The 51719-nt window shown below is 37.0% G+C and overlaps 2 protein-coding genes and 1 non-coding gene across 5 annotated transcripts in view; 2 read left to right on the forward strand and 1 right to left on the reverse strand.

Annotated features, from left to right (window-relative positions):
* Gmfb (glia maturation factor beta) overlaps positions 1-4194 on the reverse strand; it is a 14203-nt gene extending 10009 nt beyond the window's left edge. For both annotated transcript variants that reach the window (XM_047542119.1, XM_047542118.1), the window contains exon 1: positions 4089-4194. In XM_047542119.1, coding sequence (XP_047398075.1) covers positions 4089-4091 — 3 coding nt within the window. In that variant the 5' untranslated portion in view covers positions 4092-4194. The remainder of the gene's footprint in view (positions 1-4088) is intronic.
* An 8072-nt stretch (positions 4195-12266) lies between these two features.
* Positions 12267-39808, forward strand: Cgrrf1 (cell growth regulator with ring finger domain 1). Of its 2 annotated transcripts, XM_047542344.1 has the most exons (7): positions 12382-12486; positions 17751-17806; positions 21298-21437; positions 28024-28201; positions 28347-28494; positions 38266-38373; positions 38600-39808. In XM_047542344.1, the coding sequence occupies exons 1-7, from the start codon at positions 12484-12486 to the stop codon at positions 38918-38920; spliced, it is 954 nt and encodes a 317-aa protein (XP_047398300.1). In that variant the 5' UTR covers positions 12382-12483; the 3' UTR covers positions 38921-39808. The 2 variants fall into 2 exon arrangements, with proteins under 2 accessions (XP_047398299.1, XP_047398300.1); XM_047542343.1 differs by lacking the exon at positions 17751-17806 and having other exon boundaries at positions 12267-12486.
* On the forward strand, positions 34112-34272 carry LOC124978393 (U1 spliceosomal RNA). Its single transcript, XR_007107423.1, has one exon. It is a non-coding gene; the product is annotated as a U1 spliceosomal RNA (small nuclear RNA).
* Positions 39809-51719: the final 11911 nt, after the last annotated feature.

Genomic DNA, 51719 nt, shown 5'->3' on the forward strand with positions numbered 1-51719 from the left:
GTTTTTAATATGCAAAACATCAAACACATACAAAAGGATTCAAAGCAGGACAATGACACTCTATTTTTACCACTCAGTTTCAATCATTAAACCATATTTCATTCGACACCCTCAACAATGGCCCTGCAAACTGACAAAACAAAGGCCAAATATAATCTCACCTGGAAATAGTTCAGTATGTATCATTTGAAAGACAGTATGTGCTACAAAAAATTTAAAAATAGCTCCAGCAGCTATAGAGGCTGAGGCAAAACAGGAGGATCATGAGTTCAAAGATAGCCTCAGTAACTTAGGGAGGCCATAAGCCACTTAGTGAGATCCTGTCTCAGAATAAAAGAAATATTCAAAAAGGGTTGGGGGTTGGGGTTGGGGTTGGGGTTCAATGATAGAGCACTTGCCTACCATGTATGAGGCGCTGGGTTCAATCCTCAGCACGGCATATAAATAAAAAAATAAAGGTCCGTCTATAACTAAAAAAATTAATTAATTAATTAAAAAAAACTTATTTGGAAAAAAAAAAAAAAAAAAGGACGGGATGTGTCTCAGTGGTTAAGTACCCCTGGTACCAAGTAAATAAATAAATAAGAAGATAATAATCCCAGGCTCCAATATCCAAATAGTCTTCAAATTCCCTTGTTTTCTTTTTTTCTTTTTCTTTTTTTTTTTTTTTTTAAATATAGTTGGTTTAATTGACTCAGGTTCCAAACAAGGTTTATTCACTTTGGTCTCATTTCATATACAGGTTTCCCCCCTCCCTTTCTTCTCCTTGAAATGCTGAATACACATCTCATTATAACCCCAAAGCATTAAAGTTTCCAATTTAAAAGTAAAATAGACATTTAATAAAGGCCTGTTTGCTTGATCCTGGACTGGGTAAAAGACAACATATGCTAAAGGAGAAAATGGTTTTCAATTTTAATTGTCCTTTAAATTCAGAACAGTAGTAAGACATAACGTGTGATACATACCATAGGATATACTATAATTCAAACAGAAAGTACATCCCATCAAAATATATTACCCTTGGGCTGGGGAGATAGCTCAGTCGGTAGAGTGCTTGCCTTGCAAGCACAAGGCCCTGGGTTCGATCCCCAGCACCACAAAAAAAAAAAAAAATATATATATATATATATATATTACCCAGTAAAAAACACCCATGCAGGGGCTGGGGAGATAGCTCAGTTGGTAGAGTGCTTGCCTTGCAAGCACAACGCCCTTGGGTTCGATCCCCAGCACCCAAAAAAAAAAAAAAACACCCATGCAGGGATTATGTATTTCCAATCTTTTAGTTCTCTTCAGAGATGCTAAGTCATCGGGAGCTTCCTGAAACTAAGATTTAATCCTGCTTCATTATTTTTCTCTTTCAAGAAAGATCACAAAGCCAGAAAACTAAAATATCTATTCTCTCTTTGACCAAAGGCAGAATCCATTAGTGAAACTAATAAATACTTTAGATTTTTGTTTAGGCAAAGATCAATTTATTGTGAAAGTCTTATCCTCCAGTTCTGATGCACAGAGCTGCTTGTGAAGCTTAACATCCTAGGATCAGAAACCAAGTGAAAAATATGCTGTGATTTAACTTGTAAAACTCAATTTTGTGTTTTCGCCCTCTCAAAACCACAATAAGGCCAAAAATTCCTTCCAACAAGGATTGAGGCTTGGCCAACTCTAACTGCTTACACTTAACAGAAGCACTTACAAATGAATATAGTGTCATTAAAAACAAACTCTTATGTGGTAAATGTTAGCACACAAAGTAAAGTGGAGAGTTGAGGTCAAGTGTTCATTTGCTGGTTTGTCCATACAATGAATATTAAATGAGTGCCAGCACTGTGCTTACTGCCAGCTTGGGATATAATCATGTGAAAAGTAAATAAAAGATATTGTCCCTTCCCTCAGGTAGCTTATATTATAGTCTAGGAGAGAATGAACCTACACCAAAAAGGGCCAGGCAAAAATACGTAATCTGATACCAGGGCTAGAAAGGACAGATACATAAGACTATGAGAACCTGTGACTGGTGAAGAACAGTATAGTGATAGGAGGCTTCCTGCAAAAGCACCTGAAGGACTAAAACTACGTCAGCAAAGAACCAATTAAAGTGACCATGGCACATCTAGACTATGAAAGACCAGTGCAACTCAAGCATAGACAATGAGCAGGAACATGCTCCAAGAATAGTTGGGTCATATTAAGTATTTTGCTTTCTCTCTCACAGGCCAAGGGAAACCACTAAGGTGTTTTAAGTAGGGTAGGGAAGGAAAACACGATTATATTTGCATTTTGAAAAGATCATATGTAGGAAACAGGCAGAGTGCCAGGATGATACAGCAAGCCTAGTTAACAGACAAGACTAGTCTGATGAAAGATGAAAAGTAGTTTATAGAAACTAATGAGAGCAGAGAAGTGAATAATGCTAATAACAGTGAAATGTTTTAAACACCATGAGAATCACTATGTTATATCCTTTACACAGAGAACTTCATGCTAGAAATGATTCCATGAAATGAGTACTGTTATAATTCCAATTTGCAAGAAAGTAAGGCTTAGACAGATTAAGTATCTTCCCCCAAATTATGTAGCTAATGGGGCCAGGATTCAACCTAGGCAGCCTGACCTCTGGCCCATTCTCTTAATCATTACAAAGGAACTGATGACTGGATTGGATATGGGGGAAGTGAAATGGGTAAGGGGAAAAAGGGTCATAAAAATGTTTCCTAGGCGTCCGGTTTGTATAACATACTGAATGGCACAACCTTTCACTAAGTGCAGAACATGAGTCAAGACCAGGTTTGGGGCAAAAGGACAGGAAGAGTTTCTTCTGGACAAACTGAGGAGGCTTTGAGGTACCCAAGTGGTGAAAAGCTTCTAGGGATGTTAACAACCAAGTGGAATATAATATCTGGATTGGATCTCAGAAGCAAGGTCTCAAATACAAGTTCACAAATCATCTGAATACTGGTGGTACTTGAAGCCATGAATGTAGGAGAAAGAATAGAGAATGGAAAATGAAGGATTACAATGGAGTCTGGGACTCGTACATGTACTCTCCAGGACAAGAAGAATAGTGTACATGGGAAACAGATGGGCCAAGAGGAGAAGCAGAAGAAAACCAGGAGTTCTGTATCCCATAAGCCAAGAAGAAAGAGGGAAGAGAATGTTTCAAAAATGGGAGACTGCCAACGCCCTGGGATGCAGCTGAAAGGTCAGAAAAGATGAAAACTGAAAAGAATCCATTGGATTCAGTGACCATGACAAGATCTATTCGATGGAGTGGGTGGTGACAAGAGTGGGAGGTCAGAGACACAGACGTGTTTTTCTGATGTTATTTCTAATGAAACTTGAGCTTATTTAAGCACCCAATGGGAAGGATCCAGAAGATCCTTGATGGCAATTCATTTAATTCTCCACTTTATTCTTAAGCTTTGAGTGAGCCACCGCATTGGAGAACCGAAGCCATAGTCCCCTCATCCAGCAAAACCAATTTTTGACAGTTACTTTACGGTCCAAGCGCCAAAGCCTTGGGTCAAAAGATTTCCAACAGTCTTAAATCGAAGAATGTATGTATAAGGAGAAATGTTCAGAGTAAGGAAGGGGAAGGGGAAGACAGAAAGAAGCCAAGGCGAGGCCAAGAAAATGTAATCAGATTCGAGACCTCCCTGCAAACGCCGCTAGGCAGAAGGTGCTGGGGTTCAACAGCTCCTTAGGCCTAGCCTCCAGTCGCCGTCGCAGACAAGCTGGCGTCTGGGGAATCCTGCAGCAAGGCCAGACCCCCTGCCCCTCCGACCTTCAGCTCAGGAGCTGGAGCCTTCCAACCGGAGGGACCCGGGGAAGACGCCCCAGTCTTGCGTCCCGTGGCCGCAACCCAGTCCCAGAGCCCGGAAGGCGGGTCGACCCCGAGGCGGGCTGGAGGATGCTACCCTAGGCGCGGCAGTGGAGCCTGCGGAGGCCAAGTTTCTGACTATGAGCAACCGCATGCAGCTGGGGTGGAAGCGGCCGCTGCCCGCCACGACCGGCTCTGGAAAACAGCTAAGTCTCGGCGGCCTGGCCCATTCCTCTGACCCCTTGCTCTCCCCACCGCAACTCACCATTTTCCTTCCAGCCGTCAGCTGCCCCTCGCCTTCTCTCGTGCCCCTTTAAGAACAGCACCGCAGCCGCCTCCCTTCCTGCCCCGGAGCCTAGCAGAGCCGCCCCCACCTATCAGAGCGGTCGCCGCTGCCGGGCACGTGACGGCCGACGGCAGGAGGCGCGGCTCAAAATTAACTGGAACGCGAGCGCCCACTGTTCAGCCAGGCTCCAAGTGAGGAATTGTCCTAGGGTGCGCCAGATCTTGCTATCGTTAAACTTCAACCTTTGAGAGCAATTTCAAAGAGCCAAAATCGAGTCACTGATTTTACTGGTAAATGTGTGTATCGATCACAGCTTACCAAACTTAATCTTCCTTAAATCTAGGCACGCCTTCCTTCCTTCAACACTCTGCAGAATTCCACCTCCCCTCCCCGCAACTCCCGGGCCTCCTTCCAGGGTTTGATTAATACTTTTTTTTTTGGACCAGGAACGGAACCCAGGCGTGCTTTACCACTGAGCCACTTTCCCAGCCCTTCTTAATCTTTTATCTAGAGACAGGTCTCACTGATTTGCTTAGGCCCTCACTAAATTGCTGAGACTGGATTTGAACTCGCTATCCTCCTGTCTCAGCCTCCGCAGCCGCTGGAATTACAGGCGGCTGGTTAATACGTTTATTTACCAAGTAATATTTATTTACCAAAGTATGGTTGAATGATGATTGATAGGGCCACTGCCTAATTGTACTTTGAAAACTGAGCTGCCATTTTCTATCTTGATAAGGATGACAGTTACAGATCTCTATACATCTATTAAAAGTCAGAGAACTTACACCAAATTTGGTGGATTTTACTGTATGTAAACTAACGATTCCATTTTAAGAAGTGTAAAAATAGACTGGAGGGCAGAAGCAGAAGTGAGGAAATTTTTAAGGATGTTATTGTAGTAATCTAGGGGAAGACATTGAAGTCAGAATTGGGGACAGGCAGTTAGTGTAGAAATAGGGGATCGGGTCAAATGGAGGAAACAAGGCCATGAAAGCCATCTACCTCTGGAAGTTGGAGACTGCCCTGGGAGAATGGAATGTTAAGGATCTCTGGAGCTCATTGATTATCAAATTTACCTGCCTTTATCAATGACTGCAAGCAAGGAGATGCTAATTAATGCCCCCTGGGTCCTTACCAGCCAGAATCACCTTGGCCCTCCCCCTGCCCATGCTTCTCACTTTATGCAAAAACCGGGCCTAGTCAAGTAGGCAGAAAGGAGAGATAAAGGGAGGAGAGAACTGGAGAACAAAAGAGACCTTAATCTTTAAAAGATGTAGGGTGCACTCACTTCTGGGAACTTTAGAACATCAGCCATGGCCCCATTCTCCCTCCCTGGAGAAGTCTGTATTATTACCTTTAAATAAAACCTGCTTAATATGCTTGCCTGGGCGTGCTTCTCTAGTGTTCAAACTTCAGCATTAGAGGGAGCAGAACTCGTCACTGGTAAACAGCGGTATCAACATGACTTGGATGCAGTTGGATACAGTGATTTGGTGAGAAGTACCTAGGACCAAGAAATTTCTGAGTTACAGTTTCTTAGTCTCAGCAATATTTACATTTGGTGTAGGCCAATTCTTGGTTGTGGGTAAGTACACTCTGCATTGTAGGAAGCATTCCCTGCCTCTACACACTAAAGACCAGTAGACTCTCCCATCCGTTTCAACATGCAAAACTGCCTTCAGACATTGCCAAATGTTGAGGTGAGGGGAAGATCACCCCCAAATGAGAACCACTGTTCTAGATGAATTTCTTAGGCTTTGGGCCACAAAGTAGCCTCCTACTGCATGGGCAACAGATGCACAATTTCTAAGACCATTGGAGTTTGTTGTTGTTGTTGTCATTGCTTACTAGAGGAATTTGAAAGGTCAGTTGTCTATAAAGGACTAAACTGTTACGTTCTGCCAAAGGGACAATTTTTCCCAATTCCTATGCACCAAAAGCCAAATTTGAGACGGGCTGTAGCTCAGTAGCAGAGCACTTGCCTAGCATGTGTGAGACACTGGGTTTAATCCTTAGCACCACATAAAAATAAATAGAGGCATGCTGTCCATCTACAACTACAAATTTTTTTAATTGTCTCATTGATTGGACCTCAATTATGACACATTACATTCCTACATATTGGTATTTCCAAAATTTAGGTAGATTGCCCTTCTAAGAAAGAATGTGGATGTAAAAAGAACATACGAATGAAAACGTTGGCAGTTGCAAGAAAAATATATAATGGTGATAATAACTTTTTAAAACACGCTAATATTTTTGTATTCTTTCATGGGACTTTCTCCTTGATCATCCAGAAGCACTTATCAGCCTTAAAAGATAAATAGAACTATGATGTCAGGAACACGCACACACACACACAAAAGATAACTTTTGACTTCAAAAGAAAGATTTTTTAATCTCAAGAAACACAATTATCTTGAAAAAGCCAGATAGTCAAGAAAGGTTTTATAAATTTTTAAACTCAGGGGCTGGTGATTTAGCTCAGTGGTAGAGTGCTTGCCTAACATACAGGACGTCCAGGGTTCAATCCCCAGCACTTGGGGAAAAAAAAAAAATCCAGATACTGCTAACATAAAAGTGGCTATGACATAAGGAAAGTCAGTGGCAAGGAAAAACCTTTCACTTTTGATCTGGTGGAGCATGGAGGGAAATAGGTAGAGTAAGAACAGAGTTGTACATGCTGAGGGGGGGAAAGGAGAGAAGAACCTAAGGTCGGGTAGTGGAGAACCTGAAGAAAATAAGGCTGGTAGTCTACTTTCCCTCTAAGAAGGCAGTGGGGCCTTGAGTTTGGTGCTGGAGCAATGCCATTCAGTGGCAGAGTGTCTTATCCTGTTCTCAGTAGCCTGCACATGATACATTCCCCTAATAAGTAAAACTGGAGATGGTGAACAGTCTGGTGAACCAGCAGAGCTAAGAGGCCTAGCTTATGAGGGATTTGCAACCAGAGGTAAATAGCTAAAATCCAGGATCCCAGCAGTGGGTCTAGCCTGGGACCACCAGAGGCCAGATGAAAACTTCTTCACCTTAGGACCTACAGGTATCATGCAGAGCTGAGGTCTCATTTCCTGTTCCCACAAGAGATCCCATGGACATTTTGTGCAATCAAATATCATCTTAGGGAGACACAAGAGAAGAAGTAGGAGAAACTAAGGATTTTCTTAAAATACATTGGATTCCTAAAGAGGTGATTAAATCAGAAGAGACTAAGATACCTTTAATTGATAAATGTAAGCTCCTGTTGTCCTCTCTTCTTCCCCTGCCTCACTCCTATTTAGTATAGTGTGGTTCCAAGAGCAAAACTAGATCAGTTATAGACAAAGAAGAGTCATTTTTCCTATTTGGAGGTGCAGGTACTGGGGATTGAACCCAGGGCAACTAACCACTGAGACACATCCCCAGACCTAAGTTGCTTAGGGCCTGTCTTAAGTTGCTGAGGTTGGTTTTGAACTTGCCATCCTCCTGTCTCCACCTTCCCAGATGCTGAGATTACAGGCTATGCCATGGTTCTCAGCCCATTCTTCCTGTTGCTGTAAGAATTATCCTTTTTTTTTTTTTTTACCTAGTATACTTTGTATTGCCAAGTAATCAAGTAATCTCATAGAGAAAAACTTCTTGCATTCATTTGTTCATCCAGAATATGACAACCAGACATAAGCTAGGTACTTGTGACACAAACATCAATTAGGCGACATTCCTTTACTAACTAGCAGGATAGATAGACCAGTGAGTAGATGCTTACACAGAGACAGAAAGGTTCCCATACAGAAATATATTGGGTGCTGTGAAAGAAACAACTTCCTAAAGGTTAGGACACATCCAGGAAGGCTTCCTGGAGAAAGGAGCTTCAGAGATGAATCCTTATGTTTACCTAGAAACTAGCCAGGAGGAGAGGGGAGGAAAGAATAAGGGGTTGGAGAGCAAGGGAAGAGCATATGCATGGCCAATTCTGGGATCTGCAAAATAGTTCATTTCATTGATTTTAAGAAGAACACATTCCATGCTCCAGTCAGACATGGTGGTGAACACCTGTAATGCCAACTACTCATCAGGAGACTGAGGTGGAAGAATCCCTTAGGTTCAGAAGTTTGAGAACAACCTAGGAAACATTAAAAAAAAAAAAAAATCTTAAAAAAAATTAACACTTTTCCAATAAACACAAACACACACACACATACACAGATTTTAACTTTTATAGAATCAGATTGTACCTAAAAATTCATGGTATCTTAAAATTTTCTTAATGCAAAGGTGCAGCTAAAAGTACCATAACATAAATGAAGTTTAAGTTTTGGGGGTCCCTTCCAAACTCCTTACATTTAATTTTGAATTTGTAAGTTTGTGTTCATCTTCTTAGAATGGGTCCTCCAAATTATAAGCTTTAGGCCTCACAAAACTGCATTTATCTCAAGTGTGTTTTAGATGATTGGTAATTCAGCAGGGCTAAGATTAGTGTTTGTGGGAGAGGAGGGAAGGGGACAGGGATAGATGGTGAGAGATTTAGAATTCCATTTCAGTGAAAGACAAGTACAGCCATTCTTTTGGTGAAAGAAGCCAGTATTTCAACTTTTGCTTCTCTCACATGCTTCAGGCTATGACAGAAACTTGTAGTTCTCTTTTGAACTCTTTCCTCTTTATGTAAGTAACAGAACTTTCTAGTCAAGTACATGACTACCCTGAATGAAGACTGTATTTTTAGTCATCCTTGCCATTAAACGGAGACATGAGGCTGAGATGTGGTCAATGGGAAGTGCAGTGTGTCCCTAGAGTATCCTTAAGTGGAAGTGATGTTTCAGTTTTTCTCCCTTTTCCCCTTCCTTAGTAAGAATATAGACCTGATGGCTGGGCTAGAGCTGCCATTTTGGACCATGGGGGAACATTAGGAATTGGGGCCCCATGGAGTGGAACAGATTAGGAGTCTTGGCCCCTTGCATGTGTGAAGGACTATATTGGCTCTATGTTGCCTACCTATCTCTAGACTTTTAAGTTCAGAGAGAAATACACTTTTATCTTTAGTAAGATACTATTGTTGGTTTTCTGTCACTTACAGATAAAGCCATTTCTAACAAATAATTCTCTTTGCTTCATGTCCTCATCACTCTTTTAATTAGAGTTAGCACTATTTCTTGAATAGTGTGAAAAAACCTAGTAATTGACATCCCTATATTTACTCACATTCACCTCAGCTATTTCAAATCAATTTTCTCTACAGTAGTGATAGTGATTGATTCATAATGTAGGTAGACTATCATCCCTGAACCTTCAAGCACATCAGTGGTTTCTTATTGCTGTTTGGGTAAATTTAAGTAGTTAAAATGACAAGACTCCCGAATGGTCTGCACCCTACCTATCTTTCCATCTTCAGCTCTCAGCACTTCTTCTAACTCTTCTTACTTCAGCCACACTGACTTTTTTGTTTCTCAAGTGTGTTGTGATTTCTCCCACCTCAAGGCCTTTGTATGTGCTATAGTTCGTATCCTAAGTGCTCTTCTGACCTTTCTGTCCCACTGACTGGTAAACTTTTCTCCATCACATCTCATCTCAATCCTTGGTTCTTCAGGAAGTTTTCCTTGATCTACATTATATTCCTGCATCATGAGTTCTCATTTCCATGAACATCTTTTAAATAGCCTTTAGACTTTGTTCAAGGTTCTTTAGTTAACATTTATTTTTTTCTATTAGTTGAAAAACTCCATAAGGACAGGAATATGTCATTTTTATTATTGTTTCTCTAGTGCCTTTTACAATGGCACTTATCTAACACTCAATATACACTTTTTAAACAAATAAATGAGAGCATTAGTGGAAATCGACTCATGTAGAAATGGATATGACAAACAAAGACCTTGTCCTATTTTATCCTCAAAGAAATGCCATTTGAGAGTTCAGGATTTGGTCTGTGGAGTAAAATAAGTGCTGAAAAATCCACTTCCCGGCACTGTGCAGAATGAATGCATTGGGAAGAATCTATGTTAGCAGGAGAGAAACAAGTTTCAGTGACTGTAGCAGATAAACAAGCAGGAAATGGTAAAGACTGGAGTTAAATTTGTATTAGTTTCTGTTCTTTTAGAGAATTCTTCAATATAAATGAGGTCAGGCCTCAATTTTCTTTACTATTGGTCTGGGATATGGCTTTCCTGACCTGATTAGTGAATTATTCTTATTTGCCTGATTTTTATCTTCCAATATATTACTGCTATTGTTTTTATTTGTTTTTCTCATCTTTTACTTACATTTTAAATCTCTTTACTATAATTTTAGTAGGATTTAGGAGGGAACAAAATTAGATGAATATGTTTAATGCCACTTTAATTTGCAACTTCCTACATCTTTGTTTCATAATGAAAATTCTTTGTTTCCTTTAAATAAAATTGCCTTTCAGTTTGACCAAGGCATGCCAATACCAAATGATGGTAAAACTGTGGTAGAAAGGGTGGGAATACAAATTCATACATTTTTGGAGAGCAGTGTTTCTTTAAAGTCTTAAAATTGTACATGTTTTTAAAACTAAAACCCCACCTCATAATTTATCTTAAGGAATAATTTAACTCTAAGAACAAGCATTGCAGTATTGTTTATAGTAATGAAAAATTTCCGATTGAGGGCTGATGAAATAAACTGTACAAGTCAAATATATAGTAATTAAAAACTATGCTATAAGAGGTTGGGGTTATGGCTCAGTGGCAGAGTGCTTGCCTAGCATATGTGAGGCACTGGGTTTGATCCTCAGCACCACATGAAAAATAAACAAATAAAATAAAGGCATTGTGTCTATCTATAACTAAAAATATTTTTTTTAAAAAATTATGTTATAAAAGCAAATTTCTCAAATAGCATTACTCCAGAGGACACATGATCCTTTGTCAAGGGATATGTGAGGCCATAGGGCAAACTTGATTCATCTTCCCCAAGCATGTATTTTAATAGTGACTTTGGAGTGTGGCAGGGACGTTCCAAAGTTCATTCTCCCTTTCTTCTTCAGTAACAAAATCCTGATTTGTAGTGGGGGATATTGCTGCCCAAAAGAAGACTATGTTTCCAGGGTTTCAGCTGTAACTAGGTGTGGCTTTAGGATTAAATACAAGCCAAAGAAGTGTTTTGAGAGATCTTCAGCGAGGCTATCTTGAGAAGCTGATTCAAGGCAGGGATGGGAGGGACTGGGAGGGGATGGGAGGTGAGGAGAGGGAGTGGACTTTTAGTTACTTCCTGTACTTTATAGTTTATACTTCATTAAAAAAAAAAGTTTTAAAGTTATTAAAGTGAAAATGAATTCTAATTTGAGGAGTGTAGGGAGAGGAGGAAAAAGGGGAAGGGGAAGCAGGGAAAAAGACGATTATCTTCCTTTCTTTTTTTCTTTCTTCCCCCACTACCCGACCCTCGATACTGGGGATTGAACCCAGGGTGCGCTACCACTGACTGCATACACCTTCAGCTCTTTTAATTTTTAGATAGGGTCTCGCTAAATTGCCTGGATTGGCCTCTTCAACCCTTTGGATTCTCCTCCTCAGCTTCCTGAGTAGCTGAATTTACGGGTGTGCACCACTACTCCCCGGTTATTTCATTTTAAAGAGAATTTTGGACACGCAATTATGATTCCCCTCTATGATTAAGCCCAACTTGAAAAGGATGGCAAGGCTTGTATAAGTTGTTTGTAGTGAAGACTCCTTTTTTTGTGTTTTTATTGTGACTATGCGTAAATCTAGATTAAACAAAAACAGGTGTGAGGTTATTTCACTTTATAGAACCTAAGGTGCCTGATGTTCTTTTCCCAAATTTGCCTAGGATCTTGTATGTAGGGTTTCGGGATTTTAGAAACATGCACGTGGATTTCGTATTGCGCCTCCTGAGCACCAGAAAACCTGCGTTTGCCTACATTTTGGACTGAGTTGGTCCCGATTTTTATTTATAATTTGCCGGCAGAGCAGTGATCACCATTGGACCAGACTAGAGAAGAAAGTGCTTGCAAGTTACCAATCCTCGAAGTTGGGGGCGGTGCGAGTGGGGCTCCGCCCCTCTACGAAGCCAATAGCTTGAGACAGGAACCGGAGGGGCGTGGCGCGACCTGTTGGCGACGCTGTGATTGGTGCGCGGGCTCCCACCTCCCGCGAGCCTGCCCCTACTTCTAGCTCACCAGAAGCATTGGTGAGGGAGGATTTATAAAGTTTGTCCGCTCTGGGGCACCGTAGTGGCTTTTACCCCTGGCCGAGCTGGCTCGGTTTGGCCTGGGCTGGGCTGGGCGGCTGGAGCCGGGCTCAGCCCAGGGGACCCTGATGGCTGCGGTGTTTCTGGTAACGCTTTATGAATACTCGCCGCTTTTCTATATCGCGGTGGTCTTTACCTGCTTCATCGTGACCACCGGCCTGGTATTAGGATGGTAAGTGTCCCAGGGCTAGGAGCAAGGGACGAAGGGACAGACAGCCCTGGAGAGGGGTCGCGGCGAGCGGCTGTGGGCACAGGAACAGGAACCCACGGGACTGGGGCGCCTGAGGCCGTTGGGTAATCGGTGCGGAGGACTGCGACTGACTGCTGGGGGAGAAGCAGGTGAACACCGCATCTGCGTCACTGCCAGGCTTGGCTTACGGCCCCCGGTGCTGCGGGTATCTGGAGTGGTACCGGATTGGGATATTTTACCCAGCTTTGTTTCTAGGCGATAAAGCAGCCAGGAAGCCCCTGATCTTGATGTTGGGAAAAAGTACTTGTCCGGCAGGCTTTGTCCCGGATAGGGGCCTACTGTGTGCCCAGAGTGAATCAGTCACCTGCCGTTCAGTGTACAGTCGTGGACAGTAACAAGAAGTTGATTGTTATGTTCGTGATCCAGCCTGAACACTTGGCCTCGGATCTTCCAGTGGAACTTTTCACAGATTTCAGTTACCGTTTGAGAATTTAATGATTTCTATACCCATTCCACAATCCCACACCTTTTAAAGTAATACTTGATAGAACCATAGAAATCAAAATTTTAGAGCTAGAAGAGACCTTAGAAATAAGTTACACTATGGGGTTTAAGTTGTTTACCTATTGGAGACAAGGGGATAGATTGTTAAATAACCCCTGAGCAATTCTTCTGACCCAGAGATTCTAGTCTCTCTTGAGGAGATGCCATTGTATCTTGTTGAGGCAAGCTTGTAAATAAGGTTGGAATCATTTTACTAGCCCACAAGGCTGCAACCTTCATAAGACCCTTTGAAAAGATGGTAACCACCAAATGTGTCTAATAGTGGATTTAAGTGGATAACAACCATGACCTGAAGAGTCTGAGAGAACTCCACTGAAGAGAAAGACATGAGCTGAATTTTGGAGAATGAGTTTTTTTTTTTTTTTTTTTTTTTAAAGTAGTTGTATGTGTATAGTTGAGAGAAGGCATTTCAGAGAATACAACCTGAGTAGAGGAGCACATTTTAGTGACTAAAGCAGGCTTCGTAAAACAAGTTCAGAAACACCTTTGATTATTTATGTCATTATTTTAAAGAAAGAACACAGATACTTGGTCAGTTTCTGAAAATATATGCCCCATCCTTAGGAACTAATCAAAGTTTTAGCGTTTCCAACCTGCCAATGGTAGAATGGAAAATTCCTTGTATGTGGATGGGGAAAGATGAAGAACAGTCTTCTGCAATTTGTTATTCTTGACCCATCAGATTTTATTGCTATTATTCATTTCAAGAAATTTTGTGACAAGAAAATTAGGAAGGTATTGCCCAGTGAGAAAAGCAGTCTTAACATAAGGTTTCAAAATGACCATAATGTTGCTGTAATTCTCTTAAAGAAACCTAATTTTTCTCCATAAGGAAAATCAATACCTAGTCGATAATTGTATTATGTGCTTAAATATAAAAAAAGAGAGAGGGAGAGAGACAGATTTTGTCATATGACACACCTAGGTTCAAATCTTGACTGCCAAGTTTTTCAATTTTGGGGTTTTTTTTTGGTACTAGGGATGCTTTTGGAACCCAGTGGTGCTTAACCACTGAGTAACATCCCCAGACCTTTTTATTTTTTAATTTTGAAACAGGGTCTTGCTAAGTTGCTTAGGATCTCACTAAATTTCTGAGGTTTGCCTTAAACTTGTGATCCTCCTGCCTCAGCCTCCTGAGTTGATGGGATTATAGCTGAGGGCCACTATGCCCAGCTGTGATTGATTCTGCCAGGTTTAAGACTTGGTTTCAGTATTTAATAATTACTTAATCACCCATGTAGTTATGACTTTTACACAGGTGGAAGCCTGGGTAATAGTAGAACTTTGGAAGCTTTGCTTCTCAAAGCACTGGTGAGGCCACAAGACCATGTAAGTGGCAGTCATTTCCATCCTGATTAGGCCACATTGAGCCTAACTCAACCGTTCTTTTCATCTGGGTTAGTTTTGCCCATGTAGATAGACTTTGCAACTCAAGCCAAGGCCACAGATTTATTGACTATAAATGAAGAAAATTTGAATTCCATTTTGATCTCAAGAAAACATCTACTAGTAGCCAGGCCAGAGGGTAAACTAAATAGCTCACCATAATTTTCATTTTTAAAGCCCTCCCTTAATACAGTCTCTTTTGGCCATCTGTTTTTTCTGTCATGGTTCTTACCTCAGTGTGGTGAGTTTCCCATTTCTCCTTTCCACTGCTTTGTGTCCCTCTACACTGGTGAGAGTGGAGAAAGAATAGGAGCATCTGATTACTGGATCCCAATAGCAGTAGGAAAGAATCATGCCATTGGATGTATGCTATTCCTTTTTAACTACATGGTAGTTCCTGTTAGCTCCTGTCAGACACTGTGCTGAAAGGAATCCAAAATGCCATACTCAAGGATCCTGCCTCCACAGCTACCTGCTGCCTCCTCTTAACTACGGGTTATTAAGTGGTTATTCACACCACCCTTTCTGACCTAGTTGGAAATAGCTTATCCTATAAAAACAATTGCAAGATTTTGCTAACTTGTATCTGTGGGAACCTGGGGTATATGTGTGAGAATGGATTGTTAGTTTGTTAGGCCCAGGATATATTCATACCACCCCTCTTCATACCCTACCTCTGTGAATCTGGGGCAGAACTTTAAATTACCTTTCTCTTTTGCTAGCTTTCTGTGTGTCAGGCTTTGCCAAGGAAGGATGGAGACTGGGAGGCCTTCAAGAGGATGAAGGAAATTGCTTATTTCTGTTGATTCCTTTCTTGTCTCTTCAGTCTGGCAATGGTCTCAAGTTATTCCAGTTTAGTTTTCTACTGTTCTAGAACCAGTCTCTGCAACTTCTTAAAAATATCCTTTCCTCAGATCTGAGACCCAGCTCCATGGGGTTGCTACTTTAAATTTCTACACTTGATCTTAGCCAAAAGGCCGAGAAGCGATGAATTTCTAAGCTGTTATAATTCTCTTTGCTCTATTCCTTTGTCCTAGGAATAATAAGTGCTTCCTGCTATTACTACTGTTTTGATATTCAATTTCTCCTTTTTGCCTTTTTGTTCTTCAACTTTTGGTTTAACCTTCTCCCCTTAAAACTCAGGGCCTCACACGTGCTAAGCAAGCACTTTACTACTGAGCTATATCCCCAGCCCCAGTTAACATTTTTTTTTTTTTTTTTTTTTTTGTGGTGCTGGGGATCGAACCCAGGGCCCTGTGCTTGTAAGGCAAGCACTTTACCAACTGAGCTATCTCCTAAACCCCCCAGTTAACATTTTTTAATGTTAAATTCTTTTCTTTAAAATAACTGGTGTGGTTTTGTTCTCTTGGCTGGACCCTGACTGATAAAGTGTTACTAAGAATGGGATCCTAGGGAGAAAAAATCGTCAGAGATAAGATTTGGGGGTTGGATTGGTTATTTCTTCAGCTAATGAGAAATAAGATTCTAATAATCTATGGCATGTAGTGTAATTTAATTTATTAAATTACTACCTTTGGTTAATGGTGATAAAATTATTTCTGAAGCACCTGCCTTGGGGGACCAAGTAGTTAAAGCACTTGACCATTGTATCAGGAACAATGCCTACAAGGGCTGATGGAGAGCTGTTTTGGTTGCTGCTGAGTTTACTGGAGCACTTACAGAAAGAAAATGACCAACTCAAGTCTTAAAACTGTTGAATCAAATCTTGGAGAATTAAAGAGATTCTATGGTTCGAAAGTATTTTATTTTGTATAGCTATAGAGTCAAGCTTGCTAAAAATGTAACCCAGTTTTAATGGTGCTGGTAATAGACTTACACAGCCTTTCAGTGTCTCATTTAGGACATTGATTACAAAGAAGTGGGACTCTGAAACTTAGGGTGGAGACATCTAGATAGACATGGACACGGAACTGAGAATCTTGAAACCACAGTCAATCTGAGCCTGCCTTATTGATGAAGGTAGTCTTTCGTGGGTTAGACATCTAGTCTTCCCTCAGTTGAAGATCTTGTGATAACTTCAGTTAGGGCAGTCTCTTTGCAAAGGGATATCCATACTTAGTCCTGCCTTTTGCCCTGAGAGGAAAATCTCCTCATGTCCATAAGGCAGGGGCACAAATCTGACCTGGTTGGAAATCGCTTATCCTATAAAAGAACTGCAAGAATTTGCTAACTTGTATCTGTGGGAACCTGGAAATATGTGTGAGAATGGATTATTAGTTTGTTAGCCCAAGATATATAGTCTCAGGAAATTCTGGCTCTAAAATGTTAATTCATCACTAGATACAGCGGAACATGCCTGTAATCCTAGCAACTCAGGAGGTGGAGGCAGGACGATTGCAAGTTCAAGGCCAGTCTGAGCAATTTATCAAGACTCTGTCTCAAAAAATAAAAAAAAGCATTGGGGATGTAGCTCCATGGTGGAGCACTCCTGGGTTCAGTCACCACCAAAAAGAAAGAAACTTAATTTGTTAACTCATACTTGTTTGTTTGACTGAAATTCGATTCATTGGTAGTCTATATTTAATAAGATTGAGAGTTTTAGAGCTTTCTTCTTTTTTTGTGGAGGATGGTGATCAGGATCAAACAAACATACATTTAACTTTTAATTTCCCTAAGAGGACTGCTTTACTAACATCACATAAATTTTGCTACATATGTTTTCATTTTCATTCAGCTTATAATTTTTAAATTTTCTTGAAATCTGGGTTAGTTGGAAGTTTGCTATTTAATCTAAATATTTGGGAATTTTCAAGATAACATTCTGTTAGTGACTTATTATTTGGTTTCATTTTGGCCAGTATACTTTTTATGATTTCATTTCTTGTAAATTAATTGAGGTTTGTTTTATATCCAGAATATGATGTGTCTCTCATAAATTTCCTAATGCACTTAAAAATAATATATGTATCCTGCTATTATTGGGTGAGATGTTCTATACCTGTCAATTAGGTCAAATTGGTTGATAGTATTATTCAAGTCTTTGCTGTCTTTACTGTTTTTCTGTCTCTTGGTGCTACCAATTATTGAGTTTGTGGGGAGTCTAAATTGCTCACTGGATTTTTCTGTTTCTTTTTGCAGTTGTATCAGGGTTTGCTTCATGTTTTGAAGTTCTATTAATACATGCATAAGCATTTAGAATTTTGGGGTCTGTCTAATTAATTAATCGCTATGTCATTATGAAATAGCCATCTTTACTCTTGGTAATGGACTTTGTCCTGATGTGTCTGATATTAATATAACCACTCCAGCTTTCTCATTTTCCTTTTTTTTTACAGGGCTGGGAGTTGAACCCAGGGCCATGCATGGTGCTGGGCAGGTGCTTTCCGTTGAGGTATACCCCCAGCCTCTCCAACTTTCTTTCTTTTTTTTTTTTAAGATGTTGATAGACCTTATTTTATTCATTTATTTATATGGGGTGCTGAGAATCGAACCTGGTGCCTCACACATGCTAGGCAAGTGCTCTACCACTGAGCCACAACCCCAGCCCCTCCAGCTTTCTTTTTGATTAGTGTTAGCAGGTATATCTTTTTCCATCTTTTACTTACAATCTATTTTTTTGTCTTTGTATTTCAAGTTGGTGTTTTATATGCAGCATATAGTTAAGTCTTATGTTTTTATCCAATCTGATAATCTTTGTCTTTTAATCAGGGAGTTTAAATCATTTTACATTTGATGCTGTTATTGATAAGGTTAGATTTAAGTTCACCATCTTGCTATTTATTTTCTATTTGCCCTGTCTGTACTTTCTTCCTTTCCCCCTCTTGTCCGTCATTTGCATTAGTTAAGTGATTTATGTTGGTTTGTTAGCAATAACTTTTTTTAGTGATTGCTTTAGAGTTTATGGTTTACTACCAACTTTCAAGTAGTATTTTAAAGAGATTTAAATAGGAAGAATAACATTATATTTCCCACATCATTACCATTTCTGTGCTGTCCATTTCTTTGTATCAGTCTAAATTGCGATTTGGTATCATTCACCTTTTCCCCCCAAAATTTCCTTTAATATTTCTTGTTGTGCAAGAAATGATGTTGATGGTGAAGTGAATTCTTTTTGCTTTTGTTGTATATGAAAAAGTATTTTATTTTCTTTTGCTTTTGAAAAATATAAGTATAGAATTCTAGATTGACAACTTTTAAACTTTTATGTCTTGAAAGATATTTTGGCTTTCATTAATTCTGATAAGAAAACTGCTGTCTATGTAGTACTTTTTTAAAGATATTCTCTTTGTTATTGGTTTAAAGCAGTTTGATTACAATGTGCTTAAATGTATTTTTTTGTTGTTGTTTCTTGTGTTTGGAATTCATTAAATTTTTGGATTTGTGAGTTTATAATTTTCAGTGGATTTGACCATTATGTGTTCAAATGCTTTATCTGTCCTCTGACCTTGTTCTGTATACTTCAATTACATGTATATTAGACTTCTTAAAATTGTCCCTTGGCACACTGATGTTTTGTTTATTTTTATTCAGTTTTTTTTTTTCCTGTTTCATTAGAGTACTTTTTATTGTGTTGTCTTCAGGTTTATTCACTCATCTTTTGTTCTACAGTATCTCATCTGCTGTTAATCCCATCCAGTGTATTTTTCATCTCAAATATTGTATCTGTCATCTCTAGAAATTGATTTGGGTCTTTTTTACATCATCCATGTCTCTATATAATACATTCAATCTTTACTTACCTTCTATTAGTTTTTTCTTTTCATTATGGGTAATACTTTCCTGCTTCTTTACATGCCTATTCATTTTTTTATTTGATGCAAAAAACATTATGAATTTCACCTTATGGGATGCTGGGTATTTTGTATTCTTGAGCTTTTTTTCTGGGTCACTGATAAGATTGGAAACACTTTGATCTGTTAGAAACTTACTCCCAGCTTTATTAGGCAGGACCAGAACAGGTTTTTCTAACTGTCCAATAAAATTAAATTCATCATCTTGAATGAAATTCTGTTCCATTTGTTAATTTTATGACTTTCTGTCAGTATTAGGTTCGTCATCATGTTTTGACATACTAGTTTTCAACCTAAATGTTAGTGGTATCATTTTATAATTATCTACACCCAGATTCTTAGATCACCCAGTCTAAGACTGGGTCTAATAATGGCAGTTCTGTTCAAGATTGACATTTGCCAAACCCAGCTCCTGGTGTTATGAACCTGGATCTGACCCTAGTCTTGGATGGACAATGTATACTGGGTTCCTAGTATGCCAAGGCTTATTTGCCACTGCCTGCTACCAGGCTCAGATCCCATCACACCATGGCATCAGCTTTACTCATTATGTTTCTTTCCCTTTTCAGATCCACTAAGATACTTGTTTTTAAACCCAGCTATGTCTCTTTTCCAACATTTTATCATAAAAATTTTCAAATATTCAGAATACTAGAAAGAATTATATAGGAAACATTTACCGATCACTTGGATTCTACATCAAAATTATAATAATTCTCTTATTACATATTTGTCCATTCATCCATTTTTCTGTCCAATCATCCATCTTATTTTGGGATACAATTTCAAAGTAGGTTGTGCTCTTCATTCATAAGTACCAGAGAATGACTATTATTAGCTAGAGTTCAATGTTTGTTTTGTTTATAGTTCTCTTTCTTTTGAAGTAATATTTACATACAATGAAATGTATGTATCTCAAGCATATTGTTTGCCAAGTGTTATCAAACCTTCTATACAATTCAAACTTGCATCAGGATATAGATTTTGTCACCAGGGAAAGTTTCCTTATGCTCCCACTCATTTCCTACTCCTGTGCTCCTTTGTTTTTATTTCTACCAGAAGTTAGTTTTGCCTACTTTAGAATTTCTCTTTTTCTCTTTCTTTCTTTCTTTTTTTTTTTTTTTTTTTCAAAACTGGATGGAATCCAGGGGTGCTCTGCTACTGAACCATGACCCCAGGCCTTTTTATTTTTTATTTTGACACAGGGTTTCACTAAGTTGCCAAGACTAGTCTTGAACTTGTTATCCTCCTGCCTCAAACTCCTGAGTTGCTGGGATGATAGCCATGTGCCACTGTTCCTGGCAAGAATTTCATATTGGGGAATCATACAACATGTGCTTTTTTGTACATGGCTTCTTTTGCATAGCATCATATTTTTGAAATTCATCCATGTGGTTATAGCAGTAAGTTGTTTCTTTTCAGTGCTGAGTATTACTATTTCTTTGTTTAAATATACTGTTTTGCTTACTCGTTTTAGCAGGTTCTTTTTAATTTTATTTTTTATTCTATTACTGGTATGTGTTTAGAGAGATGGGAGTATATCAAAGTATGAAATTTTACTAAAAATTTTGTTTAGTCACTCTCATTTTCCTTTCAAATCTTTTCACTATATATTGTCAGAGTTTACATTTTTACATGAAATTTAGAAGTAGAAAATCCATTATGTAAATTGAAGGGCGATATTTGGTGTTTTAAAAGTTCTTTTGCCTGATAAGTTATATCAAGTATTCTGCATATTGAATGTATTTTTGTTTTTTATATCTTTTTCAAAATGTAATAATTCTATACTATTTTTGCTATTAAATATAATTTACCTATAATCACTGTGCTCCTTTATTATTATCAAGAATAACAATACAACTCTTGTTTTCAAGAGTATGTTGATTCAGACAGCTGACCCATGTGTTAGAATGCTGTGGGACCTCTAATCTCTCTTAATTCTAGATTAATTCTGAAAAATAGTGTAAGTTAAGACTCTTTTAAACAACCTCTGTGTTAAAAGGATTAGCTTACTGAAGCACAACATACTTTCATATGACATAAAATTTCAACATTTGTGAAAATTATGTTTTATTTTTTTACTTTTCTTCAGGTTTGGTTGGGATGTTCCAGTAATTCTGAGAAATTCAGAAGAGACCCAGTTCAACACAAGAGTTTTCAAAAAGCAAATGAGACAAGTCAAGAATCCTTTTGGCTTAGAGATCACTAATCCATCTACAGCTTCAATTACAAGTTGGTGACTATTTTTCAAAGCTTTTCTTTCATAATATACCTTCTTTTTTAGCCCTTTTATTTTCTTTCTCTCCATTATACTTTTACCAAACATTTATTGAGCATCTCTCTTGTTTCAGGGACTGGATTGAATACTGCAGATACAAAGATTAAGAATACATAAACTTTTGTTCCTAAAGAACTTACCAACTACTAAACAGAGGCAGATATGTATACAAAGGAGAAGAATGAAGTATTCATTCATTCATTCAGGGTATTAGTGAGGGTATTATCTGGGGTTGTAGCTCAGTGGTAGAGTACTTGCCTAGCACGTGTGAGGCACTGGGTTTGATCCTCAGCACCACATAAAAATAAATTAATAAAGGCATTGTGTCTTATCTACAACTAAAAAAATATTTTTTAAAAAAGTATTAGTGAGAGGAGTCTGTTAGGACACTGTGCTATTTTCTTTGGTCTTTAGTGAAGTGAGAAATGATGTAGTATCTCCAAGTACAGTTAATGTAAGATTGCTACCCTTCTAAAGAATAAGTGTCTTTTAATGTGAAATTAAGGTATTTTGATATAAATTATTTTCATATAAAGTGTTATTTTGTAATGGTAATGATAGATGGTAATTTTTTGTTTCTGTACTTACTTGGAAAAATAAATTGTCATCAGAACCATTTAGAAACCATGGGAGTGAATTATAAACAAAGAAATGGTTAACTTTCCTAGGATGTAGAGATATATTTAGGAAAAGAATGTGCTGAATCTCTTATTTTCTTCCTTTCCTCCTCTTGGTTTTTGTTTTTTGTTTTGAGGAGGCTTGACTAATAGATAAGTAGTCTATTTACCTTGGGTTTGAGGAAACTTTTAAAGGAAGAAGCATGAGCAAAGCACTGTGATACATAAGAAACAAAATAATACATTAGAGGAACAAGATGTCATTTGTTTTGATTAAAACAGGGTGGGAAAGGTAAGAGAGAGGAGTGCAGAAAGACTCAGGTTCTTTGCCTGGGACCCACATATACAGATTCTATTAACAAAGATACCAGTGGAATGGCAGGTTTGGGAAGAAAGGTATTGAATTCACTGTTGAACATTTGGACTTTGAAATGCTTTTGTGACAGTTCAATGGAGGTATAGAGTAGGCAGTTCTAGGTAGAATTCTGTAGCTTTTCAAAGATTTCAGGGCTGAAACTCACCTTTTATACTTATTCACCTTTTGCGTATCTTAAATATAAATAAATCTCAGCTTTTCACCTTATTTTAGCTCCTGCCCATTTTTCTTTTTTCCTTCACAACTGGCTTCTTAAAAGCTGGTTTCATTTGCCTTCTCTTCTCTTCCCCTTTACTCCTTAATGCAGCACAATCTAACTTTTCTTTGTACCCTCTACTGAAATGACTTTCTTTAACATCACTACTTAACCACTTCTACCCACCACCCGCAACCTCCAGTGGTCATCAAATCCTGAGCCTACTGTCTTCTCTGAAGTACTTAATAGGTGACCAGTCCTTTCCTTCTCTCTCTTTTTTTTTTTTTTTTTTTTTTTTTTTGCAGTGCTGGGGATTGAACTCAGGGCCTTGTGCTTGCAAGGCAAGCACTCTACCAACTGAGCTATATCCCCAGCCCCAGTCCTTTCCTTCTTGACATCTTGACATCATGCCTTATGATTTCTGTGGACCATTCTTATCTAGTCATCCTTCCTGCCTCTAACTTTCAGAATCTATATCACTTGTCAAAACTCAGTTTACTTAGTCATTAAAGAAAAAGTACAGAATTTCTTATTCTTCATCCTTAACTGTAAATAATGTTACCCTATGAGTTGAAGAAAAATAGGACCCTCCCTGCATAGCAGTAAGATTGATTCTGACATTTGTCTTTTCAGAAAACTAAATTTTAAGATATGATACAGATAAAAATTAGTTTAGAAAACAGTAGGTTGTGCATACCTGATTAAAATATACATAATAGTATGCACCAGCATACCCAGTGACTCAGTGACTTTCAATTCTTTTGGCTTTGAACTTGAACTTGCTACAATATTGAATCTGGTTCTTGAGCAGTACTGCCAACAAAAAAATCTACCAAGGCCATCCTTCCTGCAGTACATTTCCACAAGCCCAGAAATCTGAAAAAGTGAGAAAAATTAATACATTGTGAGCAAAATACAGCATATTCATGAGCTACAAAGTAGGAAATTCATCAATCTGCCTCTCAGGTGGCAATAGTTACAAATAAAACCGCCCTGCAAGTGTTTGATGCAATTGAAATTATGACCAGTAAGTAAACTTCAGTTATACTCACACACTAGGCACTAACCAACAGTAGCATTACTCAAGTACATAAAATAATTTTTAATGTGTAGATTTATAGCATGATTAAATTCTTAATTTTTAAAATACTAAGACATATCTTTCATTATCAATCTTCTATAGGGAAGATTTTGGCAAGAGTTATATTTAGCAGAATAAAATTCGTTTGTTTAATTGGTGGAAAGGTGAATATCATTGAAGATGTCTACATAAGATGATAAAATAATCTGATGACAATTTAAAAGTTTATTTCATTTGATATGTAGATAGTTTAATTTTACAGGATTTTTTTTTCCCACCACTGTACCCCAAATGATTGACATATTGCAGGGTGGTGAGGGGGAAATCTGGAGATCTGACTTAAATTGAAAACGTATGAAAGAATCAGTTTTTGTTTTATTTTCTTTTGTTTTGATGCTTGAGATTGAACCCAGGGATGCTTAGTCACCGAACCATATCCCCAGTCCTTTATATTTTTTTATTTTGAGACAGGGTAAGTTATTTAGGGTCTTTCTTAGTTGCTGAGGTTGACCTTGAACTTGTGATCCTTCTACCTCAGCCACCTTAGTTGCTGGTACTACAGGCATGCACCACCATACCCAGTGAGAGAATTGGTTTTAAATCAGTTCTGTTTACTAGGGTAGGTTGTTGGGATTTTTTTGTCGTTGTTATTTACTGATAGTGTGTTTGAATTTTTATTTCCATTCCCCCAATATAGAGACTTTAATGAAATTTTAAGTAGGTACTCAGTATGTATTAGTTGGATTTCATTAATTTGGTTCAGTAATTCTACTGTCACTTTGTAAGCAGTTCCTTGTGTTTGAACTTATTTATCTTGATAAAAGCTAACAGTAAAGCAAGAGAGTTAGACAAAATAACACATGCAGTATTTTGGGAGGAGTTTGTGACTCTCTGTTTCCTGTGACCCCTACTTTCATCGAATACCCTGGCTTTATTATCCTCATGCATGGTCTCCTTGTGTATTACTTCTCTCTCAAGATTTTTCTTCAAGGTTTATGACTTTCTTGTCCCATTGTCTCCCAAACCCCAGTGCATTTTACTGATATAGAATAGTGGTTTCATTGTGGCATATTTGTACATCCTAATAATATGCTTTGATCACATCCATCTCCCCTTACCCTCCCTCCCATTTCTCCTTTCTTCTCCTCCCCTGACCCCCTTCCTCTTTTTCAATAGATTGTTTCTTTCTCTCTCTCTCTCTCTCTCTCTCTCTCTGTTTGGGAGATGGAGACTAGGAACTGAACCCAGGGCATTTCATCATTGAGCTACATCCCCAGCCATGTTTTAAAATTTTGAGACAGTGTCTCACTAAGTTCTTTAGAGCCTTGCTAAATTTCTGAGGCCTCAAACTTGTTATCCTACTATCTCAGCCTCCTGAATCAGTGATTACAGGTGTGTGCATCTTTCTCTTTTTATAATGACTCAAAGCATTGGACTTATAGTTCTTATTTTTTTCAATTGTTTACCAGGTTTTCTCTTACACTTTACTTCATTTGCCTATAATATCTTTGTTGGATAAGGGTAGTTGAGAGAACACCCATGTGGTTCACTTAATTTTGATTCTGAAATTTCTGGTTTACATTTGTGTACTAATACTGTTAGTGCTATTGATCTAAGGTGGTTTTGTGTGTATTTTGAAACTTAGAAGACTAAGGAAATGTAAAAGTAGAAATTCTGCAGAAAAAAAAATGGGTAAGATAAAAGGGGGAATATTGTGTAGGAGTATTTGACTATCATCAAATAAGAAAAATCTACATTCTCTTCTCAGTTTATATAATGGTCAAGTTTATGCAAGATTACAGAGGAGAAATTTTATATTCTGTAGTTTTTTTCCATTAATTTTGTATATTAGTTTCAGAGACATTATTAAAGTCTGATTAATATTCAGTTGATATCAGATAACCCCCTTTTTAGTGACGTATACAGAGTTTGTAAATGGGTTATTATTGCAGTTTGGAGTCTCTGAACTTTTTTCTAGAGCTCTCATTCTTTTTATAAAGCAAATAAAATTTTAGAAGTTACTTAGAAGTACTTACATAAATTCTGTAAGTCAAGTTTTTTAAAAAGACTAATTTCCATTGTTCTTTTTTAATGTAAATAAACACATATACATGAATGTCCTTTCATGTGAGAGTAGTAGTATATATATATATATACACTTATCTCCACTTTGCATTTTATATTTTAATATATTCTGAAGATCATTGTATAATAGTACATATGGAAATTCTAACATGCCTCAATTCTTTTTTAATGACTATGTAGTATTTTCTAGTATAATATTTTATTCATTTAATTCCCTATTGATAGACATTTGGGTTGATTCCAGCATTTTGCTACAATATTTAATCTACAGTATATACATCTTTATACATTTTTTTTTACCACAATATTAACTAATCACTTTGTAGGGTTCTTTTTAACTACTTTTTCCATATGCTTTTTGTTTTCTTTTTCCTATCTTTGTCTAACTTTTCTCTCCTATCTCATGTCATGTGGTTCTACAATGACATAGAGAAAAATATGTATAATTTTATGTGCATATGTATTAATTTGTATATCAGGGATGTTTTTCTTCAACTACGTAGTAGCTAATGAGATTTCCTGTTCTTGAGTTAATAACTGATGAGTTGAATCATGTATTTGAAATCAAATTCTGCTCCAGTTACCTTTTCATAGTTCCTACCAATTAAAATTTTTACTTAACTGATTAGAAATAGCTGCATCACTGTGACTATACATACTCAGAACCTCAGGCTCTCTGTGTATATACTACTAAATACCAAGAAGAAAAGTGAAAAACTCAATATTTGATATCCTGTGGAGCATTTGTTTTTGTGCGTGTGTGTGTGTGTGTGTGTGTGTGTTTGTTTTTCTTCTTGTGTACTAAGGATTGAATCCTGGGTTGTTTTACTGCTGAGCTGCATCCCCATTAATAATTTTTTTATTTTGAGACAGGGTCTCACTAAGTTGTCAAGGCTGGCCTTGATGAGTTTGCAATCCTTCTGTTTCAGCCTCCTGAGTTGCTGGGCTTATCCTGTCATATACTTGTATTTATGTATTCCAGACTCTCAATCACTTTTTAAAAAATGAATATTATATCAGTTTGAATGCCTATTAACAAGCAACCAAAAAACTCCAATAAAAGAATATCAAGTAGCTTACAGAATTGCTGGTAGGTTTAGAGAGCCAAAATCAGGAAGTAAGCTATTTGTCCAGAAACAATGACCAAAACTGTCCCTTTGGTCTAGTCAAGTATACCACTGCCTGTGAGCACTAAAATGTTACAGCTCACATTGCCCTCAGTAAGAGATATTGGCTGCTACTACCCTCGGACTTGATAATGCTACAACCGCCACTGGTGAGAAGAAGATGGTCATGTTGGTGGTACATAATAAGTCCTGTGGAGTGCAGAATAATAAGTAGAATACATGCCTATAATGCCAGCTACTCAGAAGGTCGAAGCAGGAGGATCACAAGTTTGAGGCCAGCCTTGGCAATTAGCAAGGCAAAAAAAAAACTTGCAGTGGAGAGGGAGGACTGAGGATGTAGCTCAGTGGTAAAGTGCCCCTTGGTCTGATCCCTAGAACAGGAAAAAAACGTAAAATTCTATAATATAATTTGTATATCCATTTAGAATTTATATATCTCCTTATTAGGTCTTCTCAACTTGTAATATCATTTCTTCCACTGAAAGAAAACAAACAAGGATATTGTTATTAAATTCTCCCTGATTTGGAATCCCCACTCTTTTCTCAGGTTTTGCATATTACATGGGACATTAACTTTGTGACAAGACTGTATATTAATGTTGTCAATGTGTATATTAATATTAGTAAAGCTCAATTTCTTTTTAATATTTTCTTACTCCAGTGATCATCTTCTGGACCCCATGGGTTGTGTGTATCCACTTTTGGAGACATCTCTACTCTGCTGTATGTTTCTTGTCATTAGGATTGTATGCATTATTAGAGTGTTTTGAAAAATTTTGGAGTTGTCAAAAAAATTAATCTGATAATTTCTAAACTTAAATGTATAAACAGTAGGAAGAAATTTTTAATAGTGCTAAAACACTATATAGATACTGAGATTTTTATATGTTGTTTTGGAGGCCAGACCTTCATTTCTAGGTACATACCCATAATAAGTTCATTTAACCACCATCAGGCCTGCCCAACATCCAAAATAAGCCTGTGTTTCTCACCCTGTATAATTGTGTCAGATGTCACATTAGGTAATTTCTATTCTCTTTCTGCTTTGTTTTCTGCAGCTGGTATAACCTTAAAAACAGACTGCCTTGAAGATAGTCGCCTTACATGCTACTGGGGGTGCAGTGTTCAAAAATTATATGAAGCTCTGCAGAAGCACGTTTATTGCTTCAGAATAAGCACTCCCCAAGCATTAGAAGATGCTCTCTATAGCGAATATCTCTACCAAGAACAGTATTTGTATCCTTTTATCTGATATTCCCATTAGCACATGAAAATTAAATTTTTTACGGATACAATAAAATGTGGCTACATTGTTGATCATTTTTGGTATATTTTTATTCTTTTGGCTATAGTGGCAATTTGCCTTTACATTTTCAAAAAGTATAAAAAAGGACAGCAAAGAAGAAATATATTGCCAGTTACCAAGAGATAATAAAATTGAAGACTTTGGTACAGTGCCCAGATCTCGTTATCCATTGGTAGCGCTGTTGACCTTAGCTCATGAGGATGACCGAGAAATTTATGATATTGTAAGTAATTTCAAAATTCCAAAAGCATTACCTCTAAGTGATTTGGATGGTGGTTCTTAATTATTTGGTGAAGTAGAAAAATGTTTATCTTAATTTCTGTGGATACATATTTGGCCTGGACTCATTTTCTTAAAAGATGAAAACTTGGGATGTATACCTGTATGATTTTTATACATATAATAGCACCTTCAGAGTATGGATTTTTTCCTTATAGGCCACAAGAATATGATTGTATTTAGAAAATAAATTATTGTTGAATTAAGTTAATTTCATCACTTAGTATTCTGTTATGTTTACCATAACAAAAAAGTCTGTTGGGATGCATGTCCATATTAACACTTTTAATACTGAACAAATAAGAATTGCAATGATCTAAATGCTCAATTATTTTTTTCTTTTGGGTACCGGGGATTGCACCCAGGGAGACTCTTGTTAAGATTGAGAACTTCAAGCTGAGCATGGTGGTACACTCCTGGGCCATGAGGGAGGAAATGAGTTTTAGATCAAAGATTCAAAGTTGCAGGTATATAGGATGAACAAATCTAGAACTGAACCACATCTCTAGCCCTTTTTATTTTTTATTTTGAGACAGTCTTATTAAGTTGCTTAGGGCCTCGCTAAATTGCCGAGGCTGACCTTAATCTTGTGATCCTCCTGCCTTAGCCTCCTGAGCCGCTGGGATTGCACAGGAGTGACCACCATGTTCAGTTTGAACTACTCAATTTTAAGAGAGTCTCCACTCTTTCTTTAATAGTTGCAGCCACCTTATTTTTCATCAGAGTCCCTGCTGCACCTGTATCTCACATGTCTGGTTCCTATATTTTCAGTACTACGGTAACCTTGTTTTCTCATTCTGTGCTAATTATTTCTTCAGTCTGGTAGTTTCTCTCTATTTAGGAAGATAAAACATCTTAAAGATCAAAAGGACCTGAGCCTTGTCAGTCCTCTAAGTATGATAGAAAATGACATAGGTTGAACATCCCTAATCTCAAAATCCAAAATGCCTCAAATCTGAAAATTTTTAAGCAGGGACATGTTACCACAGTTGTAAAATTCCACCCTGACTTCATGTGACTGGTCAAATGCATGCACACTAAAAATATTGTATAAAATTATCTTCAGGCTATATGTATAAGGTATATTTGAAACATGAATGAATTCCTTGGTTAGACTTTGGTGGCATCCTCAGGATATCTCATTATGTATTTACAAACAATCCCAAATCTGAAAAACTCCAAAATCTGAAACACTTCTCGTCACAACATTTGGGATAAGGGATTCTCAACCTATACAGGAAATAAATTTTGGTGAAATTAGATCGTGGTAATATTGCCATTATATACAGTTTACCACTTTTTGAATTGCTTGAATAGGCATGTTCATTAATAAAGATATATTAACATTATTGATGATACTTTGTAATATAAAAAATACATTCACTAAAATTGGCTTACTTTTTCTTTCCAACAACTTATGTATTAGGCAGGGCAAATATCCTTATACAGACTGAAGCAGAGTCAAGAAAAATCCCAGTCATACCCTTTATACCTCCCACTTTTTCTCTTTTTTTTTTTTCAGTGCTGGGAACTAAACCTAGGGACCTATTCACATAGGCAAGCACTCTACCACTGAGCTGCATCCCTATTCCCTATCTTTTAAAAAAACAAACAAACAAAACCCAGGAATATCTTCCTGAAACAAATATGCATTGAACTTTGGAAGCTACAGACTGTTATTGGAACATGTTAGCTCTGATCATTTGTAGTTAAGCCTCTAATTTTTTTTTTAATTATCAAACTGAAGTTCTATTGAGCTGAAGTCAGCCTCCCTCTTTAAGTCATGGAGTAGGGAGGAAGGAAATGAGATTTAGATCAAAGATTCAAAGTTGCAGGTATATAGGATGAACAAATCTAGAGATCTAATGTACACTATGGCAATGCTATATTTGGGATTTTTGCTAAAAGATTAGATGCTCAACACAGGAAAAGGAGGGATAACTGAAATGATGGATATGTTAATTTGCTTGACTGTAGCTGCCATTTCACTATATGCATATCAAAACATGTTGTAAACCTTAAATATGTAAATAAAATTATAAAAAATCATATCCACAGTAGTGTATTTCTAGAACCTAGTGCAGTGCCTAGAACACAGTAGATACTCAATTAAGGTTTGGTAAGTGGAGCTGGGGTTAGCAGGGGATTGACTTCATACAGGATAGTGTTAGTGAACCTTCCAGAGCTTGATGGCAAAACACCTTGGTTGCCTATGTGTGAGTTGTACGTGTGAGAGATTTTCTTTTTTTCTCTGTCCCTGCTTTTTCAGTTGCAGTTAAATTAAGACCTGTTGAGTTTGTGCTATATATTTCTAGTCTTTTCTTTCTTTACTACCTACCTGGTAAGGTAATCCTCTCTTTCACCCATGTTCATCTCTTCTGAGTTCCTTGGGTTCTGTTCTCCTAATTTTTCCATTCAAAACAAAAGGATCTGATCTCAGTTCTTTTGCTTCCCAGCTTCCCCTGGGATTACTTTCCCCTGACTGACTGCTCTCTTTTTATTTCAGGTGCTCAGGGCTTTCCTTCTTTGTCTTTTAACTTTCTTTCTCCACCTGAGCAGGGAGAGTTTGTGTGTGTGGTAAAATGCATGTAACAGAAAATGTACTATTTTAATCATTTTTAAACGTACAGTTCAGTGGCATATAAACAGAAGAATTTACTGTCAGGTTCCCTGATCCAAGTGGAGTGAAGGATGCGGTCTTGCTGTAGTTGTGAAGGCTTCTCTCCACAGGACTGGCAGTAAACCATACTTGTTGGTATAGTTTGTGTTAATATTCTCTGATCATAATTTTAAAAGAAAGGGGATTATATTAGTTTTTCATGTGTGATTTTCCAGGGTCATGAGTCTAATTAAAAGTACACAAACAAACAAACAAAAAAAAAGCTTCTCCCATTTCCATTGTAATAGGAAAGAATTGCTTTTATATGGTATAGTTGGGAACCAGCTTGTTGCTTTAAGCAATTAAAGGAAAAGAAGAATTGTTCCTGTAAGGTTTTGAAAATGTTAAATTTTACTGAATTACATTACTGTTTATTTCTATAATATTCAAATGACGCATTTGTGGCAGGAAAAAAAAATTAGAAAACCTAGATAAGCTAGGAGGAAAGTGTAACCAACTGTGTTCTGTCACCCAATGATAGCAACTGTGAATATATACTCTATCTCTTTCATATATGTACTTTTCTAAAGAAAAGGATCAAATTGTACATTCTATTTTGTAACCTGCTTTCATTTAATAGTATATCTGAATATCTTTTTCATATCATCCTTATACACCTATAAAGAATATTGTGTTTGGTACTGGGGTTGTGGCTCAGTGGCAGAGCACTTGCCTAGTATGTGTGAGGCACTGGATTCAATTCTCAGCACCACATTTAAGTAAATAAAATAAAGGTCCATTGACAACTATAATATTTTTAAAAAAGAATATTGTGTTTTTACATTCATGGCAGGCTTTTAAAAGCTTTTTATTGATAATTTTAAAAAGTTACAAAAATAAAAAGTAAAAGAATACCCTAAACCTTTTCCCCAGATCATCTATGGTTAATATTTTCCATTCACATTATTATTTGACTTTATATGTGTAAATTTCATGTAATCATGATATTTTATCATAAATGTTTTTAAATGATTTGAGAGCAAGTTGCATGCATGATGATTCTTTATGCCTAAATATTTCTCTGTGTATTTCTTGACATTAGAATGTTCTGGGTTTTTTTTTGTTTTGATTTTTTTGTTGTTCTTCATTTTGATACTGGGTATTAAACACAGAGGCTTCCACTGAACCACATCCCCAGTCCTTTTTAATTTTTTTAAATTTTGAGACAGGGCCTCACTAAGTTGCTTAGGGCCTTGCTAAATTGCTCAGACTGGTTTTTTAATCCCTCTCTTTCTGCCTCAGCCTCCCAAGTTGCTGGGATTACAGGCATGTGCCACCATACTTGGCTCAAGGACATTCTCTTCTACAACCATAATACAGTTACCAACTTTATAAATTTAACATACACTGACATATTTTTTCCAACCTATTACCTGTATTCCAATTTGTCAGTTGATCTAATAGTCCAGGTTCTAGTCTAAATCTAGGTTTTCTTCTTTATTATGTATTTTTAACCTCCTTTAACCTAGAACATTTCCACAGTCTTGGTTTGTCTTTAGTATTTTTGAAGAACTCAGTGCATTTTTGAAGAATAGTTGCATGTATGCACCCTTTTTGTAAGCAGAGCAGTCTCATGTTCTTCTGACATTTCTTTGTGATAGGTCAGAATTGTGCATGGGCAGCTGATGAATTGCCTAGGTGGTGGGGTGTTCTTTTCAGGGCACAGCTTCTAGAAGAATGTAGTGTTTTTTCTCTCATTGGTGCTGGTAGTTTTGATCTCTCACAAGGTATTATCTAACTTCTCCAGTGTTCTGGGTTTGTTCTCCTTTAATCTGTGCAGAGGCACTTTGGCTCTCATAAGGGTATTTTTGTGTGTGGAAGTTTCAAATTGATGTTGATGTGGTGACAATCACTGGAGAGTCCTGTCTGCCATCCTCTTCTGGAGGCACTTTAAAACCATCTAGATATTCTCCTTTTTATAAAAAAAATTCCACTGGAATTGAATATCCATTAATAATTCTTGTCAGATTTTATCTTTACAATGATGGTTGCAAAACGATTATTCTATAGCCCCATCCCTCTTTCTAGTCGGTTCTTAGTATGCTGCATGAAGCCAGAGTCTTCCCTTTTCTTCCCTTTGTTTATCTGTTTGTTATCTTTTTGACCTTTATAACCCCCCTGCAATGGCTTATAATTCATTACTAAATTTAATTAATTTGTTGCTCAAACTTCTGGTACCCCACTTCCTGTCAAGATTGATCATTTAAAGTCAGAAAACTCTATGAGAGATATATTCAGGTATTCTTTTCTATAGCCTTTTAACTTCATTCCCACATATCACAGTGCTTATAGATAACTAAATTCATTGTTTTTTTAATCTTCACTATGTTTCTTCTTTTCCCTTCTTTCTTACCCAAAAGGTAACACACTATTCCATACATGCTCTTTCATATTTGACTTTTTTTCACTTCATTGTATCTCAGTAGTTATTCCACATCAGTTCCCAGAAATCTTTCTCACTTTTTTTTAAACAGGTACATAGTATTCCATTGAGTACAGACCCATAATTCCAAAAGACCCAATGTTGACAGCCATAATCCTGAGTATTAAAATTCCAAAAGATAAAAATCCCAAAATATTGTTCTGGAAAAAATAATCTTTAAAATTCTTTAAAAGACATCTATTTTCATTTTTTAAAGGGAATTTACTTGAGAAACAAAAGACACAACACACCTCATTGGCACCTTATAAATGGGCAATAACGTCAAGCATATTTTTGCAAGTGTAAACACTCAGTTTACTAATGCTAGTGCTCAGGTATAACAGGTATGAAAAGACAAAGCATATTCATGAAGAAATAGGTCAAAAAGCAAAATGCCTGACACATTACTGTGTATGGTAGTTGTATACCCAGCTCTATGACTGAGGTCATCTGAAAAACCATAATCAAAAGCCAAAATGGATACTTACCTTGCAGGGGAGATACCATGATCATGAAGGTGGTTTTCCCAGAGTGAGGCATATCCATTATACTCTAATATGCTGGCCTCTGCAATTTTCCTAGATGTAGGAAACTAGACTGCATAATTTGTGGTAGTGGAGGAATATGTTCTCACTCCTCCTCTCTTAAAAGAAAAAAGGAAAAGGGAAAAAGCCATAATGAGTTCCCACCACGTATGCAACTACCCAAAGTTCTGAGTTCTGAACTCTCAAATTTGGGAGCTCTTAGATCTCAAATTTTATCTTCCACAAATGTAGATGTACAAAAAGGACATTGCTTCATTCATTGAGGAAGTTTCAGTGTTTGTAATATACCTGCACTTATAATATTTATAAAGTCATAAATATATTTATAAAGTTATACTTATAAAGTCAACATTGTGATAATATACTTTTGTGGGTTATATTTGCAAAAAATACATAAATTAGAACTCTCCAAAAGTCTTTACATAATTTATACCTAGAGGATTAGAAATGATGCAAACATGAAATACACAACATAGCTAATTGTAAAAAGTGGGGAAAAAAACTTGAGAAAGAACTACAGGGATAGACTATGGGTAATTACATGATCTTTAACAGTATTTTAAAGTCATAGAATAGCTGCTTTTTTTCCTTTCAGGCAAAGCTGTCCTTGGAGAATATGTTCACATTTTCTATACGGTGCTTGTATTTTTGAAATCCTTCTGCAATTTCATATATACCATGAATACTCCCTATTAAATTTTTCACTCATTGGTGCTGTGCTTGCCTCACAGCAGCACATATTATGCCTAATATGGGTAATTTACAAATCATTTCACATGCAACTTTTCAGATCATATATTTGGTAATCAAAGAGCAACACTTGCTTAAATGTCTTCTTATCCTTTTGTGAAGATAATTATTTTCAAACCAGTCAGTCAGACTTTGGCTTTTTAGGCACATGTGACTTTAAGTGATTAAAAGCCTCTGGAATCTCATTAACTGGAAGGAATGCCAATGAAGATAAATGATGCACTTTTAATCTGAAGTTTTAATTGTTTCTATATAGTGTGGCAAATCTACTCTTCTAAATTTTCTGCCAAATGCACTGGGCTGAATGGAAAAAACAAACCTTACTGAAAACACTTGAAATTCCCTTTTTGATCAAACCTAATTCCAAAATTGTCATTACCATTTGGGGATTCAGCTGAATTCGTTTCTTCAAAGTCTATGAAATCTTCAAATAAGTGTTTATGAAGTACTTCACTTTTTCTAATCATTAAGTGTAAGTGTAGTGCCCTACAGGGGCATGAATGGCACATATTTGATTAAACAAATAAAAACCTAACAGGGATAGCTTTGAAATTGTCATCTATTAACCAAAGAGAAGTACACACTAGTTTTTCTGTGTTAGATTTAGTAGTAAACCTAAGTGTTTAGGGATTTGACTGCCTATCTTCCAGGATAGACAAAGCCCTAACCAGGAATAGTACAACAGCAGATGAACCTCTGTGTCAGCAAGCATCTTTGGTTCAGAGGGTTGTTAAACTTCGATTTCTTTTCTTTCCTGAAAGGATTCATGGGGCTGTGTATGAAGGGGCAGAGATGATACACAATTGAATAACTTGGCAACTGTTCTGTGGACAAACCAAAACACGCCAAAGCCCTTCCCCAAAATTTTATTTTCTAACTCTCTTATATAGTTCGATACCTTCTTTATTTAGTTTTTGTTTGGAGGATCTATCTAGTGGTGAGAGAGGTGTGTTAAATGCTCCCAGTATTATTGTGTTGTGGTCTATTTGCTTCTTGTAATTGAGAAGGGTTTGTTCAGTGTACATAGATGCTTCATTGCTTGGGGCATAAATATTTACAACTGTTATATCATGTTGATGTATAATTCCCTTAAGCATGAAATGTCCTTCTTTGTCCCTTCTGATTAACTTTGGCTTGAAGTACACTTTATCTGATAGAAACCCCAGCTTGTTTACAGGATCCATGTGAATGATATTTATGTAGCCTTTTTTTTTTTTTTAAATGGGAATTGTAGTTTTCAGGATTTTTTTTTTTTTTTTTTTGTGGTACTGGGGATCGAACTCAGGGCCTTATGCTTGCGAGGCAAGCACCCTACCAGCTGAGCTATCTCCCCAGCCCAGTTTTCAGGATTTTAACATTTGGGATTTTAATCTTTTGGGATTGTGATTTGGGGGATTTTGATATTTGGGAATTTCAGCATTTGGAATTATGGCATTTGGGAGTGTGTCTTTTGAGAACCACACTCCATTGTGTGTATGGTATATATTCATCTTAGTTATTGAGCTAGTCTCCTGTGCTTGGACATTTGGATAGTTTCTAGTAGTCTGCGGTAAAAATATTATACCAAATAACCTGTGCATTTGTAATTTAATATCATCAGGGTTCTGTGGGTGGAGTATGAATGAATGTTGAAACCTACTGCCAGATTCCCTTAATTGGGATTATACCTTTGAAAATTTTTTTTAACATTTCCACCAGTGATAAATGGGTGTGACTATTTCTCAAGAGTGTATTGACACTTCTGAATTTTTGTTAATCTAATTAGTAAGAAACAGAAAAGTTTTGATTCTAATTGAACATCTTTTGATGTGGTTAAGGGTCATGTTTATGTCTTTTTATGAATTGCTCATATTTTTGTCCACTTCTCTATAGAATTTTGGTCACTTTTTTTTCTTCAGTTTTTAAAGGTTCTTCATAAATCAGGGATATTAACCCTTAACCTGAGATATACATTCTGAATATTTTATTCCAATTTGTCATATCTTTGTGGTGCTTTTTTATCATGTATTTTTAAAATTTTAACTAGTCAAATATATCAAACTTCCCTGCTTCTGAGTTTTTATGTTCATTTGTTTTGGGGGTTTTGTTTTTCCCTCTAAAATCTGGGGATTGAACCCAGGGGTGTTCTACCACTGAGATACATCCCCATCTGTTTTGTAAATCTTGAAACAGGGTCTCACTAAGTTGCCTAGGCTGGCCTCAAACTTGTGATCTTCCTGCCTCAGCCTCCCGAGTAGCTGTATTTACAGGTGTATGCCACCATGCCCCAGGTTGCCTCTGGGTTTTGAGTCATAGTTAGAAAAGTCTTTTCCTACACTGAGACAAAAAAGAAATTTACCAGTTTTCTTCTAATACATGTTAGACAGGTTTGCGTGGCTATGACAAAAATACCTGACAAGAACAACTTTGAGGAGGAAAAATTTATTTTAGGCCCTAAGAGGTTCAGTCCATTCTTGACTGACCCCACTGCTCTGGACAGATCACCGTGGTGGAGGGTATGGTGGAAGAAAGCTGCTTAGCTTCTGGCAGCCAGGAAGCAGGAAGAAAGTGAGCCAACCAGGGACAAAGTATAATTCCCAAGGACACACCCATAGTGACATGTTTGTTCCAATCACACCCATCTACCTACAGTTACCACCAAGTAATCCAGTTATTAATCCATCAAGTGGATTAATCTACTAACTAGACTATAACTCCCAGAATCCAATAATTTTACCATCAAATATGCCTGCGCTACCTGAGATTTTTGGGGGGAAATCTCTTATTTAAACTGTAACACTTGTATAGTTCTATTTTTCCTTAACATTTTGTTTTATGATTGGAGTTTATTCTTACATTTGGCATGAGGAATGCATCCAATTTCATATATTTCCAAATAGATGTCCAGTTGACCCAATACTGTTTATTAAAAAGATTCTTTGCCTGTTGATTTGAGATGACACTTTCATCATATTCTTACACTTAATTAGGTCTTTTTCTGCACTGCTTATTCTCTTTCATTTATCTGACTATTCATGTGCCAGTATCACACTGTTTTAATTTTAGAGGACCTTATGCATACCAGGCAAGAGCTCCATATGAGAATTTTAGAATCAATACATATAGCTCTATAAAAGGGCTCATTGGAATTTTTATTGGGATCATATTAAATTCATAAATTTGAGTACAATTAAGATACTCATAACAAAAATATATAACTGGCAACAGGTTCTTCAGTGACTATAATTTATGGAGATTAGATTTTTTTAAATATATAGAATCTTAGAAACATTTTTTTCACATAATTCTAAAATAATATTATAAGATTAAATATTGACTAGTGTTTAATTTTTATTTTAGATTTCCATGGTATCAGTAATTCATATTCCTGATAAGACTTATAAACTTTCCTGCAGAATATTGTATCAATATTTACTTCTGGCCCAAGGTCAATTTCATGATCTGAAGGTAAGTTGTACCCCATTGTCTTATATCTCCCGTTTTTGTTTATAGAGCTTCAAAGAATGGCTGTTTACAAAGAGATAATTTTATTTTCAGTTAGTGATTATAGAAGTTAACTGTTCTTTGCTAATGGATTGGCTACCTTATAAATTTTGAGTAGCTCCTATGACCCCAGATTTAAAGAGTAATTGTCATTTATAGTTATCTTTACACCTGTTCTTTTGATTTTCAGCAACTTTTCATGTCTGCAAATAATAATTCAACTCCCTCCAGCAATCCCTCTGCGGAAGAAAAAAACACAGACCAAAGTTTGTTGGAAAAGGCTGGACTGTCTGAAAGTGAAGTGGAGCTGTCTGAAGAGAACAGCAAGGACTGTGTGGTTTGCCAGAACGGAAGTGTGAACTGGGTGCTCTTGCCATGCAGGCACACCTGCCTGTGCGACGGCTGTGTCAAGTATTTTCAGCAGTGCCCAATGTGTAGGCAGTTTGTGCAGGAATCTTTTGCACTTTGCAGTCAGAAAGAGCAAGATAAAGACAAACTGAAAACTCTTTGAAGATGTTGTTACAACTACTAAAGTACACCTTCTACCTAAGATGCAGAAATTTGTGTTCTTAGAATTCATCGTAACATGGAATCTACAGTATTGACCATCAAAGAAAATTCTATTTTAACTTCTTATTTGTACAGTACATGGATGATGAAAATTAATTATTCCTTCCTGCTTAGTGGTGAACATTGGAATATGATCTATGTTAACACATAAAAATTCATTTAACTCTTGAGAAGAATGTAAACATTTGGCCTTTTATCTACTAGAAGATTTCATATAATGTTGATTAGAAAAATCATTCTGAAAAGCAACCTATCCAAAATTTGAGGTGGTAAAAGTCTCAGGATTGCTATTTTCTCTTTGATGTAATCTGGAGTGAAATTAGGAAAAATTAGGAATTAGAAAGGGCTTTGCACTTTAAATCCTTCCTTGATATATGCTTTTATAAATGCCATCTATTTGGTTTCTAATTTCTCTTATCATCATAGTTACCAAACACAAGTCTTTTTAAAATATAGGATTCTTAAACCATAAATGCAAAATATAGTTATTGATGCAAAATATAACTATATTGCAAAATATAGTTATTGTTCTCAGTGTATCACAAATTAAAATGATACTCATCTAAAGGAGGAAGATATATAAAACCTGGGTAATAGAGTTTTTGAGATAATTAAATTTATTAGCTTATTTGTCAAATGTGATTAGACTAATAGAATATGCTCTACCAGGGAAGCTTTGTGGACTCTCAATGCCTTAACTTAGATTTCCTCCGGCATGGCAAATCTGTCCAAAACTGGAAGAATTTTGGAGCTAGAAAAAGCAGTAAAAGAACAAATAACTGTATTTTTTCTAGTGTATTTTTATTCCAAATAAACCTAGTATCCCTCTGAATAATAAATTATTTTGTTTATCCCTTGTTTTATCCTTAAGAGAGTCAAGGAGCTTGCTAGGCCATAAAGCCCCATCCCCAGTTCTCTTCAAGATGGCTAAGAATAACAAGGGAAATCAGATTCCCAAGTCCTCAGTCAAAATTACCTTCAACTCACCAAGGTGGTAGACCATGCAAGTGAACTATGACATTCAGGGAGATTTTCAAGCCTTTTCTGTCCAATTTGTATTAAAAATAATGCCTTACCTTTTATATCAGTGTTTTTAAATATCATTTCATTCCAATCACATATTGATAACACTCTCAAGAAGATCTTGTTCTCTGTTTTATAAGCCAAATCAAAACTTTCATCTGCATTCAATAGCTATGTAATAAATACCTTTTAGGGTCTGGAGTACAAAGGATCAGGCAAGGTTCCTGACCTCAAAATACTTGCACCTAAAAGGAGCATTGATGGGTAGAAACATATCCCCACCCCTGGAAATTCCAAGGCTCTTTGCAACTCTGCCAGTGGAAGCAGGCAACCAAAAGTATAGTCTCTACTCACTTGGCCCACAGGTTAACAATGAATCCTGAATCTCTTTGTGGTAGAAAATGAGGTATACTCAGATCTTTTCCTCTGTCCTGGCTTGTACCTAAACTGTACTAGATATATAATTGCTTTCTCAAGGGAGGTAAATTTAATTAGCCTAAATCTTACTCCATTTTTTATAACTTTTTGTACTAAAATATACACAACATAAAATGTACCATTTTACCCATTTTTAAGGGTAAAACTCAGTGACATTAAGTACATTCACACTATTATGCAATCATCATCACAATCCATTTCCAATACTTTATTATACCAAACTAAAACTTAGAACCCATTAAGCCCTAACACCCTTCTCTCCCCTCCCCTTTGTGTATGCGAAACACCATCCTTCTTTCCATGAATTTGGCTATTCTAGGTGGCTCATGTAAGTGGAATCATATATTTGTCTTCTGTCTGACTTATTTCACTTAGCATAACGTTTTCAAGGTCTATCCATGTTGTACCTTGCATCAGAATTTCACTCCTTTTAAAGCTGAATAATATAACATTATTTGATTCTACATTTTGATATTCATTTATCCATTTTTCTTCATATATATGTGTGTGTATATATATATATATATATATTTTTTTTTTTTTTTTTTTTTGTTAACAGGGATTGAACTCGGGGTACTTGACCACTGGGCCACATCTGCAGCCCTATTTTGTATTTTATTTAGAGACAGGGTCTCACTGAGTTGTTTAGTACCTCACTTTTGCTAATGCTGGCTTTAAACTCGTTATCCTCCTGCTTGAGCCTCCTAAACTTCTGGGATTATAGGCATGTACCACTGCACCCAGCTTCATAACTCTTAAAGATGGTTTTCCTTCTATTCTGCTTGCTGCAGCTAAAGTTACTATTTTTCCTGCCCTTTGTGGTAATCAATATGAAGAATTTGGTAGGCATCAAGTAAAAACAAGGATAGACGGTCCTCAAATTGCAATGATTCTACTTAATGATTTTTCAACTTCCTAGTGTTGAAAAGTGATGAACATTTATTTAGTAGAACTGTACTTCAAGTTTTAGATTTTATGTTTTCCTAGGCCAGTGATGCACAACATGGTCCTCTCCTACAATATTGGGCATCTGCAAGAAGCCACAGCTTCCAGTCACCCACACCATCTGAGGGTAAACAACTGACAGTCTGCAGTGTGCTGTGATGCTAAATTAAGATGCTTCATAGGGCAGGGGTATGCAATGCATTTTTCACTTACAATATTTTCAACTCACTTTTGTTTATCAGGATGTAACCCTTTTATAAGGAGCATCTGTACACTGACTTCTAGAGGTTTATGTCCGAATTTGCCGGTAGCAATGAATAGTGACATTGTGTGAGACGATCTGGAAAAGCATTTCATTTGAATGCATTATTAGAAATATAAAATATTTAGTTTACATAGGTTAGTTGCTACTTTGAAAAAATCTCAACCAAGGCTATATTTCAGCAGACTTGACAAATGACTAGCCACTTCCTCCCTCATTGATCCTTTCTTTCTTCCCAACTTGGTGCCTGCTGAGAGTTCTTAATGTCTAAACCAGATCCAGGAAGGAACTTAAAAACTGTTACTTGAGGACTTGACACAAGTCATTGAATTATCTCCAATGGGGTTCTCCTACTTTTTAAGCCTGACCATTATTTCATTCATTAGTTATGGAATGAAGGTTTTTTGTTGGCTCATGGGAATTTGAAGCATCAACATAGGCGAGTGGGATTTGGGAAATTTAGGAGGAAATGATGTCAGACCCCTGTATTCACAGTAACTCAGTCCTGCCTCAGGTGGTCCCTATCCCTCTGGACAACTCCCCAGCTCCATTTCCTAGATCATGAACCCTGACCGCCCCCCACCCCCCAACTCCTCTCTATCTTTCCATATATGTATGCACTTCTGCTGTAGTATATTCTCCTAAATCTTTTCTTCCTTGTCACCATGGTTTCTGTTTCCCAGGTTCTGAGTATTCTAAAGATGCATTAACTTGCTCCTGGATTCCCTGTTCAACTATTTCAAATTGTTTCATCTTATCTTGCTTTCTTGACTTCTGCACTCTACCTGCCTTACCAATCCACAAAGTTGGCTTAACAGTGTTATTATATTACCACAAAAGGTCAGGTGACTTGATCAATTGGTAGAGTTCGCTGCAAAGCCAGGCTATTTAGTTGCATCCAGATCTCCAGCCCTGCTCAACAAATCCTTTTATTTATGTATTATTTATTTGTCCCAATGGACCTCCTACCAAACTCTCAGTAGTTTTTCTAGACCCTTTCTTTTCTCAACTTCTGTATTCTACCACTGCTGTATCACTCTTAGTGAAGAACCTTCAAGAGGTAGTATGGTGTAAGGTGATGATGGGCCCAAATTGTTCATCACCTTGGACAAATTACTTAACCTCACTCTACTTCAGTTTCCTCATCTATAAGATGGTAATAATAGAACCTACCTATAGACTGTTGTGAGGCTTGTGTCAGTTAATATGTGTAAAATGCTTCAACCTGGCCATAGCACAGAGTGAGCCCTATGTGTGATAGGTTTTACTGTCATTACTTCAAAGCCAGTAGACATTCTTTTCTTTCTTCCCCAAGAGAAGAGCATATTCTGCCTCCTTTTGAGGCTCTACTTGTGTTCTTGCTTCCTAAACTCTGTGCATTAAATAATTACATGATTATTGAATGTCAGAAATGTTTGGGCATTTCTGATATAGCTGTGAATAAAATAGGTGAAAATGTTGTGGAGTCGACATTCTAGTAGACAGATCCGTTAGTAAAAGATACTGTGTATCAGGTGAACGTAACTGCTATGGAGAAAACCCAAGCTGGGATGGGTGTGTAGGGCCTGTGGAAGATGGAGGTGGGGTAGTGTTTCAAATACTTCAACCAGGGAAGGCCTCCTTAGGAATTTTAGTAGAGGCCTGAAGGAGGCCAGGAAGTGAGCCATGTGTTTATCTAGGTGAATAGATCTTAATGACTACTAGGCCAAGTGTTGCAATTTACTGAGATGGAGACAAAAGGAAAAAAAGAGCAGGGTTGGAGGAAAAGAGAAATTTTGTTTTTAATCAGTTTTAAATGCCAATTGGAAATCCAAGCAGAGATGTCATGTAAGCAGCTGAACAGAGGAAAGATCCAGTTGATATGAAATCGGGAGTCATCAGCATGATATTTAAAGCCAGAAGACTATATGGGAGGTAGCATAGGAAGAGAAGCACTCAATGGACTGAGATTTTGGGTATTCTAATACTCAGGGGGATTAAGGAAGAAGCAATAGACTGAGAAGGAATAAACAAGAGGAAAACCAAAAGAATGGTTTTTATGATGATCTATCGGTGCTTAACAAACCATCCCAAAACTGAGTGGTGTAAGGTGACCACCATTTTATTATGCTCACAGATTCTGTAGTCAGGTATAGGAACACGGTATGACATGGATAACCTTGCCTGGGACTTAGTTGGGAAGACCTAAATGGCTACATGTGACTTAAAGGCCCAAGGGCTAGAATCATCTGAAGGCTTCTTCACTCAAGTATTTGGACCTTAGGCTGTGATGACTCAGACACCAGACTGAGCAAACACAGCATGTAGCCTTTCTACGTGACTTTTTCTTTGACATCCTAGTGGCCTCAGAGAAGTCAAACTTCCTAAATGGGTAATCTAGGGCTCCAAGAGCAAGCGTTTGCAATGATGGTGGCAAAAGCTGCGTGGCATTTAAAAAAAAAAAAAAAAAAAAAAAAACCTTTATGGAGATATAGTTTATATACCATACAATCCCCCCCACGAAGTGTACCATTAAATAGTTTTTTTTTTTTTTTTTTTTTTTTTGAGGTGCTGGGAATTCAACTCAGGGCCTTGTACATGCAAGGTAAGCACTCCACCAACTGAGCTATATGCCCATACCCCTAGTTTTAATATATTCACAAAACTGTACTACCATCTCTGAAATCAATTTAGAATACTACTAAAATTGGGATTTTAATCATTAATTTGGAATATTACTACTCTAAGAGAGAAATCCTGTAGCTGGGTGTGGTGGTACATACCTATAATCCCAGTGACTTGGTCCTAAGCAACTTTGTGAGACCCTGTTTCAAAATTAAAAATAAAAGGGACTTGAGATGTAGCTCAGTGGTAAGACACTCCTGGGTTAAATCCTCTGTACTGAAACAAAAACAAAACCATATGACCATTAAATTACCTCCAATTTCCCCATCCCTTCTTGGCCACAGGCAAGCGCTAATCTACTTTCTGCCTTCATAGATTGTCCTGTTCATTTCATGGAAAAGAATCACATGGGATCATGAGTGAAATCACATAATTTGTGGTCTTTTATAACTGGTTTCTTATAATGTTTTCAAAGTTCACTTATATAATCACATAAAGCAATACTTTATTCCTTTTTATTTCCAAATTCTATTCCATTGAATAGGTATGCCACACTGAGTTTATCCATTCACTAAATTGCAAATTGCTGAAATACAGAAATACAACTGATTTTATGTTGATATTGTGCACTTCAAATTTGCTAAACTTGTTTACTAGTTCTAGTAGTTTTTTAGTGACTTGCTTATACCTTTCTGTATACAATATCATGTCATATGCAAAAAGAGGTAATTTTACTTCTTCCTTTCCAATGTGGATGCCTTTTATTTCTTTTTTCTGCTTAAGTTCCCTGGATAGAATTTCCCTGGAAACTAAATAGAAGTGGGCAGAGTGGATATCCTTTTCCTGCTCTTAGGATGCTTTTTCTTTCATAACCTAGCTTTAGAAGTCACATAGCACCATTTCCAATGTACTCTATTGGTCAAGCAGTCACAAGCCCATCCAGATTCAAGGGAAGCAGACATAGATCCTCTCTCTTTCTCTTTCTGTCTTTGGGACCAGGGATTGAACTCAGGGGCATTCAACCACTGAGCCACATCCCCAGCCCTATTTTGTATTTTATTTTAGAGACAGGGTCTCACAGATTTGCTCCACACCTCACTTTTGCTGAGGCTGGCTTTGAACTCATGATCCTCCTGCCTCAGCCTTCTGAGCAGATTCCATGGAATGGAAGGAACAGTAAAGAATTTTCAATTATAGTTTAAAGCCACCACCACTAAGTTTCCTAGATACCAAGTGAAAAATTAATTTCAGAGAGGAGAGAGTGATCTATGTTGAATGATACCGTTTGTGTTTGTGAGGCCTGGAAAGTGACCATTGGATTTAGCAATGTGGACATGATTTGTTGTCTGTTTAGTCACAATTTTGGTGCTATGTGTGGAAAAACTTGTTTGGGATGAAGTCAAGAGAGTTTTGGAGGAGGGGAATTAGAGACAACAAATAGAAACAACTCTTGAAGATTTTGTTCTAAAGAAGAGTAGAAAAATTGTGTGGTAACCTTAGGAGGATACTGAGTTTGCCAGAATTTAATTTTAAGATGGGAGCAAATGGAAGAATGTTTAAATGCTCATGAGAATGATTCAGTGGATGCTGGGGATAATAGGAACAATTGCTGAAATGACATCTTTGAGAAAAAAAAGAATACTGTGTACTTCCATTCTCTTGCATCTTCAACCTAACTTCTTTCCTTCAACCTCAAATTATGCTAGATAACACTATTACTAAAGAAAACTCCTTCCTCAACCCTGTTTCTCATTCAATCCTGCAGTTCCTGTTTAGCTTCCATCTTTTTAATATTTCCCTTACCTCCATATATCTTGAGAAAGTAGTTTACACCAATAATTTCCCAATGCTGATGATTACTTGAATTACAAATCAAATCCTTGACATACTGAATCAGAAGTTCCCTAGGTAATCCTAATATAATGCTAAGTCTTGGAGCCTCTGAAGACTATACTGTAGTCATTTTTGTTTTCTCTTATTCACTATTAGTTCTACCTTTTCTTTTAGATTCCCATTATTCTACTTGAACTGAATTCCCATGGGTGCCCACTGAACTCTGATTTACCCCACCCAGTGATCTTTTCTCTTTCCTCATTTATCATGGTCCCCTGAAGGATTCCATACCTCACTTTTCTCTTCCTAGAAACTCTTCTCCCTTGGCTTCTGAGTCACCATGTTCCACTGCAATTTAATGGTGTTTAACAATTGTTTTTGGAGGAGAGGTAAAAATGCAAGCCTCCCAGTTTCATTCCTTTTAAAATTCTGATTCAACAGATCTGGAATCTGACCCATGAATCTTTATTCTAATAAGCCCTTAGATGATCCTAACACAGGAAGTCCACAGATTTCATGGCCATGGATTTCTTCTTTTCCTTCTTCTCCAAGAGAACCCAGGCCTTATTGTTAAGCACTGTTCCTGTGGTCCCTCTGGCAGTGTGCAAGGCAGACACCTGGAAGCCAAGTGTGGACCTATTTTTCTCAAAGAGCTTACTGCCCATTTCTCATTGTTGCATTCAACTTTACTTCTAGGCTGATTCTTCATCCTCTAGTTATCTATTTCTGATCTTTCTGCTGAGTTTCAGACTTTCTAAATGGCTAATGGATAGTTCTACCCGTATCTCCCTATGCCCTTCCAAAATATCCAAAGTAGAACATATTTTCCATCAAAAAAATCTCTCTCCCATTTTCTGTTCCTTAGCTAGTGACACTGCTGTCTTCCCAAGTATCTAAAACCACAGAATTATATTCCATTCCTTCTGGTCCCTCACCCCTCATCCTACATCTGTTCAGTTAGTAAATCTTGATTCCACTCTGTGCCTATCTCCTTTCCTTTCCTACTACACCTATCTCACCTTTGGCTCCAAGTTCTGCCTAGCCAACATCTAATTGTGTCTCTCAGGTGTAGATTTTTTGTTTGTTATCTCTTATGGGACACCTTACAAATCTGAAGTAGCTCCCTTTTGCGTATGTTTTCATAACAGACCATGCTTAAGCCATCTCAACACTTAGCTTGTTTACTTCTCTGTGTCTCTCAGTAGACTATAAAACAATTCAGGGGAGGTACTGACTTATTTGTGCATTCCCATTGATTTGCACAGAGGTTACCTTTAACAAATATTTGTTAAATGAATAAATGAATCTTAAAAGAACTGAGGAATTTGCAGTCATTTTAAACGAACAAAATCATATTCATAGTTTAGAAATAAGAGTTGGAGGTCTCTTGAAGGGTAGCAGTCTGCAATGTGGAGTGTGGGGGAGCTATTGGAACTCATTTATTTTTATCAACTTAAGAAATTAAATTTTATTAATATTGGATTAGCTGTCAAACATGTCAAACACATAAATAAGCATACAAGTTGGGAGGATGGTTTAGCATTGAATAGGGGGAAACTGTAGAGGTAGGAAAATCAAGATCAAATGTGATTGCAGTGATTCAGGTGATGAACAGGAAAGGTCTGAGGGCTTGAATTTTGATCATGGGGATAAGTGAGGATAACTGCAGATACGATGGTATCAGGGAAGACCTCCCTGGAGAGCCTATAGTTTTGCTGAGACCTGAGGGTTAAGAGGATACCAGTCTTGTTAAGAACGTGGATACAGAATTTTGGGTGGAAGGAACAGAAAGTGCAATGGCCAAAAGGGAAAAAGACCTGGGGTTGTAAGAGGAAGAGAGAAGAGAACTGTGACTGGAATTGAGTGAACAAGGAGGAGCAACATGGGTAGAGTACACAGAAGGTGGGCAGGACTTTCTGGCTGTGGGCAGAGGTGAGCATTGTTGCTGTGCAGCTGGAAGACATCGGAGAGTTAAGGCAGGGAGGCAATCTTTTCTGAGTTGCACTTTTAAAAGTCTGAGAGAGGAAGATATTTGGGGACAAGGTTTAGCTGAATCAAGAGTTCAGTCTTTTAAGACATTTTAAGCGTAAGATGCGCTGTTAAGACTCCCTTGTTTGTTTTATTTAAGTCATTGAACCTCCAGACAGTTAATTTCTTCTATCTTTATCTTAGTTAGTTCCTACAGAAATTCTGCAGATACATACCAGGCACAGGACTGAGTCAGTCAGATTCGGAGGAGAAAGAACAGCTAGTATTTATGTTTCTCTGCTCTAAGTGCTTTATATTAGTGCCAACAATTAAGTTTTTTGCCTCTCAGCTCCAAACCCCCCGTCTATCCTCTGCTTAGTGGTGCTGGAGTCAGGACTCCTTCCTAGGTTTCACAAATCAGAGTAATAGAAGGAGTTAAGATAAAAGGAAGAAGGGATTTCCTCCTTCCAGTTGGTTTCCTGTGGGTTTCCTGATTGCTTCCTGTTCCTGTGTGCATCATCCCAGGTTAATGTTTTGTGCCAGGGTCTTGCTAAGTTGCTGAGGCCAGTCTCCTAAGTCTCTGGGATTACAGGCAGGGGCTGCCTTATTCCAAGAGCAAATTTGTTCAAGATGGTAGTTCTTCCAACATTTGCCCAACCTGCTTCCTCCTCACCTATTCAGGACCCCAGCTCCAGCCCAGCAAAGGTCTGAGTGTCAGCTCCTTGTTTCAGACATTCCTCCAAATGTCTAAAATTTTTCTAAGTCCAGGTTCACCGTGTTTCCTTAACTCTGTGGATGGTAGTTGTTTTCTGCAATCACTATCTCTATTCTACCTCTGTGTTTTCCTTTCCACTTTTCAGTTAACAACTCTTTTTATTAATAATCTCTGATAAATAATTGGTGTGTTTACTGTTTCTCGGCTGGATTTTAATCGATACAATTAGTTATTATCTCATATAATCCTGGCACTATTTACTAAGGTAGACAGAAAACTGAGACAAGACGACTGTTAAATAATTAGCCTATAATACACAGCCACTAGGTGGTAGAAGTGGAATTTGAACCAAGCTTTGTTTTGTTTTTGTCTGAAACCATGTTCTCCAATTTTTAGGCACCTTTCTACAGAGCCTGAAAACACATGACTACTCAACTTAGAGTTATAAATACGATTTCCAAATTCTTTTATCATTTTTATTATTTTTATTTATTTTTTTTTATTTTTTTGCGATGCTGGGGATTGAACCCAGGGCCTTGTGCTTGCAAGGCAAGCACTTTACCAACTGAGCTATATCCCCAGCCCCATTTTTATTATTTTTATCTAAGCTAGTTTCAGACCAAGCATTTCCCAAAATATATCCCAGGCAATACTAGCAGTAGAAGAAGACCTGTGAAATATAGGTTCTGGATTTAAGAAAGCTTAGGAACTGTCATGTACTGTCCTCTTCAAAAGAGTCACAGTGAACATTAGCATTACAAAGACTCTGAGAAAATTTGCAATAAGATTTAAATATAGAATGAGGCAGTTTCTCATAAATTTTCTGAACATTTCAAGAATGTGGAAAATATGGGATTTCTATATTTGGATCTTATTTTGTCCCCCAAAAGCCCATGCGGTAAAGCCTTGTTCCCCACCATGGTGCTACTGGAAAGTTATAGAAGATTTTTTTTAGGATACTGGGGATTGAACCCAGTGATACTTTACTGCTGATCTACATCCCCTACATCTCAGATCTTATTTTATTTATTTTTTGTTTTGCGCCAGGGTCTTGCTAAGTTGCTCAGGCCAGTCTCCTGAGTCTCTGGGATTACAGGCAGGGGCTGCCACGTCTGGCTCCAGAAAGTTATAGAAGCTTTGAGATATGGGGCTAAGTGGGAGGTCCTCACATCATTGGGGGTGTGTCCTTGAAGGGATGGTGGGACTCTAGCCTCTTTCTCTTCCTTTCTTTTACTTCCTGGCCAAGAAGTGAATGGTTTTGCTCTCACATGTTTCTGCCATACTGCTTCATCACAGTTGCAAAGCAACAGGGATCAATCAATCAGGGACTATTACCTGCAAAACTGTGAGCCAAAATAAACCTTTTTTTAAATGAGTTATTGTCTCAGGTATTTATTACAATAACAAACTAATACAGGGGTTAATCATTATCTAATGTATCCTGTACAACTATAGTGCCTGGTTAGGAGAAAGTTTTTGCTACCCAGAATTATGGGATGTTTTTATCATGCAGAAGTTGCTGTTTAAAAGATATTGGGAAAAGGGATTCTGGTCTTTGTTCAGGTTATAAAAATATGACTTTAGATACTCTTTTGCATCTCATCTATTTAACCCTGTGGATAAACAGGGTTTCAATTGTACTTTTAGTTGAAAATGATATAGGCAATTATTTTTTTTCATTGTTTGACTAGTTTATTTCCTATGTTTGACTGATGATGTGCAATTGTATTACTAGGCATAGATACATTTAATCTAGTTATACTTTTTCCCCACTTTTTAAAGAGTTAGTTTCATAGTTTTTAATCATAAAAGACAAAGTCTGTGCATTTTATTTTATTTGTTTGCACTACACATACTGTTTACAAAATATACAAAGACTGAAAAACTCAACAATCAGCAAATAATGCATTTGAAAATTACAAAACACATAAACAGGTATTTCATTGAAGAGGATAACAAATGGCAAATAGGCATATGAAAAAATACCCAGCATTATTTGTTGTTAGAGAATTTCATATTAAAACCATAATGAGATACCTAAGAGATTGCCTACAGTAATATATATAACATAATACATATATACAATATATAGTTATATATAATACATATATGCAATGTATTATATTATTTTAATAGCAAAATTAAAAGTGTTATATATTATTTTTAATAGCAAAATAAAAAGTGTTAACAAGTTAACAAACAATAAAATAAATCTGTTTCTGTGTACCATATGATAAAACAGAGACTGAACAATTACAACAAAAGCATTCCAACAATCTTCTCTCTGAGCCTGACAGCAGGTCTGTTCAACAATTTTCCTAAATATTAGATCATCAAGCCTATCATTTACCCAATTTTTCACTTCATGTCAGGTGTCTTTTTTTTTTACAATATCAATAATTAATTTAAATATAAATAATCTAGATATTTGTAATTAAAAGGTATAAATATTCAACATGTGTAAAAAGCAAACAACAACTATGTTCTATACATATGTCACACTTTCAATATCAATACACCAATAGGTTAAAAGCAAAAGAAGGGGAAAATAAGCATGAGAAATCTGAAGTAGAGCTATTGATATAAAATAAATTTCAAAAAAACATATTTTCAGAGATAAAGGGGAGTATTTCATAACCATAATAGGGTAACTTCTTAAAGTATAATAATCCTAATAACAAAATGTCAAATATATGAAGTGAAAATTAATAAAACTAGCAAGACAAATCCACAATCATATTTGAAGATTTAAGCCCCCTCACTTTGCTGGAAGGAGTAATGATATAAAAGGCTTAAGAACATTATCAGCCACCTTGACCTATTTGTTATTTATAGAGAGCTATACACAAAAATGACAAGTAGAAAATTAATGAGGATAGACTACATTCTGTCATAAAATAAGCTTTGAGAAATTAAAAAAATTTGAAATCATGCAGATGATGTTTCCTGCAT

Source organism: Sciurus carolinensis, chromosome 2 (genome assembly GCF_902686445.1).
Source record: "Sciurus carolinensis chromosome 2, mSciCar1.2, whole genome shotgun sequence".
NCBI classification, from domain to species: domain Eukaryota; kingdom Metazoa; phylum Chordata; class Mammalia; order Rodentia; family Sciuridae; genus Sciurus; species Sciurus carolinensis.

Bases quoted from the DNA above. Each gene is read 5' to 3' on its own strand.
- Cgrrf1 (XM_047542343.1), top strand. From the start codon at position 12,383: ATGGCTGCGGTGTTTCTGGTAACGCTTTATGAATACTCGCCGCTTTTC. The intron at 28,202-28,346 runs GTATCCTTTTAT...ATTTTCAAAAAG, and splicing joins CTCTACCAAGAACAGTATTT to TATAAAAAAGGACAGCAAAG. The intron at 28,495-38,265 runs GTAAGTAATTTC...TTTTTATTTTAG, and splicing joins ACCGAGAAATTTATGATATT to ATTTCCATGGTATCAGTAAT.